The 72089-nt window shown below is 38.9% G+C and overlaps 1 long non-coding RNA gene and 1 other non-coding gene across 2 annotated transcripts; one reads left to right on the plus strand and one right to left on the minus strand.

Annotated features, from left to right (window-relative positions):
• Positions 1 to 20043: 20043 nt before the first annotated feature.
• Positions 20044 to 20116, minus strand: TRNAE-UUC (transfer RNA glutamic acid (anticodon UUC)). Its single transcript has one exon. It is a non-coding gene; the product is annotated as a tRNA-Glu (tRNA).
• Positions 20117 to 37604: 17488 nt separating this feature from the next.
• On the plus strand, positions 37605 to 55761 carry LOC113617609 (uncharacterized). Its single transcript, XR_003431715.1, has 4 exons — positions 37605 to 38332; positions 40863 to 40909; positions 47307 to 47658; positions 49800 to 55761. It is a non-coding gene; the product is annotated as an uncharacterized LOC113617609 (long non-coding RNA).
• The last annotated feature ends 16328 nt before the right edge of the window (positions 55762 to 72089 follow it).

Consider the following 72089-nt stretch of genomic DNA (forward strand, 5'->3'; position numbering starts at 1 on the left):
ACAAACACAAAATAATTCACTATTAGTAATCTGAAATTGTGTGTCTTCATTCACTAATTTCAAGTAATTGAGAGTTTGTTGGAGGTCTAATAGTATAAGAGAAAGAAGGTGGATGAAACAGCGCTCAATTTGAATTCCAACTCTTTTACTTGCTCTCTGACCTTGGGAAGGTTACTTAACTTGTCTGAGCCTCAGTTTTGTTTTCTGTTAAATGGGAATATATATTAATACTTACCTTGCAGGGTTCTTGTAAGAATTAAAGGAGTCTAGCATAGTGCTTGACATGCTATATATACTCCACAGGTTCTCCTCCAAGCCCTGGTCAGTTTTCAAGAGTCATTACTCCTTTAAAAAAGTTATTGTGATCTTTATTTAATAAAATTATAGAATCTGAAGATTGGGAAAAAACTTATAGATCATCGAATGCAGATTTCCAAAACTGTCTATGTGTCAACATCAAGTGAAGAGCTATAAAATATGCAAATTCCAAAACTCCAGTGCCAAGAGATACTAATTTATTAGGTTTGGGGTGGAGAGTGAGAGATCTGATATTTAAAAAGTTCCATTGATAATGATGGATACGTGTCATTATATATTTGTCAAAATCCATAGCATGTACAATACTAAGAGTAAACTCTAATGTGAACATGGACTTCTGGTGACAATGATGTATTAATGTAGGTTCATCAGTTGTAACAAATATACCACTTGGGTGCAGGATGTTGATAGTAGGGAAGGTTGTGTGTTTGTGAAGGCAGGGAATGTATGGATATTCTCTGTATTTTCTGCTTAATTTGCTGCGAACTTAAAACTGCTCCAAAAAAGTCTATTTTTAAAAAAAGTTTCATTGAGGATTCAGATGCACACGTAGGTTTGTAACCACTGATCTCTCTAGTTCACCATCCAGATCAGAAGCATCTGCAGCTGCTGCACTATTCTCAGAGTCATTGCTCCTTCCTGTGCTGCTTCCTGAAGCTCACTCTTCACACAAAGCCATTTCCATTGTTGGGCTGCACCAGGATTCCAAAGTTCTTCCTTATATGGAATTGACGTCACCTTCTTTGTAATTTCCAATCACTGAGCATAATTCCCCCCACCGGAGATACTCGGAATAAATCTAATCTGTTTCCCACATGAAGCTCAACCATGTGTTTGAAGGCAGTGATCATATTCCTCCTGAACCCACCCCATTTCAAGTCTTCTACTTTCAAGGCTAAAGATCCCTCGAGGGCTTCCCTGGTGGCGCAGTGGTGCCGATGCAGGGGACACAGGTTCGTGAGCCGGTCCGGGGAGATCCCACGTGCTGCGGAGCGGCTGGGCCCATGAGCCATGGCCGCTGAGCCGGCGCATCCGGAGCCTAAAAAGATCCCTTGAACTTCGATTCTTCCTCTGCTGTAATTTCCAGGCACTTCCCACTCCTGGCTAGTAGCTTTTCTCATTTATTTCCAATTTGAAAATATTAACTATGCATCCGGCATAGAATGGAAACCCTGGCTGAGTCTGGTCGTAACCCTTTGGTTGCTGGGGAGGGAGGTGAGGTCTTGGGGGAGGGGCTGAAATGACTGGAGGCTCTGAGAAGTAGCTATTTACCAACCGGTACTAAAACATTTCATTATTTTAACATTCAACCTGGCCATACTGGTACACACCTGCCAAGTATCAGCCTAGTCAACCTCCCTCTTACAACCTCTTATAAATCCAGTATGGAACATGAGCGCTGAGGCACAGAGTAGGTTGGACTGTGTCAGTTTGCAGACCTCTGCATCACCCGGTAAGGTGTGTGTCTGCAAATACGTTCGGCAGAAGAGCTGTGAAACCATTTTTATTGTACCTGTTTATTGCAGTTTTGCATTTGACTTTTGCACCTGAATGCAGGTTCATTTATCATGAGACTTAGGTTCATTTTTGCTGCTCATCTTGGACTCTCAGGTTGGCTAGGCAACATGTGCCCCTGTGTCATGACTTCATCCTGTCTGCAGCTGATGGCTTTTGACATAGTTATTGATAACAAGGTCGCAGGAGGTAGGAATGAAGAGACGATTCAGCTGCACGCCACTGGAGACTTCTCGGCAGCAAGTGTTCTAGCCATGCATTCTGACCTGGCTGTCCTTGGAAATCACTTGGGAGAATTGGGGAAAAAATGACACCTGAACTCTACCTCAGACCTCTTGAATCTGAATCTCCAGGGTGTCAGTTTTTACAAAGCTCCCCAGAAATTGTGACACATGGTCAGGTTTAGGGATCACAACTTTAACATATGCTCTTGCGCGCCCTGCTAGCTATCAGTAGAGCATGAGACTCTTTTTTTTTTCTTTTAAATTGAAGTGTAGTTGATTTGCAATATTGTGTTAGTTCCAGGTGTACAGCAAAGTGATTTGGTTATATATATATATATGTATATCTCTATATCCTTTTTTCCTAATCTTTTCCATTATAGTTTATTACAAGATATTGAATATAGTTCCCTGTGCTATACAGTAAATCCTTGGTGTTTATCTTTTTTATATAGAGCGTGAAACTTTTTTTTTTTTAAGGAATGTTATTTCCTTTATTTGTAATTTCTATTTGGGCCTCCCCATCACCACCACCTCCCCCACACATATAAATCTGCCCTTATAATATGATCAGCACCATTAATTATACAGTTGTACAAAACCAGAATCAGAAATTTAAAAGTTTCCTTTTTTTTTTCCACAACTCACACACACACACTGTATTTTATTTTTACAAGAGATAAATAAACTGACACCAAGCATTGTAAATGGATGACCACAACAAAAGCAACAATGATTGCAATTACCAAGCACGAAACACACTCATACTATGTCATAATATTGACATTCAGTCCAGGAATCCTCCACTGTAACAGCTCCTTTACTTTGCAGTGAAAATTGATTCGTATATTTTTGGCCTTTGAGTCCTTGTGAGTTTTTTTTTTATTCAAACAGAAGGTCACAAAAATTATAATCATCCTCATTAGTTCACTCAGTCCCATGTAATTAATTTTTTTTCATCTTGATCTTTTGTTAGCACTTTTATGAATTCATCAGTTTTCCATTAGAGTTCTGAAAATGCTTATTCATTCAGTTCAGCAGTATAGTCAGTTACCAGAAATCTGTACTTGTCAGAGCCTTTTCCGTGAATTCCTTGAAGATGAAACTCTTTTATAGGAACTTTTTTTTTTGCGGTACGCAGGCCTCTCACTGTTGTGGCCTCTCCCGTTGCGGAGCACAGGCTCTGGACACGCAAGCTCAGCGGCCATGGCTCACGGGCCCAGCTACTCCGCGGCATGTGGGATCCTCCCAGACCGGGGCACGAACCCGTGTCCCCTGCATCGGCAGGCGGACTCTCAACCACTGCGCCACCAGGGAAGCCCCAGGAACATTTTTGCGAAAGCATCAGAGTACACCGAGAACAGTCTGTAAATGACAAAAGACTTAAAAATGACCACGGTTAAAGATTTGATGAAAATTCATAATGCAATTGACAAGGAAATTTAGTTATTTCTGAGATATACATTTTAAAGTAATAACTAGAATTATGACTTACAACATTATACCAGAACATATAAGATTTTTAGAAATTTCATGTAATGTCTGAAACATTTATATTAACACATTTCTGTACAAATAACCCAAAGAAAGTTTAGTATTAGTTGTTTTTGTTTTTGTTTTTTATACTGCAGGTTCTTATTAGTCATCAATTTTATACACATCAGTGTATACATGTCAATCCCAATCGCCCAATTCAGCACACCACCGTCCCCACCCCACCACAGTTTTCCCCCCTTGGTGTTCATACATTTGTTCTCTACGTCTGTGTCTCAACTTCTGCCCTGCAAACCGGTTTATCTGTACCATTTTCGAGTTTCCACATACATACAGCATGAAACTCTTAATACATGATCTTTAGGTACTAATTATGAATGCACTTACTGGATAGATTTTTACTCCTTTTCACTAAATTTTGTTAAACCTAATACCTTTAAAAATCATCTTTATGGGGCTTCCCTGGTGGCACAGTGGTTGAGAGTCCGCCTGCCGATGCGGGGGACACGGGTTCTTGCACCGGTCCGGGAAGATCTCGCGTGCCACGGAGCGGCTGGGCCCGTGAGCCATGGCTGCTGAGCCTGCGCTTCCGGAGCCTGTGCTCCACAATGGGAGAGGCCACAACAGTGAGAGGCCCGCGTACCGCAAAAAAAAAAAAAAAAAAAAAAAATCATCTCTATGCACTGTTTCAAAAATAATGTTACTGTTGGTATTCTTTCTAACTTTGAGTCATCACTTTTCCCTGAGGGGAATTTTTCTAATGAGAAAATAGAAGCAGTTATGTGACTTGTTTTAGTCCATTTTAGCATGTTCTAGAAATTTTTTTTTTTCTCTTCAAGCACTCTGTTCAACCAATTTATTTTAATGTGGGTTGTTCTAAATCCACAGCCTTCCTCTTTGAAAATTTCACCAGAATAATTCCAAAAGAATTGTCTTCATTATGCATTGTCTTTCACTGCCTTAACCCAATGGAGTAGGCTGACGGTGTATTGATTTGATTTTATATATTTAGCAAACACTTAGAGCTTACCATGTGACAGGTATTCTTTTAAGAGGTTTACACATATTAACTCATTTTCATAACAACACTATGAGATAGTATTATTGTTCTTATTACTCAGATGAGGAAACTCAGGCCAAAAGTGGTTAAGTAACTTGCTGAAGGTCACATATCTGGAGAGAACTGTTTTGGTTCCAGAATTCATGCTCTTAGCTACCAGCAAATAAAAAAAAAATGATAGTAATAAATCTAAAGTGGTTTTTAATTTGGTGTTTGTCCTTTTCTGGTGGTGGTGGTGAGTTTGACATAATATGACAAATGTCACATGAATGAACCAAAACCAAAAGTGGTAGTGGTTACCATCTGGGCTATTCATTTTTCATTTACATAAATTCATAGGTTCTAGACATTGAATTCCACATAGAAAATTCTTTGTTTTTAAAATGCTCTATAGCTCTATAATGTTAAAAATGTGTTTTGGAATGAACGAGGGAAATGGAAATATATGAATTTTTTTCTTTATGTCTGCAATACAATGAAAAATACAATTGACAAGGAAATAATCTGGACTTCTAGAATGTGGCCACTAATCTTGCCCTTAAGTGTACCTGTTTCCTAGTAGACTTAGGTTCACTTCTTTTAAGTCCCTGTTAGTTGGCCATTCATTCATTATTTTATTTACTCAACAAGTGCTTTTTGAGAACAAATCATATGACCAACTCTAGGGGAATAGTGACCAGAAAAATCTAGGTCCCTGCCCTCATGGAGCTTAGAATCTAGTGGAAGAAGACATAGTCAAACAATCAAAATGTAATGTATAACCAAACTGTGTATTATTTGCTCCATCCTAGCAATTATCACTGTGAATTGTAAGTGTTCAGTTAACAGTTTGTCCCTGTTTTAATTCTAAGGTGTTTGAGGGCCAGTTCTAGGTTTCACCTCTGTGCTTCTCTTGCTAATTCTACCATCCACTTAGTGCTGAATTGTGTTAATGAATGGATTCGTTTTTCTCTAAATATGGATCTAAAATTATTGGGCTATAGTGATTCCAATCTTGTCTTTATATTTCATAATGTGGAAAGATAATTGTTAATTCCAGGAGCAATTCAGGAACATTTTATGTGCTTAGTTAATGAATGAGAAGTTGGTGAACCAGAGTTAGAAATTTCACCATTATCTTTTCCTAACATAAACAATATGAAATAGAGATGAAATCTCTCAATAGTCAGAGAGTCATTCAACTTTTTGAGCTCATAGAAACATTAAAGATCACCCGGCTCGGGCTTCCCTGGTGGCGCAGTGGTTGAGAGTCCTCCTGCCAATGCAGGGGACACGGGTTCGTGCCCCCGTCCGGGAAGATCCCACATGCCACGGAGCGGCTGGGCCCGTGAGCCATGGCCGCTGAGCCTGCGCGTCCGGAGCCTGTGCCCCGCAACGGGAGAGACCACAACAGCGAAGCCCGCGTACCGCAAAAAAAAAAAAAAAGATCACCCAACTCAACCTCCATATATTGTTGAAGAGGAACTTGAGGGCCGGAGTGGGTGATTAATTTAAACAAGGCCATGCAGCTATTAACAGAGCTACAGCCAGAAACTGGACTATGTAGAGTACTCTTTAAAGCTAGACAAAACAAAAACATCATAGTGCTAGTTTTTCATTTTAAAAAGGAAGACTGTGTGAATTTGTTTTCCCACCTCAGTTTACTAAAATTTTAGAATTTTATTTATCTATTGACTGACTGAAATGACCTATCATTCTTCCGATTTGATGACAAAAACGTGAATACAGGTTGTTCATGAAGATTATAGGTGTTCTGTTCATTCTGCTCTTCTTTCTTGAATGGCTAGTCAAGAAGCTCATAGGGTAAGTTATGGAGATTGTGGTCCATAGGGAGGTCTCTGGATTCAAAGGCAGATTGCACAGGGAGCTTAAAAGGCAGGTTCAGATCTGCTGAAAGGAACAGCAAAAGGGTCAACTGACCAGGTTTCCCTAGAAAATAAATTGAGTGGGATGGTGTATATGCAAATTCCAAAATGCATGTTTTTCAGTCATGAAAAAGTGAACTAAGCCATTCTCTGTTTTACTCTACTCTATAGTTTCTATCTTTCTGGAAATCTAGATGAAATTGATTCTTAGAACCCTGCATTCAGTCATTTCTGTACTTTAAATTATCTGTAGGGCGGTGAAATTACTAAGTCCTAGAACCGGGTTTCTTTTCTTTCAGTTTTCATCCCTGTTTTCATTGATTACTCTTCTCTTTATTCAAGAATATCTTGAGCGTATGTGTGCCTCTGTATTATGCCTGATCAGGACACAAATGTGAGAATTAACAGTGACAAGACAGTATATTTGGTTTAGCTGCACCAAGAAGTGTCATGACATAGCCCTATTATGGTGATTCTCCCTCATAGCCCTGCTCTGCCCCCTCATGTCACCCTAAATGTTGTGGCCTCTGAAAAAATGATTTTCTTTAAAACCTATTACACAGATATCATCTGGTGACTTATATAAACGTTTTGGAAATTTTCTATTTTTCATTTTATTTCTGTTTCCAAAAGACTACTGTGTGCTAAATATAGCTCTTTCAAGTTTCATTTTTAAAAAATGAAATTAAATATTAGCTTTTGGGTATTAGGTGACAAGATACATATTCGCCAACTTCAGGATTTTATAAATTAAGACAGTGGTTCCCAAATGTGGTCTGAGAATTTCTGGACAGGTATATGGGATGGTGGGTGGTAGTTCAGAATTATTGCGAGGGAATTGCAGTTTCATACGTGTGCCCAAACACTGTTTATAATAGGATAAATACATAACGTCAGACATAACACATACACACATACCAAAAATATGTAGATGTTGCTGAGATTATTAAAATGCAAGTTAATTTAAAAAATGATTCAGAAATTATGAAATGTTTAAACACTATCATGTGTGTTCTCAAATATTTTTGATATTAAGAAAGATTTTTGATACCCAGACTAGAAGCCACTGAAATGAAACACGTTCCTTGATAGGCTCTGTTTTTTCTTGGTGAAAAGTCCTAATCTTGTTTCTCGGCACTCCTATAATGTGCTTCCCATCTGCTTTAGCACTTGGTAGTTCCTGTTTTCTGTACTTTTCCCAATACCGTTACGTCTTTCTTTAGGTGTGGTTATAGAAATTTCGTGAATGTTTCTTGTTGTCATACAGAAGTGAGATAATAATGTTCTGTATTGTTTCCAACACTTTTTCTGATTATACTAAGTATTTTCTGGATTTTTCTGCCCACAGCTACTCACTGGTCCTATTTTCTATGAAAATGAAGTTATGATTCTTTCTATGAACTGTCTCTGCAGTTTGAAACTAAGAGATGATTTCCTGTGATGTCACCTGACCTGACTACTGGAGTTCTCAGCCTTTCACTCCTGTCCTGCAGCCCCTCTCACCATCCCCGACTAGAAATATCAAACTATCATCCACACCTTCCCATTCCTTTTTTTTTTTTAATCATACTCTCCCTTTATATTGGCTCTTTCTCCCATTAACATCCTTCAAATCTCCCATCTATGAAAATAAATCCTTTTTTTAACTGGATATCCCACTCCCATTCCCCTCTCCCTCTTTTCACGGTTGCATCAGCACTCCTTGAGCTCGCGTCTACCTTCACCCACGCTTCCTCACCTCCCGTTCCTTCCTTAGCTCGTGACAATCTGGGTTCTGCCTTCATCTTTTCACCGAAACTACACAAACTTAGGTCAAAATTGACTTCTCCTATTTCAAAATCGAGCAGATACTTTTAGTTCTTATTTTAATTACCCTTTCTGCAGCCTGTGAGCTACTCATACCGCTTTGATTGGGTCATGCTGTCACATTCCTCCAAGGCTTTTCCTCATCCTAGAATGCTCTTTCCCTTTTCTTTAACTGGTCAACTGCTATGTAACCCTGAAGATTCATTGTGTGACACTAACTTGTGAGGCCATACCCAACCTTCCTCTAAGCTCCAGGCTGAGTTAGGGGCTCCTAGAGCACCCTGTATTTATCTTTATAATAGCATGTACCACATCATGTTAATTTCTACTTTGGGTAAGTATTCTGTGCTCATTATATATAAATTAGAAAATCCATTGAACGTGAAAAATAGTTTCCAGTAAACTCATAACCCAGAAAGGATCATGACCAGTATGTTGGGTTTTATCTTTCTAATACTCATACAAACACACATGTTGATGTAACGTGTTTTTAAAAAGCATAATCAGTCATAAACATGTCTTGAGTATTTTTTCATAATTCGCATTATCATTTTTAAGTCTTCCCTGTATTTACTTTGGATGTATCTTAATTTATTTAAACTGATCTGTTTTTATGGGTAGATTGCTCACCCTTTCTCCTGTTAATTAACATACTGTCATAAATATCCCTGTACAAATATCTTTGTAACTTGTTCTATTACAGACTAAGGATAACTTTCTAGAAGGGAAGTTGCTGGGGCAAAGGGTATTTACATTTTCACGACTTTTGATATATCTAAGTAAATTAAACTCTAGAAAATGTTACGTTAGTTTATAAGAGTGGCTGACCACATACTATTGTTTTTTTGTTGTTTGTTTGTTTTTCGGTACGCGGGCCTCTCACTGTTGTGGCCTCTTCCGTTTCGGAACACAGGCTCCGGACGCGCAGGCTCAGCGGCCATGGCTTACGGACCCAGCCGCTTCGTGGCATGTGGGATTTTCGCGGACCGGGGCACGAACCTGTGTCCCCTGCATCGGCAGGTGGACTCTCAACCACTGCGCCACCAGGGAAGCCCCACATACTGTTGTTAATTGCTGGCTTTTACTCAGCCTGCTCCTTGAGTGTGATGACGTTGTCTTCATGGAGATTCCCAAGAGTGTGTCTGGTAATCATTTGTTGACGGGATCAACCTGTATTAATTTTTGTGAGGGGTTTCCTTCTGTGTTTTGCAAAGAGGCATGTTAATGCCTGGCTTTGGGGAAAAAAACTTCCCCCAAATAAGTAAATTAGGATACATTTATAAGTGGACTACTTTGCAGCCATTATAATCGTTGACATAGATGTATGTCAGTTGTTTACAGTATGCTGTTACACACAAAGAACAGGCTATAAAATAATATGTATAGTATGATATGATTTTTGCAACACACACCCATATGCATAAGTTACGTTTACAAAGTTGAAATTGGGATTTACCACATTTCTCTGTGTTAAACGACTGCCATGAGCCATTCTATAACATACAAATAAGCAATTTAAATTACCCATTTTGCCAGTGATATTTCCTACATCATCCTTCCTTTTCCCTTTACTAAGAAAGACAAGTGTTATAATCCCAGTTTAGCCACCATGTTATAAGATAGTTTATTCAGCTTTCCTTATGTAATTCCTCTAACCATCTAATGGCAGTAATGATACCCCTCTGTATTCTCCTCCAAGGAATGTTGTGAAATAATAGAGATTACTTGGTGTTCTTGGGAGGAAAATTGGTGTAGAAATCCTGGGTGTTTTTATTTATTATTAATAACTACACCTTGCCCTCATGTTTGGAAATGACACAGGACTTAATGTGACAATGTGTGGAACGGGAGGCTACCTGGGAGAAAGGGAAGGAGTCTGATGAAATATAACATAATATTACTGATAAATAGTTATTTTTATCACCCTAGGAGACTATAACATTTTGTTTCTTAGCATCCATCACTGAATAATGGTACACTTGTGTCTTCTGTACTTTCCTCTCTTTCTGGTAATTTTTCCTGTTTAAAATAAAAGAACGTTGTCTTCCTAATGACCGTGTTAAGAGAAAATATTTACAAGTTTCAATTCGTGTACCTTTGTTTACCACCCTTTTATCAACATTAAAAAAATCCCAAGCTACCTGGCAATATTGGAGGTAAACTATTTCTGTTTCTCTTTCTGGTGCTTCGCATCTTGAAATCCTCAAACTGATGAGATGGGCTGAGAAGCACACCCGACATCAATCAGCTGTGGCCACGGGTAAAGTTATGGAAGAAGATGGCAGCTTACTTGGTAACCATATCACTGTGTTCTGGGTAAAGGGAAGTTCCGGACATTCTGTATTATTCTCAGAAGCAGAAGAATACTGGGAGGGCAAAACAATAGATGTCCAAGACATAACCCTTTGGAGAGATGACACAGCTAAAAAAAAGCTATGTGTTAATGTCTTCATGGAGAAGTTCCCATGGGTGAAGTAGATAATTAGTGAGTTGCTTTTTCACTGTAAATTTCTAAGATCAATATTTTATTTCCCCTTCAAAGGTAGAATAAGACCCCAAAGAAAAGGATTATAGGAGAGACTTGGCCTGGCAAGAAAACGGATGATTATTTGGGAGGTGGGATGCTCGGGTGAAACTCTCCCCAGGTCATTAACCAGTCATGGACATCGTGATGCCCCTGTTTCTTAGCTCCCTGTCCTGATGTAAAGCAGCTGTCTCTCCTCTACCTCTTGAATATCTCTCCCTTGTGACATTTTAATAGAGAGAGGAATAGTCTTCTAGGATGTGCTGTGTAATCTGTCCCTTTCTGATTAATTAAGAAAATAACTATAATCACTTTTGACATTTATGGAGCACTTATTAGTTGCCAGTTATTGTATTATTTCATGTAATTGTCAAAACTTTTCCATATTCCCTATTTCCCTATACCTGTTTTTTAGATGAGGAAAGTATATAGGTTAAAATTTGCTCAAAGTCCCACAGCTAGTAAATGTTAGAACTGGGACTAGAACCCAGCTCAGAGTGACTCCAAAAAGAAAGGCCACTTTACACTCTACCACCCGTTCCATTCAGCATATGGTGAAAACAAGATAAATTCTGTGAGTTAAGTGAATAATAAAATATAAGGAACTCTAAATGGATATTAACAACAGGAACCAAAAATAATGTAATTAATTAAGAGGTGCCCTAATTTATAAAATTGGCTTATAATTTGGTTCTATTCTTCTTGGCTAAAAAATGAGTAAGCCAAGTCTTGGACTCTCTGCTTTTCCAAAGTTTCACTGGATTATTGGATAAACAGATACAATTTCAAGTTCAATTCACTCAACATTCATGGAGCACCTGCTATATGCTGGGTGCCAGTGTATTAAGCTGGGTAATCAATATCTGTTTTTACAAACCAATCACAGCCACATAAAAGTGAACGTTGTTTTACTAGGGAAGGGGCCTTAGAAATCATATAGGCTATGGGTTGTCACTCTGGGTTCTGCAGAACCTTTAGGTTCGGCCAAGTTTTATCTATGGCCATCTTTGGGTACAGGGAAGAAATGGAGGGAACCAAAGGGGAGACTGAGTAATAGAATTCTGTTTCTGTCCTTCCCACTTCAACCAGAGCAGCTCTAAACTTTTATTTATTGGCCTTTTGAAGTTTCCTCCTTTTACAAATGAAGAAACTTAGGGACAGTGGGTGTCTGAGGTTGACAATATGGTGGGTTAAGAAGGTGCAAAAATAGGATCCTTCCATTTGCCATACCAATGAGCTGCAGAGTATTCTTCATGCCCTTCATACCCTTCTTAGGAGTGAGTTTAGCTTTCACTGTAAGTCTGAGATCTTCAGCCAAGTCAGCCGTATTGCACTCAGATGGCCATGTTATAGGCATTGACTAATGGCAGATGTGGTGACTTTGGGGTTATTAAGAAATTGCAGTCATTGAATATGATGTAAATTGCTTTGACCTTTATCAGCATCGTTACCAGGTCTTAACAGATGCCTTTGGGTTTGTTACCTATGTCTCCAAATGAAGTCCTGAATTTACAGTCAAAAAATTTCAAGGTTACATTCTCAGCAGTAGACTAAGAATTATCATGCAACCCCAATTCCGTGTCCTCTTAATAAACACTCTGATAGAGGAGGAGATTCTGGGTTGGGGAAATTACTCTATTAATTCCAGCTGTTTGTGCTGCAACACTATAATTCTGTAGCCTTCCTTTCTATATTAAAGAAAAGATACATCTCACTCTGTGTTTGTAGCATTCCAGCTCATATTGCTCTTATCCATTAAGCTAATTAGAGGACATGGAAACTCAAGTATTTTATATCAAGTCAAAGGCTATAGCTGTTTAGCCAGGATTTTGAAAATGATGTTAAATTATTAATGAGAATGTCTAAAATTCATACTAGTTAAGCTTTAGAGCCCAAGACATGGACTTTTCTGCTGCTGGACTGGAGGATGGAGGCAAGGAGGCAGACTTGGACTTTAAGATTGGGAGGCCTCAGCCAAAGTGGAGGGCAGAGGGGAAGCAGCTAAATTCAATTAGGAGCTGGACGGAGCAGATCAAATCTGCAGCTGGAAGAGATCAGTTAACAGCTGCAGCTTGATCATCATGGTGACTGTAATCCAGACAAGAAAAGTACAGCATGGGAGGCAATCCACTTGCAATTTCCTTGTGCCAGTATTAAAGCAATGCTAGGGCTTACTGATCTGTTTTCTCATGAAGAAGAAAATGTTCACCAAAGATGGATCATGTTGGATTTTTTTTTTTTAGAAACAAAAATAGTAAAAATGACTTTCATTAATTAAAAAATCTCTTTTTCTAGATATTTAGGTAGTTACCTTTTATAATTTTTCTATGAAAAACAATGCTGTGACAAGGATTTTTTTGTGGTTGCTTACTTCTTACTGGACACATCTTAATTTTTTCCTCAGAATGAAAGCCTAGAATGTGGTACATATATACAATGGAATATTACTCAGCCATAAAAAGGAACAAAACTGGGTCATTTGTTGAGACGTGGATGCACCTAGAGACTGTCATACAGAGGGAAGTAAGTCAGAAAGGGAAAAACAAATATTGTATATTAATGCATATGTATGGAATCTAGAAAAATGGTACAGATGAACCTGTTTGCAAGGCAGAAATAGAGACACAGATGTAGAGAACAAATGTAGGGACACCAAGGAGGGGGAATGGGGAGTGGAATGAATTGGGAGATGGGAATTGACATATATACACTACTGTGTATAAAATAGGTAACTAATGAGAACCTGCTGTGTAGCACAGGGAACTCTATTCAATGCTCTGTGGTTACCTAAATGAGAAGGAAATCCAAAAAAGGGGATATATGCATATATATAGCTGATTCACTTTGTTGTACAGCAGAAACTAACACAACATTGTAAAGCAACTATACCCCAATTAAAAAAAAACCTAGAATTTAAATTTCTGAGATGAAGGGTATGTTTAAAATTAAGGCTTTTGATATGTAACCAAATTATCTCTTTAAAAACTCTTGCAAGAATTAAATGTTTTTCTATGGATTGTCTACCATTTGTTGGTGATTCATAAGAATTAAGGATACATGGTTGCTTCAGAGAGTCCTGAAGTTAGATGGAACTCTCCGGGGCCAAAAGGGTCATTTCTACTGTATTAGATTTTCTGAGCACTCAGCGCTCTGTTTTGCCCTGTCTTCCTTATTAATACCCGAGGCCACAACTAAGTGAACTATTGAACCATATTGGGACTATCAAATTCTTTCTCTTGAGAATTTGAACCAAGAGGCATGATGTCAAGACACTTAGAGAGTATACCTAAACATACTAGATCCTGGAGCTCTAAGGTCTAATAGAGCTGGGGCGAAGGGTGGACGTGTGGCAAACTATAGACAAGCTGAAGCAGAAAAGCTTTTCTGTAGAGGGGATGCAAGGAAAGAGGTGGACCCTGAACATCAGGTACCACGTAACCTGAGACATTTAATGACGTAGTCCCTGTGGTCCCATCAGTATATTCCGTAGTTTGTTTTGTAAGACCCTCCTGTGCTTTCTGAAGTTTCGTCTATGTTGATCACCATGCAAGACACCTGACTCCAGGTAAAGTGCAAAGCATTTACTTGATCCCTCCTACGGGAGGCTGTTGCTTATCTCTTTCTTGACCTTTGTTGTCAGAATGTAAGTGGCTGTGAAGATGGAACAAGGCAGGGTAAGGGAGAGCATGTGTGTCTATGCACATGCATGTGTGTGCTTTGTTTTCTTTTTTTTATATTTCATTTTTGGTGTTCATCATGTGATACAACAACTGTGCGAGTCGGTGGATTTGGGCATCTCCTCTAGATCATGTACCTCCTTGAAGAATGTCCAGTTCATAGAGAGTTTTATTTTACCCTTTGTGGTTCACAACTCTTGGTTTTGCTTGAGTAGCAATGCATAACCCACAAAACTATATTGTCACCCATTCATGTAATTTATTTTGACTCCAAGGCATCTAGATATAGCATATCAAATATTAGACTAGAAATTAGCAAGCTAACACAGGGTTCTAGTCTTAACTTAAGCTTTAATTATTTGCATGCCCTTAGCCAAGTCTCTTAAATTGGTTGTACAATGAAAGCTTTAATACAGGGACTTCCCTGGCAGTTTAGTGGTTGGGACTCCGTGCTTCCACTGCAGGGGGTGCGGGTTCAATCCCTGGTTGGGGAACCAACATCCCACATGCCTCATGGCACAGGCAAAACAACAAATCTTTAATACAAATGATCTGAATATTCTTTCCAAATCTTAACACCCTCAGCATCTGCGAGGTTGAAAGGAGTATGTTGTTGAGTGTGATATGCTTTAGGCATATGTTTATTATGTTTATTTTCATACTCAGGTTTGGCTCATGTGTCCTTTTAGGTATTAAAGAGATCATTTGCTGAAATAGACATTCCAAAGGACTATATATAATGTTGTGTAGCAGCAGCCTGCCCTGTGTTTCTGGATCCTCTAGGAGTGGCTGGAAAAAAGTATTTAAAAGAAGGAGCCAGTCAGAAGGGATCTTTTGCATTTATTCCCATAAAGAAGGAAGCTAGCGTTTTTGCCCAGGTCTAAGTATTTAACTTTTCAATGAGTAAGAATCAGACCCATCAATACATTCTCTTACCTGAATATTTATGGTTTGTTCTTTGTCTTGTCCCTATGACTTTCTGAGCTAAGAGATTGTATCTTTGACTCCTGAAGAAGATAATGTGATCTCAGAAATATGTTTTTTGGCACCCGAAGAAAGTCTAGATTTAAAGTATCAGCATGGTCACTTGCTAACATCTTCCAAGTGTCCAGCTGTTATCATTACAAATGTTCATGTCTCGGTCTTGGGAAGTATAGTTTACAGCAGTGTCACAATGGCAGAATAGTTGGTAAGAATGTTTTTTCTGCATATTTGACTTTTAAAGAAAAGCAGTTTTGGGGAAGTGATGGAAGGTGGAGAAAAATATTTTCATGGTTATGAAGCCACAGCAAATTTCCAGAGGAAGGCAAGTTGTCACTTTCTTGACCTTTTAAGGTTCTCCGTGAAGTTTAATCCTCCATCATTTTTTCTAATTCTTAGGAATTATGTCTGATTTTAAAAATTGGGGTAGTATGCCATAGATACTTTTTTTCATGGGAACTGTGTTTAAGGTGATCCTTAAACTATTTGGTGTATTTAAGATAGAGTAAGATATTTACACTTCCATTTTCAGTTTTCTGATAATCTTTACCTAAAAAAAAGAAAAAAAAGACAACCAAAAATACCTAAGTCAATTGGATTGAATGTTGGCTGACTTGTGCCTCCTTTGAATAATATTTCTATTTGGTACTTACTGGGATTCTCAGAAAGCCTTAAAACTTTAGAGGGTCATACTTCCTCTTTGGCAAAAGGAAAGTGCTTTTGACTTCCTGGGTTCCTTTTTAAAAAACTTGATCGAAGTAAAATATACATATATCAGAAAAGTACACACAGCATCAGTATAAAATACATTAAAATTTCAGCTACTGAACACACCTATCTAGCCAGTCCTTAGATCAAAAAGCAAAACACTCTCAGCACCACACAAGCCCCTTCATGCTCTGCTCTAGTCCTTAATTCCTCTTACCACCTACGGTATCCATGGTGTTGATTTCTAACAACATAGACTACTTTTGCCTGTTCTTATGCTTTCAGTCATATTTTGGTCGTATTAAAGACATTATTCGCTATGTGCTCTTTTGTATCTGGCTTCTTTCATTCAACATTATGTTGATGAGATTCATCATGTTGCACACAGTTGCTGTTCATTCTCATTGGTGAATAATGTGTAAATGTATATGATTTATGTATAAATTTTACTGTTGTTGGAATTTGGGTATTTCCGTTTTTCTGGCCATTATGAAGAGTTTGGCTATGAACATGCTAGGACATGTCTTTGGTGACTAGATGGATGTGCTTGAATTGGATGTATACTTAGGTGTGGAATTGCTAGGTCATAGGATATGCCTAAGTTCAGCTTTAGTAGATACCACCAAACAGTTTTCTAAAGTTGTTGTACAATTTACTATCTCATCCTAGGGTTCTTTTTATTGGTATAAAAAAGGTGCAAAGGGGAAAGGATGGTTCAACAAAAGACCCTGATATTAAAACCAGATTGTGACAAAGGGTAAAACCTGGATGAATGCACTTTTCATCCTATGGCTCTGATCTTTTTCTCTTATTTAATGAAATCCTTAATTCCTATGTCTCTCTTGTTCAACTAAAGGTGACACTTAAATGATGTTGCTATGAACTTTCTTATAAGATATGAAGCTGTTTAAAATAATTTTTACATGGTCTTTACTAATGAAAACTTTAAAAAAAAATGAGTCTCTAGAAAGGATGACTTTTCTCTAAATAGTGTCAAGAAAATGTTAAGTAAAACCATTATTTTCTTGGTGGTCTTTATTCAATTTGCTCCCAGCTTTCCACTAAACTAAGAAAGAGAAAGTGAAATGGTGGAATGTTGGAACAGTTCTTATTTGAAGAAAAAATGCTTTTCAGTGGGAGAAACAACATAACACCTATGAAAACATATTGACATACCAGCCTGAAAATATCACTAAAGAAACTAGAATGGGTTTGAATACCTCCTCACAGCAAGGAAATTTGTTTTGAGAAAACACATCCATCCAGTTTTCTTTGGACAGCTTTCTTAGAGAGATCTGAGGAGTCCAAATTACACAACTAAATATTTATAAATTCTCAGGATATAAACATTATCATTATTAATGAGCAATTTAGTATTTGTTACAGCCTGCATATTAATTTTAGTAAAATGTTACAGGCTAGAGTAGTCTTGTTTGCTATAAATGCACCAGTCTTTTAGTGATATACAATATTTGATCATATTTACTTTTTGATTTGAAAGATAATTTTATTATATCTAGGAGTCCTAGGATATATATCTTCAGCTTTATTTTCTCACCTATTACTATGAGCATATCTGTAATTGATTTTGTACAAGTTTCTTGGTTAAGAATACAATATGTAGTTAAATATGGCTTCTTTGGGGAAATAAATCGTAGATTTCAGGACTATATTATAAGTGAAAATGGTGTCTCTCTCTGAGTGTGTTGTATAATATGACCCTACACACACACACACACACGTGTATCAAGCCTTATGTGTGCAGTAGGGAAAGTTTATTATTGCAAAAGCAATGCATTCTGGTGTAGCTCAGGGGACCCCTGAGTCTCTGCTCAGATGTTTGGATTTTGTGCCATAGGCAATGGGGAGCCAATTAAATTTTTTCATAGAGGAGTGAGATCAGAGGTGCTTTAGAAGATGATTCTGGGAGAAATCAGAAGCAGGAAGAAGATTTAGAGGCCCAAACTGGTTCATGTTCCAGAACTCTTGAAAATCATAATCATCTTTGTACAACATTATGAACCATTGTTATATTAAGCTTAAAACAACTAGGAGTATAATTTTGTGCTATAAATGCCATCTTCTACCATCACATACAAGCTGCAGATGTGTTAAATTTTTAAGAAAGATGTGTGGGAAAAATACATTTCATTGAGAAAACACAATCCATTAATTGTCCTACCTCCTGAAAATCTTAAAAAAAACCCTACTAAGATTTGATCTAAAAAGAAATCTTAGACCATCTCTTGAAACCTCAGTGTTCTACAAGAGGGAGGCTTGAGAACTGTTCATTCTACTGTTTCTTTTTTCTTTTGGCAATGAGGGCAATGAGAAAGGAGGCAATAAGAGCAAGCAAATAAGGGATATTGTGAAGGAGTTGACAAATGACTGATGGTGGATGATGAGGGGCAGAGAAGGGATAAAATATTAATAACTTTCTGTTATGTGGAAATCCTTTTCAGAGAAACCAAAGCTTCCATTCTGATTTGAAATTGGTGGTAGATCTTTCATGTTTGGTAATCTTCCTTTTAACATTTCTTTTTTTGAAAAGTATGTGTGTATTCCTAGGCAGGAACAGCTAGAGAAAGCATTGTTAGAAATCACATGTGTCTTATCTCTCAGTATTCATGCTGCGTTGCTACTGTTCAGAATCATGGAAGCGTGTGAATTAGGCTTTTGGAAAAACCAACCTCCTCTCTTAAGACAAAATGTTCTGTAAAGTGTACACTCTACACTCCTGCATGATATTAATAGATAGGTTCTTGATTATGTCATGCACTTCTATTCTAGTGAGGCAACCAGAGATATATAGCAGAGCTGGAAAATCTCAGGTGGTTTACAGTTAATGACATAGGAGTATCAGCAACTCTGAGTAATGAGGTATTTAAAGAATGATGCAGCCTAATTTCTGTTAAGCTACTGCACAGATAAATGAGTTCTTTGGATAAATACTTCTGCATTGGCCTTAATAATAATTGTGTACAGGGACTTCCCTGGTGGTCCAGTGCTTAGGACTCCTCGCTTTCACTGCCGAGGGCACAGGTTCGAAATGTGTGGCATGGGCCAAAAAAAAAGTACAAAAAAAATAATTGTGTACAAAACAAAAGAAAAAAAAAATCCCGTACTTCCCTGGTGGTGCAGTGGTTAAGAATCCGCCTGCCAATGCAGGCAACACGGGTTAGAGCCCTGGTCGGGGAAGATCCCACATGTCGCGGAGCAACTAAGCCTGTGCGCCACAGCTATTGAGCCTGTGCTCTACAGCCCGCGAGCCACGACTACTGAGCCTGCACACCTAGAGCCTGTGCTCCACAACGAGAGAAGCCACCGCAATGGAAGCCTGTGCACCGCAGCAAAGAGTAGCCCCTGCTCGCCACAACTAGAGAAAGCCAGTGCGCAGCAACAAAGACCCAATGCAGCCAAAAATAAATAAATAAATAAATTTATTTAAAAAAGAAAAGAAAAGAAAAAGAAAAAGGAATCCCAACAGAAAGTTCTTGGCACAATCTTGGCCAGCTTGCTTGAGCCCAAAGCCAGCTTAAGAGAAGTGTGAAGTTAACTGTCTTATAGTATTTGTGAACTAGAAGTTACCACATACATTTGACTCAGCACCTGGAATTGTAATTTTGTGTACCAGGTATATATTTGAAAAGGACACTGGCAGTATATCTTGAGCAAGGAATCACAGAGGCTGTGGTCTCAGTTCCATGAAGGACTGTCACCTAAGGCAAATCCTTGGCTTTGCTTCCCTTCTAATGTAATCAACTTATGGTTCAATAATTATTATAACACAGCTTTTAGTACAGCTACTAAAGCTCATCTCCTGACTTTTTTTTGGCTGAGCCACTTGACTTAGTTCCCCGGCCAGGGATCTTAGTTCCCTGGCCAGGGATCGAACCTGAGCCCTCGACAGTGAAAGTGTGGCGTCCTAAACACTGGACCACCAGGGAATTCCCCATCTCCCAACTTTTAGGGGGTCCTTTAATTTATCCTAAATTCCTTCACCACTTATCATGTAAAATTTGTGGGCATAAATAAGATGTTAGTTATAAACATGCATTGAAAATAAGAATGCTATATTTAAGGGAGATACTTTTTTTCACGGAGAGGCATTTTATTTTAAATATAGCAGTGTGTACATGTCAATCCCAAACAAGGGAGATACTATTATGTGAAATATTAAGTCATCTCTTGAAACACTGAGTACACCTAGGACTGGTTTTAATCCACCTCAGTAGGCTGTAACTTTCAAAGGAAGCGCTCAGGGCTTCCCTGGTGGCGCAGTGGTTGGGAGTCCACCTGCCGATGCAGGGGGCGCGGGCTCGTGCCCGGTCCGGGAGGATCCCGCGTATCGTGGAGTGGCTGGGCCCGTGGGCCATGGCCGCTGAGCCTACGCGTCCGGAGCCTGTGCTCCGCGGCGGGAGAGGCCGCAGCAGTGAGAGGCCGCAGCAGTGAGAGGCCCGCGTACTGCAAAAACAAAAACAAAGGAAGCGCTCATATGAGATGTTAGAAGGGACCAAGCTGTGTGAATAATTACCAGCTGGGGGCAGTTTGTTTTGTTGTGAGTCTTGCTCAGCCACTCTGAACTAGATTCCAACACAGCCCCAAACTGCATAAAATGACAGTGAAAGTAAATGAAATGAATGGACTCCTACTCACTTTTAGGAAAATGAGTTTAAAATCACATACATGAGGTGCTGTAATAGAGAGTCAGGATGCTGCCTCATAACACGTTACTCTGAGGAAACCATATCTAGAATTGAACATTTTTTTAAAATTATTTTTTATTGGAACATAGTTGATTAACAATGTTGTGTTAGATTCAGGTGTACAGCAAAGTGATTCAGTTATACATAGACATGTATTTATTCTTTTTCAAATTCTTTTTCCCATTTAGGTTATTAAAGAATATTGAGCAGCGTTCCCTGTGCTATACAGTAGGTCCTTGTTGGTTATCTGTTTTAAACATAACAGTGCGTACATGTCAATCCCAAACTCCCAATCTATCCTTCCCCCCCTCCCTTCCCCCTGGGTAACCATAAATTCATTCTCTAAATATGTGTCTGTTTCTGTTTTGTAAATAAGTTCATTTGTATCATCCTTTTTTAGATTCCACATATAAGCGATATCATATATATGTCTTTCTCTGTCTGACTTACTTCACTTAGTATGATAATCTCCAGGTCCATCCATGTTGCTGCAAATGGCATTATCTCATAGAATTGAACATTTTTATCTTGGCACATAAAGACTTTATGAAAGGGATTGGGGAAAAATAACTTTTGATATTCGTAACATAGAGACGGGATTTGAGGCAAGGTTAAAGAGCTCTTTATTGTATATATAGGTATATACATTATACCTAGAACTATATATGTATATGTGTTTATACATATAAAATATTAATACATACAAAAGATTTATACATATGTATGCATGTATATATGTGCTTTATGTGTGTGCGTATTTATATAGTGTAAAAAAGATAGCACAATGACAATAATCATATATTTTACAGCAAAATAGGAAAACTGACAAAAATCCCTTAGGAGTGATTTTTGAAGGATCAGTGAGATTTTTAATAAATTCATATAAACATTTATAGCTTCCTCAAAAGCCAGAAGAATCTAAGGCAAGCCTTTCACGTCATTTCCCCACTGTGAAATAAAGGCAAGCAGTAGCGTCTTAGAGGAAATGGCTTAGTGCAGTCTTAACCTCACATTAAACTTGTATTTTAGAATAATTTTTTTGAAAGAACACATCAAAACATGTGCAACTGGTGGATAATTATAGTATCATTAGTATACAGTAACACAGTGTTATCATTCTTCATGAAATACTATGAAATAAGTATGTTAAGAATATTTAATTATGTGGATGAGTGAAATAATAAGGAAAAATTGCTAGTTAATGGCTTTCCTTAGAGATGCTATTAGGGCTGCCAGTTGCCAAGCACTCTCATGATTCATCCTAAAGAGATACTGTATGCTGTTAGGCTGCTGTCTTTGGAATTAATCTGGGGAAACTAGGAGGGAGAGCTAGGACTTGCCTGCACAGCTTTTGCAGAGGTCTTTATTCTCTGTAACATGCCGCTGCCTCTGGGATGCCTTCCCTGACCTTCAACTGGAATAACTGGTCTTATCCCTTCTATGAGCCCCAAACACTTTACTGATCTCTATTATGCTTCTCAGCACCTTGTATTTTCATTATTAGTCCATGTGTTTGTTCTCCTTCCAAACTGGGAGCTTGTTAGAGACATGACTATGTTTTACTCTTCCCAAATACCCAGCTCAGGGCCTGACACAGAATAGGTGCTTGATACAGGTTTGTGGAATGAATTGAAAAGTCTCCTCGTAGAACTAAAGGCAGGGACTTGAGAAGTGGGTCTGAGACCAAGGTTCTATTTTTTTTTTTTTTTGCGGTACGCGGGCCTCTCACTGTTGTGGCCTCTCCCGTTGCGGAGCACAGGCTCCGGACGCGCAGGCTCAGCGGCCATGGCTCACGGGCGCAGCCGCTCCGCGTCATGTGGGATCTTCCCAGACCGGGGTACGAACCCGTGTTCCCTGCATCTGCAGGCGGACTCTCAACCACTGCGCCACCAGGGAAGCCCCAATCCCACTATCTTTAAAAAGATGTGCCTAAGGAGATACAGTCTATTGACAACTCCTCCACTTCCTTATTTTCTCCAAATGAAAAAAAAAAAAGGAGGAAAAATTTCCATTTTCTCCTCTTCATATTTCTTCCCATTGGAAATACACCCCTTGAAGCGTGTGACTATTTAGAACAGCAGAACCTTCTATAATGCAGGATCGAGCATGGAAAAGGTCAGTTGTCCTTTGTGGATGACTTACATTACCTTAACTACTCTGTGAATGTATCTATTGCATTTCCTCATTTACCACAACATGTTATAGATTTGGCTGGTGTGACAGGAAGAACAGAAAGGGGAAGTGTTTTACAAAACAGTTAAACTGTAGTGCCCCTTCTCAATATAAAGTTCTAGGAGCCTAAGAAAATGTAGATAACGTTCTCTCCAATTATTTTTCATCTCTGCACTGTCGATTTTGGCACCGAACTACCCTACGTAGCGAAAGGGTGCATGCTTATAAAAGAACGAATTTGGAGTCTACAAGGGAGGAAGAGGTTTCCCACATGGACACATAGTGTTTAAGAATTAAGATTACAAAATGAATTTCATTAAAGAAATCATGCCTTTAATCAAGAAAAAAGCAGAGAATTGAAAAAATGTCCCCCGAATAGAAGCATAGCTGGCTTACCATTAAACGTGAAAGAAAATAAAAGTTTGATTCTGAAGTATCGGTTAAGTTCCACCTTTGCAGATAATAAAAAATGAAATAGTTGCTTGGAGAAAATCTGCCAGTTTTGAGAAGAGTGACAGGAAGAAAATGGTATGTAAATTACCAACCAGAGAAATAAACCAGATAATGTGTTCAGCAGTGGTGACACTGACAGTAGAACCTATAGGTACAAGGGACTAGCATGATTACATTGGAAATTATCTTCCCTCCCCACCTACCTGTCTCTTACAGACTAAAATAAACACCAAGGGTAGCACTTAAGGAGAAAAGAAGTGTGAAATTGAGAGCAAATGGCTCACACACATACACATGCACAGAAGGGGCTTTAACCGTGGAGAGACAACGGTCAATGGATTGCTTTGGAACGTACCTCTTTCAGCATGATCTAGCCTCTAGGCTCCACGTCTCTAAATCAATGCCTGGATCAGTAGCCCAGGCCTGTGTGTGTGTGCGTGTGTGTGTGTGTGCGTGTGTGTGCGTGTGTGCGTGTGTGTGTGTGTGTGTTACAGAGACAGAAACTGAGATAAAGACAGAAAGAAAGAAAGACCTAGAATATGGGAAGAGGTATTTATTCAGAGTTTTCTCCACAATGTACCAATTATGTCCCCGGTTAACATACCATGAAAAGGACAAGAGTATGAAATGCCAGTTGGTTTAATATTTAAACTCCTGTTTCATCTAAGCATTTGCTTCAATTTCAGAGATTTATTTTGAATATCAGTATTAATGTCAAAAATTTTCTAACCACATTTGGCTTATAGACTTGCACTGGGATTTCATGTCATTTCATCTTCAGTTTCTCCAAATACATGAAATGTCCAGAATTTCTAGTTAGCATATCTTACGGGATACTATGACAATCTGGATAAAAACCACTACATTGGTGCAAAAATATATCCTATGAAGACCTTTCCCTTGGCTTTTCATTCCCAATACATTTATTTTATTTCGTGCCCCACATAATTAAGATGTTCCTAAGAAGAACTTAACCTGATTTATCAATATGGTAATAAATGAGCACCTTTTATTTTATTTGACTGGGTCCCATTACAACCCTGCAGCACAGACTTTGCTTTCATAATTTTGTAAATAAAGAAACTGAGACTCACAGTTTAAGCAACTTTCCTAAAGGGTCACTGCTGGCCAGCTCCGTGAATGACTATGCAGCTTTGCTGAACATCAGTCCATGGGCATTTGAAAGCCTTTAGCTTGGTGTCATGCAGTCCGGCATTTTTGCTAATTCAACTGATGATGGGAATAGCAATCACAAGCAGATAGTATTGTTTCCACTTAAGCTGATTATAGTTTCAATTTCATATTTTGTTTTCCTTCTTTTTAGTACATTTCTGACTGTAAATCTGGAAAGCTCTTTCTTGATAGGCCAAATTGCCAGATTTATGCTCTAAAGCAGATTTTGAATTAGTTTGCAATGTGTGTGTAGTTAGTAAGAACCATTGTTTAACCCAGACATTTGACTCCTTGCTCCCTATTTAAAAAGAGACATTATGTCACAAAGATGACTGACGGTGGTGAGGTTATGGAGAATGTTGTGCCTAAGCTCTTTGATCTTGGAGTTGAAGTAGTGTTCTGAGCTCTTGTAGCCTTTGCTTCAGCGCTCTTGAAGACTTCCCAGGACAGTCACTGTGGGATATAGAGTACAGGGCAGAAACCCATTGGCCATCGAGTATGCTACAAGTGAGAGCTGAATAGAAGAAAACATCATCTGGGGTTCACTATGAAATTCTTAGACCTAAGACATAGATTTTTGCAGTTCCCAAGGGCAAAAATGAAATTGTTCTCCTTTTTTTTGTCTTCTTGCCTCCCCTCTTATCCTTGCCAAATCTCAGAAGGGCATAGTGGACAGTGGTATTTGTTTCTTATTATTGACGTCAGAGGTGGGGTTTCTTCATGCAGGAGAGGACCTGTTGACTTGGAGTTAAATCCAAGGGGACACTCAAATGCCAAAGCCGTTAATAATCTTTTCTCTTCAGCTTTGATTCTTGTTTTCAAGACTCACAATGTCACCATTTAGTTACATAGTAGGCCGTCCATTACATGCCTGGCTTCAGAGGGGCCACACATGTGGCCAGCCCTGTTGGGTGCTTACCTTCCATGCCAAGGTACCCAGCCCCTGGGTGAAAGTTACATTTTGTGTAAAACAATTATGACAATCTTATTGCTTCTTGTCAGTGACTTGTCTGGATGGGCATGTGATCCTGTTTTGGAAAATAAGGGTATGTAATATGTTGGAAAAGTCCTACTATTGTGTGAGGACAGGGTGTTTGGAGCTTTGATAATTATCTTTGACCTGAAGGGAAAATATTAAGTACATACTGAGGATGGCTGAGCAGAAATTTTGAAGGAGCCTGCATCCTTGATGGCATTATTAAGCCATTGATTCAATCTTGGGATGGCTTCTCTCTGGTCTTTTTGTTAAGTAATGTTCCTGTGGCTTAAGCCTGCTAGTCAGGTTTTCTGTTACTTGTGGCTAAAACTATTCCTAATTGACAGACTATCCTAAAAGGGATTTGTGTATTACAGTTTGCTTTTCAGGATTTTTGATTTTAAACTAAAGAAGCTCTTACACTATAACTAAAAGGACAATCTGTTCACACATAATCTAATAAAACATCAGTACAGAAGACACTTGAATATTCTTAACAAGAAACTAAACAGGAAATTAATTTAGCAAATACCTAACACCTAAATGTGCCTTACTAGTTCAATGTCAATTATCTTTCACTGATAAAGTTATCCAAGCTTAATTATCATCCTCCTATATCATATTAACATCTGTATTTGTAGCAAATTTTGATATATTGACATTCGTAGGTCAGTTGAAAGATTGATGACTACGTAAAGCAAGAACATGTTTCAATATATTTAAAATAATATATCACTGGTGGAGGCAAATGTGAGGGTGAATTTTGGAAAATCAGGCCCCAAACTAAAAGATTACTCATGGTGCTGAAGATATCTGTGGCCAGAGGGTTGGTGACCCAGGGTATTTGCCCTTTCTCTGCCCAACTTTGCTGTCTGGTGAAGAGCAAAGGAATAGGAAAATATTCAGAGGCCCAAGGATGATGAGCTAGAAGAAAAAATGTGGGAGGTTTGGATATGGCATTAACCAGAAAACCGGTGTCTAAATATTTGAACCTCTACTCTATGTATATTTTCTCAAGGATGCTTACATATTACTCAGGAATGCCTGGCACCGGCACAGTAAATAGAACATCAGTGTTCAAGTGCTAAAACAACAGTTGTCCTTGGTCCAGCACATTCTCATCCCGAATGAAAGCAAACCCAAGTCTTTAAGGGATTATTAGAGGAAAGATATTATTTTCTCAGTGACTCAAAGCCAGCTGTGAGGGCCTTTATTATAGTTTATGCTTCTTCTGCCCCCCTCTCTTCCACCTTTGGCATGCCTACAATTGGATGAAGTGCTTTTCCTGAAATGGCAATCACTATTAAACCCATTAACTGGAAACCAAAAGGTTTCCCTAATTGTTTAAAGTCTCATTGTGAAAAGGAAGTTTCTATTGATTGGAATATGAGGGGAAACAATCCCAAATTCATCATCCTTTTCTGTTTTATAAACACAGTCAGACGAAACTGACACACTCAAAGTCATCAGATTTACTTCTTCGAAGATTCTTGGTCACACTAGATATTTCTAGTACGAGTGTCTTTGTGCCCAATCATTCTGTTTTTATTTTTTGTATTTGCTGACTACTTTCTCTCAGTTTTCTTCTTGGGCCTGTCTTATGTTTTTTGTATCTTTGTCTTATCTTCCAAATTTTTATTCATGTCCAGTTATTTTTAATACCGGATCTTCAAGCCCTCACTGTCTTTTTTTTTTTGTGGTACGCGGGCCTCTCACTGTTGTGGCCTCTCCCGTTGCGGAGCACAGGCTCTGGACGTGCAGGCTCAGCAGCCATGGCTTATGGGCCCAGCCGCTCCGCAGTATGTGGGATTTTCCCGGACCGGGGCATGAACCTGCGTCCCCTGCATCGGCAGGCGGACTCTCAACCACTGCGCCACCAGGGAAGCCCCTCTCACTGTCTTTTAAAAAGTTAGTTGGTTGGACCCTACTCCTGAAATATGGCACTTCTTTTCCAACAGCCATTTCAGCTACTCTCAAGTACTCACTTTATTTGTTGCCCAATATTTGGAATCCTGGTGATGCATTTCTTTGGCCATGGCCCTTAGCTGTGTATCCGGAGTTCCTAGAACAGTGCCTGACACTTAGTGGGTGATGTTTAATATTTCTTTGAATGAAAGAATAAATTCAGGCATTTTTGAAAACCTTATAAAAAAATCACTTTGACCAAATAAAGTGATCCAAATAAAAGCTAGTCAAAATGAGGACTTTTGCTGTAGATAGTATCTTATTTGGTTTACACTCAGTCTCTTTGATAAATCTTTGCTTTTCTCTCTCTCTTTTTTTTTTAAATTTATTCAAGGCTTAGTTTAATGAAGGGTGAAACACGTGATCTCTAAGACACTTCTCAGATCTCTGAATCTAAATCTTACGGCTAATTTTTTAAAAATAAATCTTTGCTTTTCTCTTCACTGGACCAAGAGTGTTGGACAATATCTGAGCAAAGAGGAAAAATATGTTTTTCACTTAAAGTTGCTTATAATCTGATATAACATAAATTCTAATAAATATGACTTTGCCAATTAATATGCTTTATAAGTTTGATATTTCTAAATGAGAGTTATAGACAAATATTATTAAATCTTTTGTTTCATAGTCCGGCTATATTATCCACATTAAAGGAAATTTCAGCTGCTTGGAGAAAACAAAATAGGAGACTGCTAACCCAGAACGTTTTCACAGGTGTAATGAAAATTACGGAATTACTGGAGACTGGATTTAATCAGATTGTGATGGAATACTTGGCAGACAGTATTTAATTTCTCCTTAGTGCATTAACTACACAGCTTACTACATTGAGAGAAATTACTGTATAATATAAAATTGACAGTCATGATAAAGTATAGAACATCAAGTTTTCACTCCTGCGCCCTGGTGCTGACATTCAGGTATTGTTAGTTTCCTAAGTGCTTTAAATTATATGATAGAGTGGCTGCCAAAATACTTGAAAGGAGACTAAATAGAGGTAGATTTAGTGATTCTAGTTTGGCAGTAATTTCATAGGAATGTGGATAGCCTTTTACCAAGTTCCAACAGTGAAAATCCAAAGGATTTCCAGTGCAATCTTTATGTTTTGAATAATGCTTAGTTGTTGAACTAAGATACCATGTGCTCCTGTGATTGTCTCTGAGTTTGTGTATTGGATAATCCTTTAGCATAATAAATCTAGGGAGATAAATTAGCTTTTCTTTTTAGCTCTTTCCTAGAAACAATCCCTAGAAACTAGTGGAAAGATTTACCAAAAGATTAATGAAATGTGGCTTGATCCAATTGTGTAACTACAGTGCTAGAGTAGATGCTTTTAATGACACTTTTTCATCCAGTTTCCTTTGTGTCAGCAATGAGAGTTGCTATGCAGAACTTCTAGACTCAGGACACTGGAGGCAAATAGGCTAAAATGCAGAGTTGCTCCCTTTGCTTTGTTAGATCCAAGCTGTCTGGGGCTCTAGAAATTAATATTTTTGTTCAGTTTGTTTACTTAATGTTTCCTCTCTGTTTGTACTATCTACCCATTATGTGGCAATTTCCTTGAGGGCGAAGACTGTCTGGCTTAATCCTTATGACCTATAGCAGAAAACCAGTAGGATTACTAGGTTCTTAGGATTGAATTGGACAGGCTGGTGTTTTAACTTTCAGTCTGGTAAAATCAAAAGGAAAAAACCAAATATATCAATGTGGGTTTTTAAAAATTGTCAATATTTTTTTCTCAAGGCTCTTAGGTCAGAAGCATGATGTTGCCTTGGGGCTGACCATTTCTGTGTCCTGGGAGCGATTCCTTTGTGAGCACTCTCTGTCATACAGGTGGGAATCAAGTCAAATCAGGCAGTATGCATTGAGTACTCATTACGTGCTGGCACTGTTCCAAATGGTAGTAACTTATTTAGGCCTCACAACAACCCTATGATATAGGTACTAATACTATCTTCATTCTACAAATGAGGAGACTGAGGCATAAGTCACACATGATGAGTGATGGATCTGGGATTTCGAATTGGAAGTCAGGCTGCAGAGTTTATATTAACAGACTGTCTTAAATACCCCACCATATATCTTGGAGTGGCTCTTAACAGTGCCAAAGGAATCCAGAAGTATCTATTTCAGACAAAGATTTTGAATGTTGTGTTTTATAACGTAAAAAGCTATCCCATGGAGGAGGTTCTGTCTCTTCAGAAATTGTAGGTATGTATATATCTATTTACTATGGAAGGCAGAATAATGGCTACCCAAAGATGTCTACGTCCCAATCTCTGGAGCTTGTGGACTTGTTATGTTACACAGAAAAGCAGAATTAATCAGCTGACCATAAAATTGAGAGATTATCCTCAATTGTTCAGGTGTGCCCAAGGCAGTCACAGGGTTCTTAAAAGAGGAACTGGGAGTCAGAAGACCAGTCAGTGTTAGAATCATGAAATTTGAGAAAGACTTGACCAGCCATTGTAGGCTTTGGATGGATGGAGGGGCCCACATGCCTAGGATTATGGGCACCTTCTAGAAGCTGGAAGAGACAAAAAAATTGATTATTCCCCTAGAACCTCTGGAAAGGAATGCACCCCTGCCACATTTTAATTTTAGCTCAGTGAGATCTGTGCCAGACTTCTTACATACAATATTATGTAGTAAGATAATACGTTTGTGTTGTTTTAAGCCGTTAAGTGTGTGGTAATTTGTTACAGCGGCAACAGGAAACTAGTACACTCACTTATTTGCCATAAGTGAGGAACTGACAATTTCTCAGGTGGGTTGGGAGACCTATCTCCCAGCTTGAGGGCTTGAGGGCTTTGTCACTGATAGAAAGTATGAGAAGAGTCTCTATGTCAAGGAGGAGCTGCCCCAGAATTGTTTTATTCAAAAGTTAATTCTAAATTTATTGAGAGTATGCCAGTGTTGTGCCATGTTTGTTTATAATTTTTTTTTTTTTTTTTTTTTTTTTTTGCGGTACGCGGGCCTCTCACTGTTGTGGCCTCTCCCGTTGCAGAGCGGGAGCGCAGCCTCCGGACACGCAGGCCCAGCGGCCATGGCTCACGGGCCCAGCCACTCTGCGGCATGTGGGATCTTCCCGGACCGGGGCACAAACCCGTGTTCCCTGCATTGGCAGGCGAACTCTCAACCACTGCGCCACCAGGGAAGCCCTCTTTATAATTTTTTGAATGCTCAATATATGAACATAATTCAAGGATGAAAAAGTAGAAGAGCATACAATGAAAATCATGTATTTGCTTTTCATTTGCTTCTTGAGACTCCAAGACCAGAAACAGTATTTAACTTTTGTTTTTGCCTGACCACCTAGGATTTTAACCTGTCACTTAGCTCTCTAGTTTCCGTCTTCAGAGGCATCACTGAAACTAATAACTGTGTGTCCTTCCAGAGACATTTCATGTCTATATGAGCATGTGCTGATGTATAGTCTTTTTCTCTTGCACAACAGTAACATCCTAGACACATGGCACCTTTGCACTGATTTCTATCTTAAATTCAGAAAAGTTTTCACGGTAATGAAAAATAAGCAAAACAGAATGTTAATGGAATTGGTGGGAACTATGCATCATTCTTCACATTTCATATGGGAACTCCATAAATTAGAATATATCCAGGGAAAAACAATTAGGAAGGATATATGGTTCACTCAAAGAAGGGTATTCAAAATGTTTATTTAATGAACTAATGAATAAATTTTAAGTGGCTGGATAGCCAAGCTAAGATCCAATTCCTTGGTTGTGAGCTTCTCGCAGAAACTTCTGAGGAGGAGAAGATAAATACATCGGATCTGAGTTCTGACTGAAACTTGGCGCTTAGATCATAGAGTTTAGGCCTTTTATTTTATTTTTAAAATATCTTTATTGGAGTATAATTGCTTTACAATGTTGTGTTAGTTTCTGTTGTACAACAAAGTGAATCAGCCATATGCATACATATATCCCCATATCCCCTCCCTCTTGAGCCTCCCTCCCACCCTCCCTATCCCACTCCTCTAGGCCTTTTAAACCTGCATGGGAATGGTAGAAGGTGAGGGCAAAACCAACCTGTCAATTCAAAGTGTATCTCCATGAGCTGGAGACTTGAATATACTTTTGGCAGAAAAGTTCTCTTGTTGAGGAAGCCACAGGAATGGGGTTGTTGGTTTTATAATTGCAGAGCTTAGCCCATAATTAGAAAAGTGTATGTTTGAAGAGCTGTAGTTCTCAGTAACTGAACTGCTCTCTGTGACAATGTTGAAAGGTGTTTATATTCTAGCCAGAGCTGCATCTCTGTAGACATCGTGCCTTTTAGATAATTTCTTTTCCCACATGAGAATTTGTTACTACAGATACAGAAACAGTTACTTACGCTAGTGGAAATATTTTGTGTGTGTTCATTTTTCCCAAGTGGGGTTCAGTGATAATAGGTGATGATGAGGCGAAGTACCTTAGGTGGTCCACAGCTGAGCTTTGGAAAGGTTAGAGACGGGAAGATGACTCCCTGCCCCATGTCTTGGAATGGCTTAGATGAGTGGTGGATTTTATGGCACTCTGGGATATAGCAATATTGCTTCAAGGTCCAGGTGACAATGTATAGCATAAGACTGGGGGAAGGGCTTTTCAGCCCCCTTTGGGTCAGAGCCCAGCAGCTTTCTGGCATTAGAGGATTGGATGCATCTTTGGTACAAACATTCAGGTTCTCACAATGGGCATCATCTGCAGTGGTAGCTGGGGATTCCTTCAGGAAGCTTTGTAAACATGGTCACACATACATGCTCACACACACCATCACATTCTTATGTCTATTCTTTATCTTTTATACAAACTGAGGTGTACTAGAAATACTGTTTTGCCCTCTTGTACATTGTTTTATATCTTAAAGAAGAAATTGTCAGCAAAATAAAAAGGATTTGGGAGTTGATAATGATAATAAAGTCAATAACATTTATTGAGCAACTACTATGTGCCAGTGATATGTGCTTTATATATGTTTGCTCATTAATCTCAACAGTTGCCCAACAGAGGTTTGTAGGCACCTCACAGGGTAAGGGGCTTCTGTCCAGAGATGTTTTCAAGCAGAGGTAGGTGACCATCTGCCCCAGACATTGTAGAGACGATTCCTACTTTGTGGGTAAGTCAGAACAGGTGATTGCCAGATCCTTTCCATATATGAACACTCAGGATTCCACCAGTTAGTGGTCGAGTGCAGGCTTGGGTGTTTGGAGTGTTTGGTCATGTTCGTCAGGGACCGGTTAAGATTTGAGCTTCTCTCCTGCTTCTGTGTAGTGGTTGGTGCGGGTTAGAAGTGATGTGGGGAGTTGCTGTGTGCTGCTCTTGTGAAACTGAATCAGGCTCAGAGTGACCTTGCTATGCCTTCTAGACAGAGTGTGTGGCCATGGTTAAGTCAAGTCACTGGGCAAATTGGTATCTCCATCTTTTGTGTTTTGAGAACTCTGAGGCTTCTTCAAGTTACAAATTTGCGCCTAACCTTTTAATCTTTTCTTTAGCTTCATCTCTGAGCTACAGTGATGGCTTAAAATGACAAGTTTAGGTCATCCAGATGTCTCATAGTACTGCTGGTATGACAGCACTAAATCAACGCTTGCTGAAAAACAATTTTATCAGAGAATAATTCTTTATTAAGAATTTAATAAATTAAAATTAATTTCCTGATTAATTCTTCAGTGATTTATTTGTCAGGAACCATTCTAAATTCTTGAAAAATAACCATTAATCTTCAAAGGGAGAGTCACATAAAGATATCAATGTTGTGATGGAGATAAGAGCTAAATGTGGCAACATAGAGGAAGAATGACTTTTTGGGATGGCAGTGTCATAGTGGCAGGCATGGTTCAACTTGGTTTTGAAGGATGAATAATTAGAATTAAATGAATCATCAAAGTTTAGGGCTGACTCTGGGCAAAAGTGTGAGAGACTTTGGGGTCCTCTTTTCTTTCTGTGTTCTTCTTCCTCCCTGCTTGATACTTCTTTTGAATTGTGCAGTTCTCCTGTTAGAATCTTCCTTTTGGGAAAAGGCCTGTTGTTAGACATTTATACCTCTGTTGAATGTTAATAACTGTCCTCCCACTAGACAGTACATGACTATTAATTCTTATCCCTAATTATGATATGGAAAAAATTTGAAGGGACTATCCTGAACCCTAAGTTCCTAAAGGAATTAATAGGCATCAGTAACTCACATGAGTCTGGTAGGAGAGGAAGGAAGATGGGAATTATATCTCCCCTGGTGTCCCTAAAAGCCCAATGCAGATCTGCTCTGTGTAAGGTGAAGTATCTAAGAACAGGTGAAGTGGCAGAGAACAACTGAGGTTCTTCTGATGATGCAAGTGTGAAAGGCTGATTTACTAATTTAACCAAAAGAAGTCCTTTCATGGAGTATATATTATGAGAAATTACTTGAGAACTGTGTAATGCCCAGTTTGAGCAATATAGATTAGTAGAATTTATGTCTTAGTTCAGTCAAAATGAAATAAACAAAACCAATTTGTATATCATCACATATTAAAATATTTCTAATTGTATGGCCTTATGTATGGGTTCTTAATCTTATTAGTGCCATGAACTTTTGGACAGTCTTGTGAAGTCTATGGGTTCCTTTACAGAATATATATTTTTTTAATTTTTAAATTTTATTTTATTTTATTTTTATACAGCAGGTTCTTATTAGTCATCAATTTTATACACATCAGTGTATACATGCCAATCCCAATCGCCCAATTCAGCACACCCCCACCCCCACCCACCTCTGCTTTCCCCCCTTGGTGTCCATACGTTTGTTCTCTACATCTGTGTCTCAATTTCTGCCCTGCAAACCATTTCATCTGTACCATTTTTCTACGTTCCACATATATGTATTAATATATGATATTTGTTTTTCGCTTTCTGACTTCACTCTGTACGACAGTCTCTAGATCCATCCGCGTCTCAACAAATGACTCAATTTCATTCCTTTTTATGGCTGAGTAATATTCCATTGTATATATGTACTACATCTTCTTTATCCATTTGTCCGTCGATGGGCATTTAGGTTGCTTCCACGACCTGCCTATTGTAAATAGTGCAGCAATGAACATTGGGACGCATATGTCTTTTTGAATTATGTTTTTCTCTGGGTATATGCCCAGTAGTGGGATTGCTGGATCATATGGTAATTCTATTTTTAATTTTTTAAGGAACCTCCATACTGTTCTCCATAGTGGCTGTATCAATTTACATTCCCACCAACAGTGCAAGAGGGGTCCCTTTTCTCCACACCCTCTCCAGCATTTGTTGTTCGTAGATTTTCTGATGAAGCCCATTCTAACTGGTGTGAGGTGATACCTCATTGTAGTTTTGATTTGCATTTCTCTAATAGTTAGTGATGTTGAGCAGCTTTTCATGTGCTTCTTGGCCATCTGTATGTCTTCTTTGGAGAAATGTCTATTTAGGTCTTCTGCCCATTTTTAAATTGGGTTGTTTGTTTCTTTAATATTGAGCTGCATGAGCTGTTTATATATTTTGGAGATTAATCCTTTGTCCATTGATTCGTTTGCAACTATTTTCTCCCATTCTGAGGGTTGTCTTTTCGTCTTGTTTATGGTTTCCTTTGCTGTGCAAAAGCTTTTAAGTTTCATTAGGTCCCACTTGTTTATTTTTGTTTTTATTTCCAGTACTCTTGGAGGTGGATCAAAAAAGATCTTGCTGTGATTTAAGTCCAGGAGTGTTCTTCCTATGTTTTCCTCTAAGAGTTTTATAGTGTCCGGTCTTACCTTTAGGTCTTGAATCCATTTTGAGTTTATTTTTGTGTATGGTGTTAGGGAGTGTCCTAATTTCATTCTTTCACATGTAGCTGTCCAGTTTTCCCAGCACCACTTATTGAAGAGACTGTCTTTTCTCCATTGTATATCCTTGCCTCCTTTGTCATAGATTAGTTGACCATAGGTACGTGGGTTTATCTCTGGACTTTCTATCTTGTTCCATTGATCTATGTTTCTGTTTTTGTGCCAGTACCATATTGTCTTGATTACTGTAGCTTTGTAGTATAGTCTGAAGTCAGGGAGTCTGATTCCTCCAACTCCATTTTTTTCCCTCAAGACTGCTTTGGCTACAGAATAATATTTTTAATGCATAGAATAAAACACGTAAAATTTCAAAGAAAACCAACACTGTTGAAGGACATTTGTCAAATTTTTGAAAATTTGTGATACATGCTTAAATAATGCTTTAAATCATGATCTAGTACACAGAGTTAATGACTACATAACTTCTAGTATTGATGAGCACAAATAGTATTTCAAGGTATTTGCAACAACTATACTCTGATATGAAAATATTTTAGATTTCTGATGGAGATGAAGTTTTTTCCCCCAGCAGTCAAAATGGGAGAGGGAAGTAAGTAAGATAACTTATAAAGTTCAGTCTTTCTCTAAGATGCTAGTTCTAGGTAATTTGCTACCCAGGACAGGGTATAGTCTTTTAGTTTCAAAAGAATTTGAGAAGGAAAATACATTAGAAAATGTATTCCATGTTATGCATATTCAAAGCAAACCATAAATCTCACTGTCTAAAATTTCAAGTCTGTACATGGAAACAACCTAAATTTCCATCAACAGAATGGATAAAGAAGATGTGGTATATTTACACGATGGAATACTACTCAGCCATAAAAAAGAATGAAATAATGCCAATTGCAGGAACATGGATGGACCTAGAGATTATCATACTAAGTGAAGTAAGCCAGACAAAGACAAATATCATATGATATCGTTTATATGTGAAATCTAAAAAACTGATACAAATGAAATTATATGAAACAAATAGACCCACAGACATAGAAAACAAACTTATGGTTACCAAAGGGGAAAGGTGGGGGAAGAGATAAATTAGGAGTTTGGAGTTAACATATACACACTTCTATATATAACATAGGTAACCAGCAAGGACCTACTGTATAGCACGGGGAACTATACTCAATATTTTATAATAACCTATAATGGAAAAGAACCTGAAAACATATGTGTGTAATTGAATTACTTTGCTGTACACCTGAAACTAACACAACGTTGTAAATCAACTATACTTCAATAGAAAAAGGAAAAAAATACGTAAACATCATAAAATATTCCATGGTTTTGTGTGTTTCAAAATTTCAAATTTACGGCATCATGCCGTATTAAAAAATTTCAAGTCTAAAATTCAGACAAGTGCTCATGAAGTTGTTGTCAAAGGGTAATTAAAATTCCAGTGAAATACGGTAACATTTTAGGATTTGGAATGCAGGTCTTTTTGTCTTATGGTAAAATTGAGATTTTAGTTGAGTTCTCATCTCCTCGCATGCTGAACTGAGGGGGTGACCTGCAGAGGAGCCCTGCAGGAGCCGTGCTGTAGAGCAGCAGTCCCCAAACTTTTTGGCACCAGGGACCAGTTTCGTGGAAGACAATTTTTCCGTGGAGGAGTGTAGGGTGTGGTGGGCGGTGGCGGGGTACGGTGGTGGTTCAGGCGGTAAGGCGAGTGTTGGGAAGCGATGGGGAGCGGCAGATGAAGCTTCACTCCACTCTCCCGCCGCTCATCTCCTGCTGTGCGGCCTGATTCCTAACAGGCCTTGGACCTGTGGTTGGGGACCCCTGCTGTAGAGCACCAAACCCCCATCTGCTCATGAACTGATCCACTGCCTCAATCTGAGAGTCAGAAACAAAGCAGATCCTGGACACGGTGGCCAATTTCAGGTGCTTTGCTGACATATCTAAAATAAGCTAACTGGGCTTCCCTGGTGGCGCAGTGGTTGGGAGTCTGCCTGCCGATGCAGGGGACACGGGTTCGTGCCCCGGTCTGGGAAGATCCCACATGCCGCAGAGCGGCTGGGCCCGTGAGCCATGGCCGCTGAGCCTGTGCGTCCGGAGCCTGTGCTCCGCAATGGGAGAGGCCACGACAGTGAGAGACCCACACACCGCAAAAAAAAAAAAAAATAAAATAAAATAAAATAAGCTAACTGAGAAGAAATTTCACATGATATTTCTGCAGTGAGAACTTTCTTGAATTTCAGCTTCTTCATTTGTCAAGGAGTCCTTGGATTTTGGAACTTTTATTAGTAAATCTTCCAGATATCTAATCACTAATTGTCAGATATAAGAATGCACTAAAACTTACTTGAATTTCACAATTTAAAATCTTAACTTTAAAAAATATAACATGTAGCCCAGTGTATAAGGCACAAATATTCAATTTAATGAAACTTGTGTGGATTTCTGTTTTCAGATTTGGCAAGCAATATTCACGGTCACTTAAGGAGTAGGATCTAGTGTATTACTGTTACCTGTGGGTGGCTGCATAGAAATTTATAGGCCTGGGAAATGCTAGGTAATGAGGATGCTCCATAAAGAGGCACATTCCACCAGGGAGAAAGTCATCCAATTGCATCACAATTGTCAAGAAATATATCTACTCAGTCACATGGTGTATTTTTCATGGTCTTTGCTTTATTCATTTCATGTGCATTTTGACTAAAAAGATACAGTGTGCATTTTATTATCTCTTATATTTTCTAATAAATACAAATGTGGAATGCTTTTTTTCTCTTTTCCATTCTTCTCAGATGTGTGATGATCATCAAATAAGAGAACAATTTTGAAATATAACAGTCCATTTGGGCTGCTATAACAAAATACCATAGACTGGGTAGCTTAGAAACAACACACAGTTATTTCTCAGGATTCTGGAGGCTGGAAATCTGAGGTGAACGTGCCAAGTAAGGCAGGGTGAGGGCTTTCTTCCAGGTCACAGACTATATCCTTATATGGTGGAAGGGGCTTCGGAGCTTTCTGGAGGCTCTCTCATAAGGCACTAATCACCTCCCAAAGGTCTCATCTCCTAATACTATCACCTGAAAGGTTAGGATTTGACATATGAATTTTGGGGTGACACACTGGGATATCTGTGATTTATAAGAAATATATATCTGGTCATTAAAATATATATTTTTCATCTATATTTAGCTATGAGCTATATTCCTGGCTCATAGCTCCCCAAACCCTAGGAATTTCCTAAGTGCTAAGGATGATAAAAGGTGTCTTTTGTTATGTTAATGAGATGACTTTTGGAAAGCATCTAAGGATGGGAGCTGGTTGCCAGGAGAACCAGTCAGGGTTGGAACTTTCAGCTCCCCCTCAATCCCGCACCCCTCCAACCTCTGGGAAGGGGAGACAGCCTGAAGTTTGAATCCATCATCAAAGCTAATGATTTAATCAGTTGTGCGTATGTAATGAAGCCTCCATAAAAACCGAAGAGGACAGGGTTTGGAGAGTTTCCAGATTGGTGAACACGTGGAGGTTTGGGGAGAGTGACTCTCCTGGAGAGGGATTGGAAGCTCTGAGCCCTTTCTGCATACGTCTCCCCGTGCATCTCTTCTGTCTGGCTGTTTCTCAACTGTATCTTTTTATAAAAAAACAGTAATCTAGTAAGTAAAATATTTCTCTGTGTTCTGTGAGCCACTCTAGCTATTTAATCAAACCCGAGGAGGGAGACTTGGGAACCTCTGATTTATAGCCAGTCAGTCAGAAGCACAGGTGACAACCTGGGCTCCTGTCTGAAGTGTGAGCGGTGCTGGCGGGGAAAGAGAGCAGCCTCCTCCACTTATTTATTTAATTCAATTGTTTATTTAAATCAGCATGAACTCATGGATATCTATTTTACACTTTGTGTTCTAAACTAACGCTATTTTGTTTATTTTGTTGCTCAAATTGTTCCAGCATTTGGCCATTGGGAGCTCTTTCCCTGGGCTCCTGTTTTCCTTTTGACATAGCCCCATCAATGTTTTGTTTTTTAGTACTTCTGTACTTTCTGGCACTATGAGATTCTCCAGACTTATTTTATATATTTCTTACCCCAGTCCTAGAACCAGCCATTTCTCCAAGGAGCCTTGGTTTCTTTTCTGAGTGGCTGGTATTAGAAACCAGTGTGCTTATCATTCCTGGCGTGTTGTCACTTCTAGGTCTTCTCTGCTGATGGAGTAAGGAAATATATGTGTATATATATTTATGACATCTATAAATATTTCTATATGTAACCATATACATCTATATTAAGCTAAACTTGAGGTCTTATTGATATCTCCCATTATAATCAGTCACTAAATGGGTCATCCCAGCTTCTTCCCCTTGTTCTTCTATAACCTGCCACAGCAACATTGAGAAATCAGGCTCCCACCATCTGCTATCCATTTATTTACTGTTCAGTTATGGTACGCATGGATAGCAGTATCATCCTATGGGAAATAACTTTATTACTGTACTCTGTACTCCTATGGGAAATAACTTTATTAATTTTAGTACAGCGCTTATAAGCACTTCCTTTTGCCTTTAGTCCTGTAGTCTCCACTCATTTCTAAATTTATTTGGGTCAGCACATTTCCCCCCTCGACTCCCCTTCACTGAAGTTGTTTCATATACAGTATTTGTAATACAGTTATATTCTCTTTTCATAGTTTCATTCCTTCTAGAGATCCTCAGACCTTATAAAAGATTAAAATTTTTTTTTATAAATTAAAGTATACTCTTTGTTCTATAAAGTTCTATGGATTTTGACAAATGCATAAAGTCATGTATCTGCTAGTACAGTATCATACAGAATCGTTTCACTGCCTGACAAATCCCATTTGCATCACCTATTCAGTCCTCCCCGTCTCCCTCTGAAAGCCTTGGCGACCAGTGATCTTTTTACTGTTCGTTATCCGGAATGTCATATAATGGAAATCATATAGTATGACTCTCTCTACTTTTAAAGAGATTAGTAAATAAAGATCTAAAACCCACACTTTTCTAAATATACCTCCAACCACAATTTTCTGAAGAGTATCTTGTTATTCACAGACATTTGATGTAAAGAAATTAAAAAATTTAAAGCATACTTTCTTGTAAACTTTTATGAGTCAAGAGAAGTAACTCGAAGTACAGTGCTGATTTAGTCTTCAAAATCGGTAAGATGAATTTTAAGGTTAAATAAAACAAACAAACTCATGGAAAAAGAGATCAGATTTGTGGTGGCCAGAGGTGGGGTGTGGAGGGAGGAGGAATTGGAGGAAGGCATTCAAAAGGTACAACTTCCAGTAACAAGATAAATAAGTACTAGGGCTGTAATGTACAACATGATAAATATAATTCACACTGCTGTGTGTTATATATGAAAGTTGTTAAGAGAGTAAATCCTGAGTTCTCATCACAAGAAAAAAACCGTTTTTTTTTCTATTTCTTTAATTTTGTACCTACAGGAGATGATGGATATTCTCTAAACTTACAGTGATCATCATTACATGATGTACGTAAGTAAAATCATTTTGTTTTACACCTTAAATTTATACAGTGCTGCGTATCAGTTATATCTCAGTAAAACGTGAAGAAAAAAAAATTAAGGTTAAATATGTATTGTTTTCTTTTCTATCTCAGCTTTTCTAACTCTTGTTTCCCTCCCACTGAAGAACTAAGGTTTAGCTGTTGCTAAAAGAACTTTAAAATTGCAGGATGTAAAATTGATCTCAGGCAGTACTTCCAACTTGTTTGGCTGTCAGACACAAGAGTTGTTTTAATTTCTTGGCAGAGCACAAATGAGGTCTAACTGTCCACCTGGAATAGAGTGGACAACAAAAAATAACACTGGTCCCTGGTGACATCTGTATTTGCCAAATGCAGTGGACACTCCTCTGTCTTAAGCTTCCCTGATTTCTCAGCAATGATTGATCAGATGCACACTCCTCACTTCCGGAAACCTTCACCTCTGTTAGCTTCCAGCCCCTACATTCTCCCATGTTTCTTCTACCTCCTGCCACTCCTTCATGAGTGTCTGGAGGTCCTTGAGGTTCAGTCCTAGGTACCTTTCTTCTTCATTGCTATCCTCTCTCTCGATGTGATGTCTTCCGTTCCCAATCTCTAAGTAATCTCTCTATGTTTTCTCTAGGCTTCCATCTTGACCTCTCTCTTGATCTTATCCCCCACATTTCTTAAAGCTTTAGATACTGAATTATTCTGAAAAGTAAAGGGAACTTATTGAAAAGGGAAAGGACAAGTTTTAAGCTCTGTTTATTTTCTTGCAGTGGCCTTTCAAGTGGATTCTTACGACTTCAATTAACTTAGAATTTCCTACAGGAAATATGTATGCAATTCTAAGTTTTTATCAGGAAGTTATATCCACTTATCATTGTTTTCCAACTTCCTTTCTGGGCTACAAATTAGCTGTAAACATGCTGAAAGGAATCATCTGCTGATATGCTTCTGGCCAAAAATATTTGTTTTGGCCACTTACAGGAAGTATGTCAATAAGGTCTTTTATAAATATTGCGTACTTTGTTCCTGGACAGGTGGCCTTTTCACTGCCTATTAATTCTCAGCCTTTAGGTGGCCTTCTACTAGCACAGTGTTTTCAATCTTAGCTACACATGTATAATTACATGGGGAGCTTTTGAAAAGTGCTGATGTTTAGCTCCTTTAGAGATTCATATTCAATGGACCCTGAGCAGTGCCCAGGTAGAGATACGTTTTCAGAGATTCCTAGGTGATAGGAACATGAGGTGAAGTTTGAGAACCACTGACATCTGTACTAGAACAAATGATCTTTGCATTAATTGAGCATGGTATTCAATTCTGCCTCATTTCTCTCAGCCGAGTGACCTCAGGCATATTGCTTAAACTTGCTGAGCCCAATTCCTCGTCTGTAATACAGGATGGATAGTGTCAGCACCACAAAAGCTTGTTTTGAAGAGTATATAACTTAACCTAACTTGTCTAGCACTTTATAGGATCTGATAGAAGTTTAACCCCAAGTACAACCCTTCTTCATGACTATCTCTCTCATTTTTCTTCCCTGGTAATATATATATATATTTTAAAATAAATTTATTTATTTATTTATTTTTGGCTGCATTGGGTCTTCGTTGCTGCGCGCGGGCTTTCTCTAGTTGTGGCGAGCGGGGGCTACTCTTTGTTGTGGTGTACGGGCTTTTCCTTGCGGTGTCTTCTCTTGTTGCGGAGCACAGGCTCTAGGCACGTGGGCTTCAGTAGTTGTGGCACGTGAGCTCAGTAGTTGTGGCTCGCGGGCTCTAGAGCACAGGCTCAGTAGTTGTTGCACACGGGCTTAGTTGCTCCGTGGCATGTGGGATCTTCCCGGACCAGGGCTCGAACCCGTGTCCCCTGCATTGGCAGGCAGGTTCTTAACCACTGTGCCACCAGGGAAGTCCCCCTGGTAACATTTTTTTAACCATTAGTGTATTTTCTTTTGTTCTCCTAAAATGTAAATGTATTTCCACAGCAGCACTTTATATCCTGCTATTGTTGATAATAGCCATGAAAAAGCAGTGGTTCAAAAATCATGAAATGGGATCTTGTGTCAGCTGTGCTTCCCTCACTTTGTTCTTAATATCTTTATATTAGATACCTGATAACTAACCTCATCCTTGATACACTTCCAGGTCTTTCCTGTTCATTTTGGAACTATATTTGACATTTATACCCTCTTCTAACCCTTTGAAAATCCCTGGTTTCAATCTTGTTATGCCCATAGGTGGTGATGGTGATGATTATGTTAAGGATAACTGGGATGTTGTTTCCACTACCCCTGACTGCAATCACAATATGAAAAGGAATCCATTTGTATGGTCTAAGTGGGAGAACATGAGTTAAACAAGCACCTTTTTCCATCAGCTGAGATATGTGTTATGGATATTTTCAAATTCTTCTTTTTGGTTGAATCAAGAGCTAATGCCTAGAGCCAGCCTAAAATCTATGTTCTCAGCTATTTGTGGCAGCTCATGAGATAGATAATTTTCTAATGAGATTGTTTTGAGTTCATGAAAAAAGTCACTGATAAGCTATTGACATCAAACAAATTATTTTGAAAATGCCATTTTAATTTTTGTTTTCAGCTCTACCTGAAACAAAGAATACTTATTCTGTTGAAATTTTAATTGAAAATGTTTCTAGGCTGTAATCAATGTGGATATAATGCCATCTCATTACATAAAAAATGAAATACTAGATGTAAAGTCCAAATTAATGGGGAGAGGAAGATATAATCAATATTTTATTCACATACTGGTGATTTATTTTGTTGTTACAGATAATGTACTGTTCAGAAGTATTTTAATCCATAAAGGACCATCTCGAATCCATTTGTGAAGTGTTCGATTCAAAAAGACATAATAATTCAACAGTAATACATACCCCCCAGACCAAATATCATTAAAAAAAATCAATACCACATTTTCAGCATAGAGAATGCAGCATGCCGCACTTGACTCAGCATAACACAATTCTTTTCCATGAAAAGTTGCAGATCAAACAGCTCAGTGACTAGGTAGACTTTAAAACAACTGAAGAATAACAAGGAAATGAAGGGAAAAATGTTTCTTTAAAAAGATAGCCAAAGATCTAAAGATGACCATTGTCCTGTTGTGGTTTATAAATGACTGATGAGAAAATAGTATGGACATCCATATTTACCCCAAGCTTAGTTGTGCAGGGAATTAAAAAAAAGAGAAGCAAGGAAGGAGATCTTGGGGCAAATAGCCAAATTCCAAGGTATCCATAAAAGCAGAGGACAGCCAGCCACAACGTACCTAATATCATCCTGCACAATAAAGAAGACTTGTTAAACTGGGAAGTCATTCTTATTACTTGAAGGAAGGATGCAGATAAGTCAGGGAAACACCAACAAATTGATCGCAAATATGATGGAAACGTTAGTTACATAAGTGCGTACATAATGCTCAAGTCTTATCTGGGACGAAGTTTCAACTTCCTTTTCCTATCAATGTTATTCCATAGATTTCGGGGGAAACAAAAATGGTTTCCACATTAGGGCATTCGGATAAGCTAAGTCAATATTGGTAATGAAATAATTTAAGGCAGGTAGCTAGAGGGAGGCTGATAAACTAACAAGTGGCTGTCATGTTAATGCACACTTGCTGATGATGTCATAGGAGCTTGTCTGCTGGCTTCCCCCAGCCACACTGTCAGGTTCTTGATGTAGAAAGCTTGCTCACGCTCGGTGTTCTCTAAGAAGTGCCTCTCACCAGACTTATTTGGCAACTCCTCCTCTAAATCATCTCATACAAAGCTCTGAATTGTTGTATCTGCTCAGAGAGAGTCATTACCTCTGAATTCATTCCTAAACGTTGCTCTGCCCTGTATCACAACTGTAATTCACTTTAAGCCAGCTCAGTATAATAAAGTATGAATTTACACAAAAGCTTAATAATTTGGGGATGTTGCATCTGGTTACTGAGAGGGAGGGTGAGAATGGCCAGAGAAGGTCAGGATTGTAAATCCAGGCAATACACCATGAAATGAATCTGAAGGAAGGTCCCGAACTGGATGCCAATCCGGCAGGCATGAAAAACAGATAGCGTACATGTACCTTTGGCCCAAACCAAGCCCAAGATCTGGGGCAGGTGACTCATAGAGATTCAAAGGTTACACAGTTAACCCAGGTACAGTTGGAAGGCAGCCAGCAGGGATCAGAGACTTAGTTTCTAGAAGATAAACGATGGAAGACACAGACTTTAGAGGAACTAGAAGAACATGCAGAGACATGAAAAAGTAGGCAGTAACTAAAACTGAATACTAGCAACATGGAAAACTAGAACCCAGTAGGTTGGGACTTGTGATAGCATGGGCCATCAGTGAGAACAGCTGGACAGTGACTTGGAAAGCTCTGGGTAACCAGGGCACCTTTGAGTGTCAGGCCTCAGGCCAGGACGATGCTTGCGTCAGAGCAGTTTAATCACTCAGTAGCAGATGTTTGAGTAACACAAGGGTGGGAAGTCAGACATGATTACAGGAGCGATCTGTCTACCCTAACACAGAAATTCAAATATGTGGAACTTGGTTTTTTCCAAAGCTGTTCAAATTTTTAGGAACGCATTTATTGAGTAAAGTGTCATACCTTCTTTTCTCCTTTAATATATTCACTCCAAAATTTATTAATTGCATATTGTGACTCAGGTAACAAACCAATCACTTGGGATAAAGGGATACAGATGACATGATTCCTGCCTTTAGCAAACAGGTGGATTAACTGATACTTGAAATATCAAGTAGTTAAGTTCAACAGGGAGATAAGCCTAGGGTAGTATAGGGTACAATTTGGGAAGAGGAAGCTAGATGAGGCTTCCTGCAGTGGGACAGCAACAATCTGAAGTGTAATGGGTGAGTATCATTTATTCAGGTAGATGGGCAGGGTGAGGGGCAATGTAAAATGGGGAAGAGGTCATTCTAGCCAGGAGGACTGCAAGGCCAATATAGGAGTTGAGAGATGGTAAGCAGTTAGGCAAGAACTGCCAAGAAGTGGGAGACAATGAGATTAGAAAGATGAGCAAGGGTTGGATCCAGGAGGGCTTTGTGTACCAGGATAAGGAAACTTAGTGTCATTCTATTTATTTATTTATATTTTTTCTTCCAGTTTTATTGAGATATAATTGACACACAGCACTGTATAAGTTTAAGGTGTATAGCATAATGACTTGACTTACATACATCATGAAATGATTACACAGTAATTTTAGTGAACGAACATCCATCTTCTCCTATAAATACAAAATAAATAAATAGAATTTTTTTTTCCCTTGTGATGAGAACTCAGGATTTACTCTCTTAATTTGCCTGCCACATGGGTCTGTATTAAGCAATCTGGCTGGTAGTATTCTCATGTTTACCTTCCCCTTCCAGATATTTTTTCCCTTCTCTGAAATCATAGTCCTTTATAGCGTTATTTCAGATAGACAGAATTATTTTTGAACTCTTTTTCTTTTTCTTTTTTTTTTTTTTTTGCGGTACGCGGGCCTCTCACTGTTGTGGCCTCTCCCGTTGCGGAGCATAGGCTCCGGACGCGCAGGCTCAGCGGCCATGGCTCACGGGCCCAGCCGCTCCGCGGCATGTGGGATCTTCCCGGACCGGGGCACCAACCCGCGTCCCCTGCATCGGCAGGCGGACCCACTGCGCCACCGGGGAAGCCCTGAACCCTTTTTCTTTTAACATAATTTTTTTCAAAGCTCTTACTGAGAGAGCCAACTTTTGGTTTGGCTCAACCCTCCTGAAAATAATAACAATTTAATATTCCACCTATAAATATCTACCACACATGAAAATATTCACTGTTCTAGGCCAGACTCAGGTAGGAAACATACAATTTGATTCTTAAAATATGGAAACCCTTGACAAAAATTTTAAAGGGACAATCTGTGGTACAAAATTTTTGTTTTTGAGAGGGATGATTTTAGCTTGGTTTTAACTTCTATTGGTATTACTTATTAGCGTTTATTGTTTCTTTTCTACTTGCTAAAGTAATGCATAAACTGAAGAAAACTTAGAAAATATATAAAAATATAAGGAAAAATTCTATTCTGCATAATCATTTAAAATATTTTCATATATATTTTCTAATCTTTTATTTATACATATGTGGTATTTTGAACAAAATTAATGTCATATTGAACATGATTTTTCTTTTTGAAATTTACTTTCATTATTTAAAATAGCAGTTGAAAATTATGAGCAGGGGAGTGACAAGGTCAGATTTACCATTGAGATAGCTTACTCTGGTGACAGTGAAGGCAATGGGCAGTGGTGGGTATTATCACGAAACAAAAAAATACGCGTGTCTTGGCTATCCCCCAGGGGTCATCCAGATACCTCTTCACCAGTTTTTTTTGGCCCCAATCTTTCAGTATAATTCCTTTCAGACCTCGAACAACCATCTAAGCCATTCACCTGCATGGGAATCCATGTGTATCTGCACTTTGGACCACTTCTCCTTCCACACACACAACAGCAACCTATTTGGATTGCTTGCTGTTGTGCCTACTGGAAAGATTTCCTTTCATCACCGCCCTTGAGGACGAATGCTGAGTGGGACTGTGACACAACAGAAGTCCGTTTTTGCCTGCGTCAACATTGCACTGACTCATCTGTGCACCAGGACTGTTACTCTTCCTCGGTCAGGTGGTTGGAAGGGACCAGCTCTCCCTTCCCCATGAGACCTTATAAATAAGCTGAGGGATTTGTGTTAATACAAAAAAGGTATGTAATGCGGCAGTCTGGGCTGCCTTTTCATATAATTTACTGGTGCCTTCTAGATCTGATCCTGAATGCATTATTTATTCCTATCATTCTGTCAGTGAATTAAAACATCGCTGCTATGCACTTCTGATCTTATGACTTGGTAACGACATCCACCTTGCTTTCAACAATTAAAAGTAACACCCCATTGCTGCTGTTCTGGAATCATGCCTTTTGGCACTAGAGAGCAGAGCTGTATGGTACTATCTTCTACTATAAATACTGTGCTTCAGAGGATATCCCTCACTGAATTTCTTAAAGATATTTCTTAAAGATCCCCCTCATGCCCCATCCACGCATTCTGTTGCTCTAGTGAAGGTATTCTCTGGGCCCTCCCAGGAAACGTTGACATGGGTTGGGTTCTTACCTAATAAATCCACTTGAATATTCCAACCTCCCTGATCCTCTGGCCTCTTTCTTACTACTATGCTAAGGACGTTCTGGCATGTCTACCTCATTTATTATGGACCCATCATGTTTAAACTTCAAGAAAGCATCCCAGCAATGTATTGGGACTGGTTCCCCTTTTCCATAAATTCTCCTTTGTTTGGTTTTATATTTCTTCCCTTGGACCAACACCCTCAGGATCCACTCCTACATATGTTCTCTCAGTTCCTATGGTACAGATTAGCCAGGTTCTGTGTTTCCTTCAAGTGTAAGGTATTTCCTCCCAGAGTATGACCTCTCTATGCCTATATCAGCTGTGCTAAGATTTGGCCTGGCTACTGGCCTGGAGGTAGCGAAGGACATGGGGTTGGCTCTTGGGGAGGACATGTCTTGAGGAGGTGTCAACTTGTAAGGCACCTGCATCAAGTGAAGGCCTTTCAGAGTGTCCAGCCTGCTCTCCTCTTCTTTTGCCTTCATGGAAAGTTTAGGGGAATATGAGAATTGAAGATTCTCAGGCTCATTCAGGAAATATTCCCATCCCAGGTCTCAGAATTCCCCCTTTTTCTTATAAGAGAGATATGGTTTGGCATGGGTGACTCTTAAGTCTATACATTCAGTTTCCTTTGCAATCTTGCTAGTGTTACTGTTGGATTCTGTGCCTGATATTCAACACAATTTGTCCTGCAGCTGCAAGAGACAAGGCTCCTTCACAGCTTCTATTTGGCTCTCTGGCTTTCACAGCTTACGTATGTCAACGGTTTAATACCCCAAGCATATCATTTAATTTTTTCAAGGAGAACCAATACAAGGAAGTATTATCAAGTTGGCTACTACCATGGGAAAGTTAACAAAAGTCAACCTGCTCTACAATCCTATAAGTATCATTGTCTCTGTGCCATTCAAGTGCTATAGCTGCAGCATAACCCAATACCTCATATCCAACTATATCTTATCTGAATAAACCACAGTTAAAAACAACAATACCTACTAATTGTGATGCTACTGCATGCCATTTACTATAAATAATGGGGTCCTTAATGCCATCTTATTCATAAGTGATCCACCCTATGAAATGCAACTTAGGATCATCTTTCCTGGGGAAGAAAAGGAGAAACAATTATCCATAGGCTCCCACTCCCCATTTGTCAAAGGTTCACCTCCTGGGACAAATCACCTGCACTTCTGGGTTGTATATGGCTTGGCAGGGAACAGGTTCCTCTGGTGTCTCACTCTGTGGTGTCAACAGAGACATCCCAGGGTGGAAGGAAAGGTGTGCCTGGCACAGGACTGATGAAAAGCACCGTCAGGCTGCACCTGCAAAAGTAGGTCAGAACCCATGCAGTACTGGTTGTCAGGGCTGTGGCTGGACTGAGAGACAGTGCAGCTGAGGAGATCTGAAATGGTGTGTAAGCTGTCCCCTTAGTACTAAGATACTGTAGTATCTTAGTAGCCATTCACCGTTTTTAGGGAAAAAATGTAAACCCACTTAAATCCAAATTCATAAGTTGAAAACTAATATGTTAGGTATTGTGCTTAGTAATGAAAACTGAGTATAACATTAGTAAAACCATATCATTATAGAGCTAGAGAAATAGCAAATTAGACTCATCTGGCTCTGTGTGTGCAATTTTTGATGAATATTGTGTTTAGGAGATCTTAAAGTTGCAAACTTGTCAGGAGGGATCTGAAGGTCTGACATTTTCTCCACTCCTTAGGCGAATGAACGTGCAAAGGAATCAGCCTGGGCTTGGTGCAGAGCTACCTGGACTAGATTTCTGAGAAATCTAATGTCAGCCAGAGAAGCGCCCCAACTGAGGAACTTAAGGATGAACCAAAGCTTCAGAGCAAAAGCACGTCAGCTAAGTTTGTACCGATATGCATGGTGGAGTACATACACATTAGTCTTCCATGGACTACCATAAGGGACCTTGAACTTTTTGTTTGCACATCAGTTAAAATAATACTGAAAATCTTTTTATTTCTTCCACATTAGGTTAACAGCTAAAATAGTTTACTCTAAGTTTAAGTTGTTGAAAATAATGTAATTTCTAGCCAGTTATAAGTATTAGCCCTACAACAAACTGTCAAATAATTAAAAAAAATTTCCAGTGGAATCTTGAAATAATAGCAATTCAATAGCCACGATACCTCATTTAAATATGGGAACAAGATTATTTTAATAATCAGAAAATTTATATATACCATTCCTTGTCTTCTTGAATTTTCCCTTCCATTCAACTCCCTCCACAAAATTTTAATCTAATGGAATTTTTTTATGCTTGGATGTCTTATATTGATTACATACACTTTGTAAAAATTAAGTATATGAATTGAAATCTGAAATTAACATGTTTTCTATAAGCCTCTAATAGATCTAACTTTATTACTGTTGTTATGACACAAAGCAACATGCTTTGCAAATTTTTATAGTTATATAATTATATCTATAAACATAGAAGTAAACTTGATATGAGAAAGGCTCACTCATTCATATACAGGTCTATGGGACTGCAAGGGTAAGCCCCTCTGGCCACCGGTGCCAGGCGATCTAGATGAGTCCTCTGGGAGGCAGTTTCAAAAACCACGGCACCAGGCACAGAACCCGGACCGCACATGCGCGTGATAGGGCATTTCCGGAGACGCGGGCGCTCAGAGCGCGGAGAGGAAGAGCGCGAGCATGGCGCCGCCCTCCTGTCTCTGTTTCTGGAACGCTCCCCAGCAGGCCGCCAAATGAGTGTCAACTCAGACGCTTGCCCCTTGGGCGAAGCTCCCAGACAAGCTGAGCGTGTCCCACACACAGTCACGGAGCAGCCCGGTCGTCGGCGGGAACCGTGGGGCGGGTGAGTCCGGGCTGGAGTCGTGTGCGTTTTCTAAGCTAGGTATTTCAGGGGCTTGTCTCTCAGGTGCAGGTCTTAAAAGGTTGAAGATGTCCCATGTGGGGTTCAGGCCCTTGTCTCCTCGGGGAGAAGCTCCCATTTTGTGTTCCCTCCTGACGGTGGGGCGCTGTGCTGGGAGGGGGTGGGGTTTATGGTGAGATTGTGTCCCAGCCTCTCCTACCGGGTTTGATGTGGACCTTCTCTTGTTTGTCAGGCAGGTAGGAGTTGCTTAGACAGTGTTTAGGTTTTTTTGCAGAGGCAGTTATTCCATACGTAGCTGTAGGTTCGGTGTGTTTGTGGAAGGAGGTGAGTTCGGGAACCTGTTAACGACGTCATCTTAAACTGGAACCCCCGAAAAAGGTTCATGATAAAATACCTTAGCTTATCATCTGCATCTGAATATTACTGATTATGGGAATGAGACGGGGTTCAATGGAATAAAACAGCAGCCAAAACGTGGAAAATACTAGGTATACAAAAGGTATTTTAATGATAGCTTATTCTCATTAATCTAAATCTACCAGATATGTAATAAGAATAAATAAGCAAACACAGAAGCGATTGACGGAGGATAGCTGTCAGAAATCTTGGTGCCCAAGTGAAAAGTGAATATGGATTTTCACGTATATAGTTGTGAAAGGGAAGGTCCAGAAAGATCTCTCTACGTTGGTTGTATTCTCAGAACGAAGCTGAGGATCGGGAAAATCATTGCTTTAAAGTTACCTATGCTTGCTTAGCCTTGGAACATTTCTGTATGACTCAGGGGTACTGGCATCCCCATTCAAAGACCCCCTAGGTATTTGCCGTGTTTTATGAACATTATGAATTCCATCATGATCCAATAGAACAAAAGCCATGAGAATAATAGAGTGTGTGCATAAGCAGGGATGTGCATTTACACTGGAAATAAAAGTAGCAATCAAGGTAGAGCTAATTTTTTTAAAAAGCGAGAAAATGAGAAAGTTCATGTCTGAATGCAGTGTAGGAATGATTCTGAAAGAAGAACGGGCAAATCAAGCAAATGTGAGAAGTATTGATTGTATCCTACCAGCAATATCAGAAAAAGGGATGATGAAAACGTATTTACTGAATGAAAAAAAAAAAAAGAAACCGGAAAAGAAAACTGACCTTTTAAGCATGTGGCTAGAGGATTCCTGCTACCACTGCAGGTCAATGATCGGATTATGATTCAGGAGAAGACGTGCAGGTTTTGGGCAATGTAAAGCCTAAGCTTGGTGGCAGTGTTTCGATGACCTCTTTCTCAGTAGATTTCAGGCCTGGTAGCATCTGGACCATATCAAAGCATCTGGACAAGGCAGCCTGTGCAGGCACCTACAAACTCACAGGCATCACCAGAAAGGATGCTGCAGGCCTCAGCAGGCTTTCAAAGTGACTGTGAGTGGCCACCCCTACTAACAGTGAAGGTTTCTCTGGGTCATATTCATGCTGTCTCCAGATTCACTAAAGATTTATTATACTTTACATCCTGTTTTTCTATATTGTAGGGGAATCAAGAATGGGACTGTATTCCCACTTTCAGCAAATCAGCATAAAGAAAGCATAGCAGCCCGGAGGAGACAGCTGGGAGGGTAGCAGGGCCTGACTGGTGGGGCTCTGAAGCTGCAGTGTTATCTTTTAATTAACAAATCAAGTAGACATTTTAAGCTCCTATATGTGGGTGTATTTGGTTTTGTCTTAATCTTTATAGATGATGTTAAAGATAATAATTACCTTTTTCTCACTTAAAGTCCTTGGAGCTCTCTTCATTCTTTGTGCTTATTTACGCTAGGCACAATTCAGATAACACTCATTTTAAAAGTTTCTAACATGTCAATCATATATCCATTTATTCATCTATTCAAGATATATTTATTGTGCAAATGCTATGTACTTGGCATTGGAAATAAAGTTGTGGATCAGGTGGTAATTATCCTTGAGCTCATGGAGTTTAGAGCATCATAGGGCAATAGATATTAAAAAAGTAGCCTAATAACTAATTGTATTAAGAATTTTGAAGAATAACTTTAAGGCACTATGTAAGTGTACGAGTTGTCAACTAAGTTGTAATTTCCTTGAAGTCAGGGACCACTTTCTATACTTCTTTTGGGTTTCTCTGTAGCTCCTAACATAGATCATAATATAGAGTATTAGATGCTCAATAAATATTTCATTGATTACCATTTCTGTATTTGAGGCTGAAATGATTAATGTCAAATCAAACATTTTTACTTCCTCACTGAACAAACGTGAAGGCTGTACTGTAATTTTAATCTGTAATTTGTACCTGAAGCCACTGTTTGCAAAACTCACTGAAGTTGTGACCCTTCTCCTAGACCTGTGCTCAGGCCAGAGGCTATGTTTAAGTAAGGTCAGCTGAGTTCTTGATCTCTGAATCCTGTTGATTGGTTACTGGGTCTCAGTTCATAGCTCTGTTTTTTTTTTTTTTTTTTCATAGCTCTGTTTTTGTTCAGTGGGCCTCCGTAGAGTTTGAAAGCAGTTCTTTGACTTGCCCTTGGTGTAGTTGCCCCTCCCCTACCTGCCGGGTGGCTGCTGCTCCAGCATCCTGCCACAGATCTAACATGGTGGCTCAGGGTGCTCAAGGTGGCCTCAGCAGCTCGACTGTGTTTCAGGATTTACAGTGAAGGTTAAATGGGCTGGTAGGTAATGCTGTTGGAACCTAAGGAGTTTCGTGTTAGTGTTATGCCACTGCGGTATGCTTGCTGATTGGGCAGGAGCTTCAATCCACTTGACGGTTAACAACAAAATAGCAGATCAAATCAGGGCCAAAGTGTCTTTTAAGGGATTGTCTAACAGACAGGCAGTTTTTGTTTGTTTTCTTAGCAAGTAGCTGTCCATGTACTCTAACATGGTGATAACTTTGAACACTAAGGCATCACTTGTTTTTCCTGGAGTAGCTGATATATTGGTTTGGCCAAAAAGTTTGTTCGGGTTTTTCCATAACATTTTACGGAATATTAACTCAGTCATTTTCAAAATTATTCTTAGTCCATAGCAGTGGGCCTATGGTTATGTGCAAAGATCCTTGAATGTGTATTTCAAAGGGACCTAAGAGTAAAAATTGCCTTTTTTATGGTCTCACAAAACATGTTTTTGTACCCCTTGAATTTTCATGCATGTCTTTTTCTGCTGCAGTGTAACAAGACGGGTGAGAACAACTTCATCTGTGTATCTTTAGTGTATATCACCTTGCTGTAGGACTGAGAATGTATTCTGTTGGGGGTATAAATAAGTAAATAGATGGCGACTGCTGAATATATGATGCCATTTAAGATGGGATTTTCTCAGAAGACTCGGGAGAACTTTTGACAGTGGATCCTGAATTCCTTCATTGAGTATGAAAGTGAAGAAAATTAAAAAAAAAAAAAAAAAAGATTAGAGCTACAATCTCACGAAGTGCCAGTTCATTACATGAGTAGAGAAAAGTACTAGGTCATATGTTCCGTTTACTGCTCTGGTATAGAAAACCTTAACCTTAGGAAGTAGAATGTACAATTTTAGAGAACTCTTCTGGGCAGCCAGTAGCTAAAAACATGTTTTAACCTGTGGGTCTTTATTAATAGATAATTTGCACATCAAAAATTTTAAAATTGATTCTCTTGGGTCTTACAGGTAAAGAATCACACTACGTGCAAACAATAATGATGATTCTGTCTCTGCTTCTGTATAATTTATTTTATTAGTTTGGTCAGACTTTTAAAACAGTGATAAATAATGGTGCCTTCAGGCACACTTGTCAATGGAAATTCCTCTTGTGTTTTGACAGTAGGTATGACATTGACCATTGGTTGTTGAATGAAGAACATTTTTTTCTATTTTATTAATATATTTTAAAATTATCAAGAATGAATGTTTAATTTTTTCCAAATGCTAGTTCAGCATCTATTGAGATGGTTGCTTTAATTCGCTTGGTTATTGATGTGATCAGTTACATTACAGATTTATCTTTTCTGTATTAAAGAACCATTCTATCGTTCTTGGAATGTTTCCTAACTGGCCATGACCATGGTGTCTTTTTTTTAATGTTTACATTACATTAAAGGTTTGTATTTGCTAATATTTTATTTATAAATTTTATACTAATCTTTATAAACTAGATGTGTTTGTAGTTTCTTTTATCTGCTTTGTCAGATTTGTCCATAAGGATTATTTTAGATTGTAAGATTAATTACAATGTGTTTCATTTTTTCCTACACTTATTAAGAGCTTATCAAAGGAATTATCTGTTACTTCAAAGAAGAGAAACATTTTCCCATCAACTGTGTAGGCCATGCATTATTTTTTGAAGGAATGTCTTTGACGACTTTTCCCAATTTATTCCATGGTTATCAATCTTTTACTTTTTCCAAATGAAAACAATTTTGTCATTTTTTGTAGCTTGCCCTTTTTTCTAATTTCATAAAATGTGTCTGTGTTTTTTTCCTCTCACCTCTCTGTTTTTAAACTGTATTTGTCCTAGTTGGTTTATTTCATTGTTCTTTTAAGATAGCTTTCGAATTTATTTATGAATTCCAATTTACCTCTATTTCACTATTTCTTAGTTTTTTGATTTGTATTTTATTCCTCATTTCTGCTGGTTTTCTTGAAGTTTGTTCTGTTTTACTCTTCCTAACTTAAGTATTTTGCCCATTTATTTTATTTTTTAGAAATTAATTATAAAATCTTTGAAGTAACTTTGACTATACAGCAGTATTGTCCAAGTTTTTATATGTAGTGTTCTTATTTTTGTTATTTTCCAAATGGTCTGTAGTTGTAATTTTGGTTTCTTTTTCTATCCAAAGGGTATTTAAGAGTAATTTTCCTCTTCTAATTTCCAAATCGTACTTAAATAAAAAAAATTATTATAAACTATTTTGTGGTGAGAAAATTTAACTTATATAATTCTTGTCTTTTGAATTAAATGAGTTTATTGTTCTTGTTTTTCTTTTTTGCAGCTGAGTAGAAGGTGGTGGGGAGGGTAAAAGGGCATAGTTACTCCTTTTTTCACAGAGTAGAATAGAGAAGGTAGAAAGTAACATCTGCCTTGTTCCTTAGTTGTAACTCCTTGGATCTTTGAGTCTGGGAACATATGGGGAGAAATAATGAAGGTCTCCCTACATTCTTGTTATTGGTGATTTCTGTTCTATGATGTCAAGTTGGAATGTGATGTGTAGAATTCTGTGTAGGTTTATCTTAATCTAATTTTCTCTGTTTTGTGATCACCTATTACTCTTAAGTTACCAGGTTGACTGTTTTCTTTTTTAAATGATTTTTATTATTTTTTTAAAAAATTGTTTGAATTTTGGTGTGTTTCTCCAGTGTGTTAGGAATTACTATCTAGAGACCAATATGAACCCAAACTTCTGTTTCTAACAACTTTGACCTTCTTAAAATTATTGTTTATCTTCTATTTTATTAATCTCAAAACGTACAGAAAGGCAAAAGTAAATAGATTAATATCATCCATAATTCAAACATCCTTAGATCACCAAAGTATTAATATTTTGGTGAATAGCTTCCTGTTTTTTCTGTTAATTTTTAATACAGTTGAGCATACATTAAGCTTTCTACTTCTTTAAACCCTTAAGGAAATTCACTTGAAGGAAAAATACGATCTAGGAAAGGTGGATCTAAATAATTCACCCACTTTCAATAGGAAGGCAAAACAATTTCTTCTCACCAGATGTCTGCAGCAAATCCTGAATCACCACAGAGAGCAGTGAACACAAGGTGGGAGGGGCGTCAAGGAACAGTGAACATGCACACAAAGCATCCAAATTAAAACTCACTAATAAGACTAAGGACAGCTGGTATCTGTATAGATAATATTGTATAGGAGGTGAAGCCAGGGATTATGCATGTTATGTCTTTACTGTTGATTACATAGTAAAGATTAATAAAATGCCCAATATTCAAGAAATCCTAGTCTCCTCAACAATTCATGTTAGTAAAGATAAGCCTTTTTGAAAGAAATGAATTTTGAGCAGTTTGAAGGAAGAGTAAAATAACTTGCTCAAAGAATAATCTGAATATATTTTGCATGATTGAGAATCTTGGAAGAATGTAGAGATATGAGGAGAAATGCACAGTCAAGCGTAGATGTCTGTTTTTACAGAGGCAAAAGGAATATTAGTGTGGAGATGGCAAGCAGAAAATAAAATTCAGCTGGACTAATTGGAAGACTAGTATTTATGAGGTGGGACTCCTGTGTTTGTGGGGGAGAATATGATGCAATTTAGAAAAGATCAAAACATTGTCATTCTTGAAAAAAATTTCCTATGAAGATGGATAGATAAGGATTAATGCTGGATAGAAAGAGTGCTTGTTAGGGAAGGTTAGCTACATTATTGCCCCAAATTTACAGTATTACACAACACCAATTTTGCATCAATGCTTTGGCCAAATGCCAGGAGAACACCCAACAGAAAATCTACTAAATCTGCTGTGGAGCCAGTAAACAATTGGTTTCTGAAGAAACACATTTTGAAGATATTTTATATTCATAGACATTAGAATTTGCCTCTGTGGTTGGCAGAACACTTTAAACAGTAATGTGAAACCACCTGCATCTACTAATTGCTTACTTATTCAATTGTCTTTTTTTTTGACCTGTGCAGTAGCAGGGAATAAAGAGAAGCTGGTAATGACTGCATAATTGCGGACCTATGAAGCTCAGGCTCAGATCTTTGCTGTGCCCCTAATTTACTGGTTGACCTGGGTCAAATTACTCCATCTCTTAGTATCAATTTCCATAGAACTAAAACAAGAGATTTGAATTCTTAGCTCTTTATGTTCCATTTCAATGTTGAAGTTCTAGAATTCTGTGAGTCAGATTCCTGTCAGTGCTGTGTTAGGTGATAATAATTTCAGCCCTTTAAGTCCAAACTCATATATATATATATGTACACATATATATATGCAGATATATATTCTTTTGCAAAACACCTTTGAAATATTGTAATGATAACAAATATTTATTACTTAGTGTTTGCTGGGCACTGTACAAGCATTCTCTAATGCAAAGAGGCATGTAGTGTAGTGGTTATGGAGTGAAGTCTGTAAAGTTCAGGCTCTTCCCTCCACCACTTCTAGCCAGGTGGTTTTAGTTAGGTGCTTTTGAAACTTGAACTTGCATAGGAATCATCTGTCAATCTTATTGAAAGGTAGATTTTGAATCAGTAACCTGAGGTGGGGCTTGAAATTTGGCATTTCTAACAAGCTCCCAAATGATGCTGATGCTTCTGGTCCTTGGAGCATATTTCTGTGCCTCAGTATCGTTTTCTACAAAATAAGGATAATAATAGCATTTATCTACCTCACACAGTTGCTGTAGGGATTAAGTGAATTCATACGACCAAAGTACTTTAATAGTGCCTGGTATATAGTAGCACTTAGCAACTGTTGGCTATTATTATTATCAACCTTCAAATCAGCCCCACAGGATAGGTGCTCTTGTTGTTCATTTTCCCAGGGAGAAAACTGAAGGTAGAGAAGTTAAGTAAGTGACTTATTCAAGGTCACATTATTAGTCATAGAGCACAGGGCCTTGACTTTAACTGGTAGTTTTTCATGATTTATGTAGGAAGCAGCTGCATAGACTTGTTTATTTTTTTCATAAAAAATGCAAGAACCCAAGTTTTAAGCCAGCAAGTCCCACTGTAGCAAAAAAAGTCACCACAGCTTTACTTAATAGCTTTCTTCAGTGTCTCTTTATTCTCAGGAATTTGTTTCTGAAGGTTGAAAAGCACGCTTCATGCAGCACTTTCAGTCATGCTTTCAGTGCACACAGAGATGGTCTATAGTTTCCATCTTCTCGTATTGAAAGTTTCTGCTCCTCTTCAGATCATTTGCTTCTTCACTCTTTTTCAGCATAATTTCTTTATCTTTCCATTTACATTAGCTTTGTCATACCGGGGACGGAAAAAAAGAAGTAAATGACTAGGTTCATTACCTAGGTGAGAATATTTTCAAAATAATACCATAGACTTCCTGTCAAGAGTGTATGTGTTATGCAACGATTTTCCAGGGGTGGTGGCTAGGCTGTACCCTTGTGATCTCTGGGTACCTCTGTGGGAGGCCAGGTCAAGAGGAACTGTCTTGGGACTGACTTTGTCAGTGTGAGAAATAAGTTTACAACCTGGGCTTTAGACAAAATTTTGTTAAAGTGTATGGTTTGTACACTTATCATCTGGTAGTTCCTTTCTGAATTCAAAAGAACTTAAAAGGAGTGTGGATGACAGTCAGCAAACTAAGCTGCTAATGGCTACTTGGATCAACCCTGGCTCAATATTTTTGCTCCTTTATGGAAAAAGCAATGACCCAAGACATTTTTAGAGGCACTAATAGAAGAAAAGGGAATTAATGTTTCTCATTCCTAAAAATAATAATTGTTTACATTTTTAATTGAATTTGGCTTGAAAAGCAAATCAAAAATATTGCATTAAAATGTGAAGTTGAAGAAAATACCATATTTATTCCACTGTTAGAGATTGTTCCCAGAGATAATTTGATAGGGCTCATTGTCTTTCTGCTCTGGTGCACCAAAGCTATTGCTCCTTTCATCTCATTAGTTTTGTTCTCCAGGTTTTCACCTGAGCAGTTACAAAGTCAGTGTCTGGAAATCAATAGATTATAGAAGTTTGGGGATTTGTTATATTTGGAGAGCAAGGATGTGAAAATGCAGCATGTCAGAACTTATTTAAATTAGTCAACAGAAGGGAAATTAGATCTCCCAAAATAGTAGCACTGGGCAGATCATACCAGTAATTTAAGGGGAAGTGACCAAATTTGAGAAGTGAGGACTTGCTATAAATCTCAGCATCTTTACTACAGGTTTCATTTCCTCATACGTTCTTAAAAAGGCATGTTAAGAATGCATGCGGCTGGTTGTATCTTTGGACTGTAAAGAGTAGTTTTTCATAATTTCTACTCCTGGTACAATACAGTTGCTCACATTTGCTCGTTTATACGTCCATCCATTCATTCCATACGGATGTATTGAGATAATACTGTGAACCAGCCTTGCCGATGGATTGATTATGGAGAGTCTGAGAAAGGGAAAAATCAAAGAGTAACCTTAGGTTTTTGGCTGGATAAATGGAATAGTAGTGGGATAGTCTCTCATTTACTGGGAGGCTGGAGAAGGAGATATTTTAGAGGCTGTAGAGTAGGATTCCCGAGTTGGGTTTTGGCGATACTGAGAAGTGTCCTGTAGGTGATTGGATATGCACATTTAGAGTGTGAGTGATCAGGGATGGTGATTTGGGCGTCATCATCATATAGACAGAATATAAAGCTATTGGACTAGATTAAGCGCCTGGGGAGTAGGTGTAGTCTTAGGTAAGAAGGTCTAGACCTGAGATATGGTCACCCCACCACATTCTCTTTAGCAGAGAAGGAGGATTCTATGAAGTAGATGGAAAAGGACCAGCCTGTGAAGCAGGAGGTAAAATCTTAAAGTGTGGTGTCCTGGAAGCCAAGAAAAGAGTGTTTCATGAGGGACATGATTAACTGTGCTTGATGCTGCTGAGAGTTAGGAGATGGGGACCAAGCATTGACGATTGGGCTTGGTGACGTGAGTGAGCTTGGTGGAATGCTTAGTTAACATCTGATTAGAGGGATTGAGAACCTGAAGACAGCTATCACAGGCATCTCTTTTTAGGAGTTTTTCTATAAATAAGAATAGAAAAATGGACCAGCTGCTGGAGAGAGATTGTGGGGGTCAAAGAGGGTATTTTTAAGATGGACATATTACAGCATATTTGTATAGTAAAGAGAAGACTGGTGTTGCAATCAGAAGAGAGAATAATTGTAGAAGCAAAGTCTTTGAGTAGGGGTAAGGAAATGGAATTAAGATAATTAAAGAAGGGGTTAGGGGCTTCCCTGGTGGTGCAGTGGTTAAGAATCCGCCTGCCAATGCAGGGGACACAGGTTCAAACCTTGGTCCAGGAAGATCCCACATGCCGCAGAGCAACTAAGCCCGTGCACCACAACTACTGAGCCTGTACTCTAGAGCCTGCAAGCCACCACTACTGAAGCTCACGTACCACAACTACTGAAGCCCACACTCCTAGAGCCCGTGCTCCACAACAAGAGAAGCCACTGCAATGAGAAGCCTGCACGCTGCAACGACGGAAGAGTAGCCCCTGCTCACTGCAACTAGAGAAAGCCCACACACAGCAGTGAAGACCCAACGCAGCCGAAAATTAATTAATTAATTTTAAAAAAAGAAGGGGTTAGCTTTAGATAGGATTAGGAACAGTTCATCCATGTGACAGGAGGGAAGGGAGAGGGTATGGGTACAGATGGAGATAGGCTGGTAAACTTGGTATAGGAAGGGTATGGAAATTATTTCCTAAATGATTCTATTTTATTAGGAAAATAAGAGGCAAGAATTTCAGCTAACAGTAAGGATGGAGCTAGTATGGAAATTTGGGGAGAGAAGAGAGATATGAAAAGAGGTGTTTGTGGACTGCGAAAGTCAGAGGAATGTAGAAGGTTGCTGGGCAGTATTTTTGAGATTTGAGGTCATATTTGAAAGATTAGTCAGCATAGTTCTGTGTTTTTCTCTAGCCACATTCAGCTGCTCAGTTGCAGATGTGCAGTAGATACTGAGTTAGGTTTTAGCAGGTTTTTTTTTTTGCCACACCACGTGGCGTGTGGAACTTGCCTGACCAGGGATTGAACCCGTGCCCCCTGCAGTGGAAGCGCAGAGTCTTAACCACTGGGCCACCAGGGAAGTCCAGATTTTAGCAGTGTTAAACTTTGTCAGATAAGTATGAAGGAAGCCAACTAGGTGAGGATGTATGCAGGGAGTGATTAAAAGGATGGATCTTGTATCTAAATTTGGTAAGCAGTGAAGGAGGGACTTGAGAAGGGTAGGTGGTAGGACCAATGGATTGGATGTCCCAATAGAGCCAAGGGAGTTTTGGAGTGAGTGTGAAAGAAAGAGTGAGCTGGAAAGATAGAAGTTAGACATTAGATATTGATATGCTGGAAACTGAGATTATGGGTCTCAGTAATGACAAAATCTAGGGTATAAACACTGAAGTGTGTGCTTGAGGTAAGGTTGAGGGCAAGGTCAATTGTCAGGAATAGGTCAAGAACCTGACATGTCATAGTATTCCATAGTATTAAATGGGTCAATTATTTGAATATTATGATCACCAGTAACTCACAGGAAATGTGATGGAAGACACAATCCAGGGGTGCAACTTTTCAAGGAATGAGAGGTTATGACTAGGAGGATGGTAGATAATTGATAGGGAGGGATGGCAGCTGCAAAATCTATTTTTATAGTCATAACTTTAAAGGGAGATCGAACAGCATAGTTACGTACGTACTTTACTCTGGCAAATTCGGTTTGTCAGACAGAGATCTACAGTAGGCAGATTGATGGGTTTTATCATCAATTGGAGCTTTTGCTGTACAGTTGTGCTAAAACAAAAAGGGAGAAAGTGAAAGGTGTTTCCAAGGCAGTCATTCTAGTTAAGGACTAATGGAATTCAAACTGGGCAGGAAGAGAGGGAAGACATGAGAAGAGTGATCAAGAGGGAAAGTAGGATGATAGTGGGTTGGAAGGCTCGGTAAATGGAAGCGAAGCATTGCTGCAGAATGTGTACAGAGTGCCCAAGCTGAAAGTTTAGAACATGGTGTTCAAAGAGTGGGAAGTTTGAGGCTGTTTTGAAGGTGGTACAGTTAATGGTGATGACAAGATAGAATGGGTGACTGGGCTTGGTGGAGGCAGTCTTTGGACTTGAGGAGGTAGAGGAACTGAGACACCAGAGTGTTGATGCCATTATTGTAATTATTTTCTGACAGGAGTAGGGGCAGAAAGGAGCTTGTGTAACAGCTAATAAAAATTAATCAATAAGTGATGCAGAGCGACCAGGATTTGTAGATGAAGTAACAAGGAGGGGGAGTGTTAGGCTTGAACTTTAAGAGATCTGAGCTTTTGAGCAGAGAGAGAGAACTGGTTTAGAGGGAGCAATGGGCGCAAGGTGGATAACTGCTCCATTTCCAGACTTTGAGGCATGGGAGGGTGCGAGAGGAATAAATCTTCCCCTCAGGAGGACTGTAGAGGAGACTCGTGTCACCACAACACAGACAGGAGAAGGAGGTGTTCAGAGAAGAATGGAATGAGCTGGCTGGAGCTGAATAAGAAAGTACCGCCAACTGGGTGACTTAGAATAACAGAAATTTATTGTCTCATAGTTTTGAAGGCCAGAAGTCTGAAATCAAGACATTGACAGGGGCATGTTCCTGTTGAAGCCGTCAGGGGAAAATCTGTTCCAGGCCTGTCTCCTAGCTTCTGGTAGTTCCTTGCCTGTGGCAACATAAATCCAACATGACGTTCTTCCTGAGTGTGTGCCTGTTTCCAAATTTCTCCTTTTTATGAGGATACCAGTCATATTGGGTTAGAAGTCCACCCTACTCCAGTATGACTTAATTCTAACTTAAGTAATTATGTTTGTGATGACCCTGTGTTTTTTACATTTTATTTTTAAATTTTAATTTTGTTTCTTCCAGTTTTATTGAGATATAATTGACATACAGCACTATATAAGTTTAAGGTGTACAGCATAATACTTTGATTTACGTACATTATGAAATGATTACCATAATAAATCTAGTGAAAATCCATCATCTCATATAGATACAAGATTAAATAAACAGAAAATATATATATTTTTCCTTTTGATGAGAACTCTTAGGATTTACTCTTGACAATATTAACACATAACGTATGGCAGAGTTAATTATATTTATGTTGTACATTACATTCCTGGTACTTATTTACCTTATAACTGGAAGTTTATACCTTTTGACAACCTTCACCCAATTACCCTTCCCCCAACCCCTGCCTCTGGTCACCACAAATCAGATCTCTTTTTCTATGAGTTTGTTTGTTCGTTTTTGAAGTATTGATCAGCAACACTGTCTCCTTGTGCAGACATAGTGATTCGATATTTCTGTACGTTTCAAAGTGATCACCACAATAAGTCTAGTTACCATCTGTCACCATACAAAGGTTTTTTGTAATTATTGACTATATTCCCCACACTGTACATTTCATAACCATGACTCATTTATTTTGTAACTGAAAGTTTGTACTTCTTTTTTTTTTTTTTCGGTACATGGGCCTCTCACTGTTGTGGCCACTCCCGTTGTGGAGCACAGGCTCCGGACGCGCAGGCTCAGCAGCCATGGCTCACGGGCCCAGCCGCTCCGCGGCATGTGGGATCTTCCCGAACCGAGGCACGAACCTGTGTCCCCTGCATCAGCAGGCGAACTCTCAACCACTGCGCCACCAGGGAAGCCCAGTTTGTACCTCTTAATCTCCCTCATCTATTTCTCTCATCTTCCACCCCACCCCCAGCAACCACCTATTTGTTCTCTGTATCTGTGACTCTGTCTCTGTTTTATTGTGTTTGTTCGTTTTGTTTTCTTAGATTCCATGTGTAAGTGAAATTATGTAGTATTTGTTTTTCTCTGACTTATTTCACGTAGTATAATACTCTCTAGGTTCATCCACATTGCTGCAAAGGCAAGGTTTCATTCTCTTTCATTGCTGAGTAATATTCTGAGCATATACTATACACACACATATATATATATATATATACACATACACACACATATATGTGTGTATATATATACACATAGGTGTGTGTGTATACACACACACACACACACACACACACACATGCATACACACCACATCTTCTTTATCCACTTATATATCGATGGGCACTTAGGTTGCTTCCATATCTTACTATTGTGAATAATGCTACAGTGAACATAGGGGTGCATATACCTTTTCAAATTAGAGTTTTGTTTTCCTTGGAAAAATATCCAGAAGTGGAATTGCTGGATTGTATGGTAGTTCTATTTTTAATTTTTTGAGGGACCTCCATACTGTTTTCCTAGTGGCTGTACCAATTTATATTCCCACCAACAGGGCACAAGGCTTCCCTTTTCTCCACATCCTTGCCAGTACTTGTTATTTACTGTGTTTTTGATAATAGCTATTCTGACAAATGTGAGGTGATATCTCATTGTGGTTTTGATTTACATTTCCCTGATGATTAGTGATGTTGAGGATGTTTTCATGTGCCTGTTTGTCATCTGTATGTCTTTGGAATAATGTCTATTCAAGTTCTCTGCCCATTTTTAAGTTGGATTTTTTTTTTAAAGTTAAGTTGTATGAGTTCTTTGTGTATTTTACATATTAACCCCTTGTCACACATATCATTTGCATATATCTTCTACCATTCAGTAGGCAATATTTTCATATGTTAATAGTTTCCTTTCCTGTGCAAAAGATTTTGAGTTTAATTAGGTCACATTTGTTTGTTTTTGCTTTTGTTTCCCTTGCCTGAGGAGAAATATATAAAAAAAAATATTGCTGAGACCAATATCAAAGAGCCTACTGCCTATGTTTTCTTCTAGGAGTTTTATGGTTTCAGGTCTTACATTTAAGTCTTTAATTCATTTTGAATTTATTTTTGTTTATGGTGTGAGAAAGTAGTCAAGTCCAGTTTGATTCTTTTGCATGTAGCTGTCTAGCTTTCTCAACATCATTAACTGAAGAGTTTGTCATTTCCCTATTGTATATTCTTGCCCCTTTTTTTCATATTAATTGTCCATATAAGTATGGGTTCATTTCTGGGCTCTCTCTTCTGTTCCATTGATTTATGGGTCTGTTTTTGTGCTAACGCCATACTGTTTTGATGACCGTAGCTTTTTAGTTTAGTTTAAAATCAGGGAGCATGATGCTTTCAGCTTTGTTCTTCTTTCTCAAGATTGTTTTGGTTATTCAGGGTCTATTGTGTTTCCATACAAATTTTGGAGTTATATGTTGTAGTTCTGTGAAGAATGCCATTGGAATTTTGATAGGGATTGCACTAAATCTGTAGATTGCCTTGGATAGTATAGTCATTTTGACACTATTAATTGTTCCAGTCCATGAGCACAGTATATCTTTCCATTTGTTTGTGTCATCTTAAATTTCTTTCATCAGTGTGTAATGACCCTACTTTTAAATTAGGTCACACTCTGAGGTACTGAGGATTAGGAGTTACACATAGGAATTTGGGTGGGTGGGGCCACAGTTCAAGCCATAACAAGAGTGTTTGCTGATGACAAATAAGGGGAAGGGGTTTAGAGGTAGATGATGGTTAGGAAAGTTGTTCAGAGTCATAAATGTACAGAAGACTTGGGATGATGGATGATGTGGGAGCTCAGGTTTCTGGTTAACAGGTAATAGGGATGTGATGTATGAGAACTGATGGCCAAGCAGGACAATGTGGGGCCATTGAACAGGTGTTCTCTACTGCAGCTCTCAGCAGGATGGTGGCCAAGGGAGGAGAGAAATAGCCCTCAGTGTGCTGGTCTCAGGAACAAGAGGAACTCTGAGAATTTCCTTCTCTAGTTCTGGTGGACTTAGGAGGGCCTGTGGTGGACTTAGGAGGGCCTGTCTCACTTGGAACATGAGGCAGGGAATACTTCTCCTTTCAGGGATTGTGTTGTGATCGCCAAGACAGGAGAAACGGAGACGTGTCTTTATCATCTGATGGTGTGGTGATGTGGTACTTATTACTCAGGTGACTTTGTGAAGCTACAAGTATTTTGTCAGCTATAGAGTCCAGTATGATGTATGGTATTATGAAGAAAGATTCTTAACATGTTTTAGCAATAGCAAAACTCAGATTTCAAGGGGGCATGCTTATTCTTAAAGGGAGAAACTTTTACTGGATATGAGAACGTAGAATTATTTAACCTGTTCTTTATGATATGATGCTGCTAAGTGAGCTTTCTGCGTTCATCAAGACATGATGGGACCTCTATCAGCATGATCTTCACAAATTTGTCAAATAGAAGAAGTTTGGTTTGAGTGTCCATCTATTGTTTCCTTCTATACAGGTATTCTTATTCCATTTGCATATACTTTCTTTTCACTCTCCAGGGACTCTTTCCTTGCCTAATTTACTCTTTTTGATTCTCCATTCTCTTCATGAGCTGCCTCAGTGATATTTTAGAAAAATACTTTTATTTAATTGATATTTAAAAAATGAAAAGGAAGAACATGAGCTACAGTTTTTTTTAACTGTTACCTATGATATTAGAGGCTGTCACATTGTTACTTCCTAATTTCAAGTACTTTTCATCGGAAGGGAATAAATAGTACCCTGTTTTAATAGATGATGTTTATCTTTTATAAACAGAGCCACAGAGATTAAGTGACTTTACTCGAGGTTATACATCTTGTTGGAGGAACACATTCTTGATTCAAACTGAGTCTGATGGACTTTAAAGTCCCCTTTTCTTCAGGGCATTATTTATTCCCTAGAGTAACAAACTCGAAGCTTCCTTCAAGTATTTTCAGTGAAGGAAGGTGCTGCCTGGTATAATAAAGGCAGCTCCCTGATGTGGAGGTCTGAGACCTGGCATCATATCTGGTTTTATCATTTAGTAGCCATGTGATTCCCTATCCTCAACTGTAAAATAGGGCTAATAATATCTACCCCAGGATTATGATGATGATGAATAAATTATATGAGAAAGAACTGAGGAAATCAGTGCCTGTCATATTATGTGTGTGTGTGTTTTATTTTCTTTATTATTATTTGGCTGCATTGGGTCTTAGTTGTGGCATGTGGGGTCTTCGTTGTGGCATGTGGGCTCTTTGTTTTGGTGCGTGGGCTTCTCTCTAGTTGTGGCTCAGGGGCTCCAGGGTGCGTGGGCTCTGTAGTTGTGGTGTGCGGGGTCCAGAGTGTGTGGGCTCTGTAGTTTGTGGCACGTGGGCTCTCTACTTGAGGCACACAAGCTCAGTAGTTGTGGTGCGCAGCCTTATTTGCCCTGCAGCACGTGGGATCTTAGTTCCCTGACCAGGGATCAAGTCTGCCTCCCCTGCATTGGAAGGTGGATTCTTTACCACTGGGCCACCAGGGAAGTCCCTGTGTGTTTTAATAATGATTATTTCTTTCTCTTTGCCATTAGTTATTTGGATTCAGAACCAGAATGCCTATTATACCAGAGGAAAAAAAATTCACAGCAGTTGGTAATGATGGACCAGGGGATAGGTGACGTGGTTGAGAAATTTTTAAGCATATCTCAAACCACATAAGGCCAAAAGCCCAGATCTAAAATTTGGCTTTAGTTTGTGAGTTAGAATACATTATTATTATTCCACAGAGGGGAAAAAAATCTCTAGTAAAAAGGAGTAGATTTTGACCTTTCCCAGATGAGTGCAGTCTCTCCTTTAACAGGTCCAAATTAATCAAGCATTACTATGTTCAGCTCTTCAAGTGTGGCTAAGCTATTATTAAGGGTAATTCAGGAACATCAACAATTTCCTCTCAACCTTAAAAGTCAAAGGAATTCCGTTGGAACGTGAGCTTGAGTATAAGACGGAAATGGGAGGACGAGACTCAGTAAACTTCGGCCCCATGTAATTGAGTCATTCCCTCATTGAGGCCTGTAGTGGAACCTCCTGAATAATACAGACTTGAGATCGCTCCTATGGCAGCAGTCTCAAACTTTAGTGTACTTCATAATCTCTAGGGAACCTGGAAAAAAGTCCTTTTGCTCAGAGATTCTAAACCATTGACATTAGCTGAGACCCAGGCCTCTGCATTTCTGTAAGGCTGTCATGGTGGTTCTGATGCAGAGCACCAACAGGTGACTCTTTGAGAAGTACTAAGCAATTGGTACTAAGCTTATCGCTTGCAAAATGTAAGCATTTTAAGTCAGTGACCAGTTGTTTTCTGTTGTCCTTTGTTCTTGACTTGCTCTACTTGGCACCTTGTGATGCACATGAATGGGGGCTTAATATATATTAGTATGTGAAAAAATCTTGGGAAATTTTACCTGTAAACTGTTAGCACTTCAAGGAAAGGGTCAGCATAAATTATTTCTCATATTACCCTCTAGTAGAAGACGTTGGCTATATTTTTTTCCCTCCTGTTTCCTCCAGCTTCTTGAATCAAAGTTATCCATTTTCTTTGTAATAGAATGCTCAGTAAAGGAAGTTAAATGCATCAGTCCTATAGCTGTGTTTTCTGCAAAATTCAATAATGCTGATCTCTTTAATTTCAGGTCTCTTAGGGGCACAGAATAAAGAATCAGATTTCTAAGGCTAGAAGAATTCATCAAATGCCACGTAATATGTTCCTTGCCTTTGGCAAGATCACATCTTAGTCAATCTACTGCAGTTGAATTTCCAAGGGCACCAGTGGTACGTGCATCTACACTGGGGGGGATCCCACCTGCACACATGTTCCCTCATCTCTGCATCCTAGATTACAAAGGTCATTTCTCTGTGTATTGGCTATTTATTGTAGAGGATTGTTTAAGGCAAGAAGAGGCACCAGGTCTTCCAGCTAACATCTGGAGACTTTGATGTGGTTGGCAGACAGGGTCATCATGAACAGTGACAGGATCATTGGGAGGAAGGAACTTCAGCACCTGTGCTTTAAGTAGAAAAACTGAGACCCAAAGTGTGGAATTAGAAGCTGCAACAGGAATATTCTGTGCTTGGGAAATGCTGTTGTACTGTCAGGGGTGATCTGTGACCATGTTCCCTCCCGCATCTCCATCTCCACAAAACCAAACCAATAGGAGTAATAAGGGATTCCAATAGCAAGGGTTAATGATATTCAGGTATCATCTTTGAGTTTCGTATTAGCAAAGAATTCTTTTGAATTGTCTTGCTTAAGCTAAAATTTTCCATATTACTTTCTTAGAGAGGTGTTAGTAAGAACAGTGTGCAAAGCAGGACAGGAGTGGGAACAAGAAAAAGGCCAGGAGTAATCTGAATTAACAACTTCTACAAAATTGGAATGAGAACAGTTTTAGGTTAAGATGTACTTGCCTTTCACTCTCCCCAGGCACACCTGTGCAATCACTGGTATGGTGCGCTGTACACAGTACGTGCTCAATAAGTGGCCATAACCTGTTCATTTCAGTTCAGTGTATCAGTGAAATAAGAGTCTTTTGACTTGGATTCTTTCAGTTGTGAGGTCAGGATCATGGGAGTTTTCAATGTATCTGTAAGAGTTGGAGAGGACTTAAGACTAAAGATGATATAAGGTCCATCACCTCCTTGGGGAGTAGAATGAGATCCCAGGCTGTCGCTGCGTGTTGTTGAGTGGCTTGTATTACCTCACAGAAATAACCTGTATCGTAGAACAGGGAAACTTTCTCCATTACGGCCCTCTGGGCATTGGGACCACACTCTTTGGAGATGTAGCAATGAGCAGGTCTTGGGACTTTTGGTGACATGGGCATTGCATTTGCCTCTAGGTGGGTGGGTTTGAGGCAGGCAAACTAATTGCTTGGAATTTGCTTAAGTGGAACTGATGCCACAGTGCCATGTCTCAGTGGGCGATTGGACACAGAGTGTGGCCAAACTGGTATTTAGGACCAGTTCACCAGCCTTACTCTCTGTGTGTCCACCCTGGGCTAACAGCACCAAGGACTTGGAGAAAATGTTGCACTGACAGAAAGTAAAATCACCCCAGGCTTTCTTTAGTGTCCTGTTTGTGTCTTACAATAAATGTTTATTATTTTGGTGAAAAGAATTTTTCTTGTTTGTAATATTCCATCTTCTGGGAAGAAAATATTGAGATAAGAGGGCATTTATCATTCTAGAGTTTATTGGCTTGTACTGTTTATTTATTCTTGAAAGTAAAACAGTCCCCACATCAGGAAGTGGTAACATGACAGAGCCAAGTCTACAGATGTATGGTGGAGAAAACTTGAGGTGACAAAGACTCAGGCTCTTTTAGTGGTGTCATTTTTCAGAAAATGATCTGCCTTCATGTTGATAGCACAGATACTCTGCTCCCTCCCTGATCTAGTTCATGGCTACCTCCTTGCCAGGCTATGAGACCCTGGGAAAGTCATCTCAGTGTCGAGCCTTAGTTTCTCCATTTGCAAAATGAGGGATTGAAGATGTGACCCTAGATGTGTTTTTCATCTTTAATGGATGCAATTATTATCTTTTAAAAAATTTGAGGCTTTTTTGTATATTATGTTAGAAAAGTGAAAATCCCACAAAACCCAGGAATCCGAAAAGTATAAACTAGACTTTGTCAGCGTTCTTAGTACAGTGGGTGAGCTGATGAGAAGAATGTTGGGTGTTGGGATGGACACTTCTTTCCTACAGGTGTGGAAAGGGCAGTGATCTCATCTAGAAGGGCTGGTTCTCACTACCATGAACCTCTGGGAGGTAGTGCCCAGGACGTCGGGGTTCTGCTCTTGGATGAGTGTAGAGAGAAACAAGATTACATCGCATTTGTGCTTCACTACTGGACTCTCCATCTCCTTCCAATGTACTGCCATCCTCTGTGTTACCCCTTTCCTTCTCTCCCTCTCTTGCTTCTGTGGAAGAGGTTTTGTATCTCTGATTATCTTTTCTTCTTTCTCCATTTCATCCCTTTCCCGTTTTCCTCTTTTTCTTTAGACATATATCATAGCCCTTATTTTACTTTTTTTAGCTTATTATTTTTTTATTGAAGTATAGTTGATTTATAATGTTAGTTTCAGATGTACAAGATAGTGATTCACTATTTTTAGAGATTATACACTAAAGTTATTATCAAATAATGGCTGGATTTCTCTGTGCTGTACAATATATGCTTGTATCTTATTTATTTTATACATAGTAGTTTGTGTCTCTTAATCCCAAACCCCTATTTTGCCCCTCCCCTATTCCCTCTCCCCGCTGGTAACCACTAGTTTGTTCTTTACATCTGTGAGTCTGTTTCTGTTTTATAATATAAATTTGTTTTATTTTTTAGATTCCACATGTAAGTGATAACATAGAGTGTCTTTCTCTGACTTACTTCACTAAGTATAATACTATCTAGGACCATCCACATTGCTACAAATGGCAGAACTTCATTCTTTTCATGGCTGAGTAATATTCTATTGCATATATATACATATATATGTATATATATGTGTGTATGTGTATGTATATATATATATACATACCACATTTTTTTTATCTATTCATCTCTCTTTTTTTTTTTTTTGCGGTACGCGGGCCTCTCACTGTTGTGGCCTCTCCTGTTGTGGAGCACAGGCTCCGGACACGCAGGCTCAGCGGCCATGGCTCACGGGTCT

This window comes from Aethalodelphis obliquidens, unplaced genomic scaffold, assembly GCF_003676395.1.
Source record: "Aethalodelphis obliquidens isolate GAN/ISIS:26980383/991018 unplaced genomic scaffold, ASM367639v1 scaffold4, whole genome shotgun sequence".
Classification (NCBI taxonomy): domain Eukaryota; kingdom Metazoa; phylum Chordata; class Mammalia; order Artiodactyla; family Delphinidae; genus Aethalodelphis; species Aethalodelphis obliquidens.